General features: G+C 49.0%; 1 protein-coding gene across 2 annotated transcripts; it reads right to left on the bottom strand.

Annotated features, from left to right (window-relative positions):
• Positions 1-21,556: 21,556 nt before the first annotated feature.
• Positions 21,557-53,951, bottom strand: SNX19 (sorting nexin 19). Of its 2 annotated transcripts, none has more exons than XM_052661734.1 (11): positions 51,814-53,951; positions 49,755-49,893; positions 48,390-48,490; positions 48,167-48,286; positions 46,148-46,278; positions 44,910-45,006; positions 44,246-44,426; positions 41,448-41,577; positions 24,190-24,374; positions 23,376-23,463; positions 21,557-22,055 (listed from the first exon to the last, which is right to left on the bottom strand). In XM_052661734.1, the coding sequence occupies exons 1-11, from the start codon at positions 53,485-53,487 to the stop codon at positions 21,914-21,916; spliced, it is 2,988 nt and encodes a 995-aa protein (XP_052517694.1). In that variant the 5' UTR covers positions 53,488-53,951; the 3' UTR covers positions 21,557-21,913. The 2 variants fall into 2 exon arrangements, with proteins under 2 accessions (XP_052517694.1, XP_052517693.1); XM_052661733.1 differs by having other exon boundaries at positions 21,922-22,663.
• Between the last annotated feature and the right edge of the window lie 17,330 nt (positions 53,952-71,281).

Raw genomic sequence — 71,281 nt, forward strand, 5'->3', positions numbered from 1 at the left:
CAGGGTTAGAAGGGATTTTGGAGGGTAGAGAGTCCAATGCTTAAACTGTGCCTCCAATATTCCTGCCAAGTAGCTGACCCTCCTCTGCTTTAATGAGGCTGGTGTCAGAAGCTCTTCCTAATTATATAGCCTGTTCCATTTTGGACAACCACAAGTTTTGAGAACTTTTCCTAATATTGGGCTAAAAGCTGTTTCTTTTTACTTCCCCTGGATCAGATCTAATGTATCCTATGGGGTTACATAGAACACATCTAAGTCCCTGCTCTCTATATAACCAAAACTACCTATTTGATTTGCAAGGCTCAGTGCAAAGTGAAAACCGGGGTGAAAGTGTCAGTCACTCAGTCGTGTCCAACTCTTTTTGACTCCATGGACTGTAGCCTACCAGGCTCATCTGTCCGTGGAATTCTCCAGGCAAGAATATTGAAGTGGGTTGCCATTTCCTGCTCCAGGGGATCTTCCCCACCCAGGGATGGAACCTGGGTCTCATGCATTGCAGGCAGATTCTTTACTATCTGAGCCACCAGGGAAGTCTGAAAATTTGGGGCCTCCAGTTAAAAATTATTAAGAATTTGAAGGTGGTGCTCACAGAGCATTGAGCCCCACATGGCTGGATTGGTAAGCACAACTGTACGTAACTGTCTTACCTTATTTCTGAAGGACTGAACATGGCAGAGTGCAAATAGGAGGGGACTTTTCTGCACTTTGTGTTGAATTCTTTCTCAGTTCCCTCTTCTTTCCTGCAGATCCCATAGAATATCCAGGTCATTTACATTCTTTTATCAAACTCTCTTCTGATGGCTCCCTCTGCCTCCCCTGCCAGGCTGGCGGCTGGGAAGCCTGCAGAGATCTGAGCCCTACCATACTGCCCACTCGGATCTTCCTGTCCTTCTCAGGCTTCTTGTCGCACTGGCTTTTTTGGGGTGCAAGGCAGTGGTGGGGTGCATATTCCCTATGTGACAGGTGCAGCTGTGATGGGGCCTTCTGTGCTGAGGACCCAAGGCTGCCTTTCTCTCCAATGGGGCTTTTCTGGATTCCTCTGAGCCCCTCCCACTGGGCACGTCACTGCCACTTTCTGGTGTGGGTGTCACTCGCCTTGGCTGCTGCTCATGACGTCCTCCCAGCCCGTAGCTGGTGGTTCAGCTCAGTCCTCTTCTGCTGAGGTCACCCTCCCAGCATCCTAACATGGGTGGCCCCATTGGGTAGAGAGGCTTTCAAGCCGCTTCAAGGCTGGGCTCTGCCCTGGGATCTGTATTTGGATATTAGAAAACTCTTCTTCTTGTCCAGCCTCTGGTACCACTCAGGTCACTGCAGCTTTCTCTTCATCCTCCCAACTCGGCCCTCACCATCCCCAAGCCGGGGATGGCCTCTTCCCTTCAGATCTTCTTCCACATTCTTGCCTAATCCAAGGCGAGTGTTTCAAAGCTGCTGGGAACTTCCTTTAAGCTTATCTCAAGTTGGCCTGAGCAGAGTTAGGAGGATCAGTTCAGTTCAGTCGTTCAGTCGTGTCCGACTCTTTACGACCCCATGAATCGCAGCACGCCAGGCCTCCCTGTCCCTCACCATCTCCCGGAGTTCACTCAGACTCACGTCCATCGAGTCCGTGATGCTATCCAGCCATCTCACCCTGTGTCGTCCCCTTCTCCTCCTGCCCAATCCCTCCCAGCATCAGAGTCTTTTCCAATGAGTCAACTCTTTGCATGAGGTGGCCAAAGTACTGGAGTTTCAGCTTCAGCATCATTCCTTTCAAAGAAATCCCGGGGCTGATCTCCTTCAGAGTGGACTGGTTGGATCTAATTGCAGTTCAAGGGACTCTCAAGAGTCTTCTCCAACACCACAGTTCAAAAGCATCAGTTCTTTGGCACTCAGCTTTCTTCACAGTCCAACTCTCACATCCATACATGACCACTGGAAAAACCATAGCCTTGACTAGATGGACCTTTGTTGGCAAAGTAATGTCTCTGCTTTTGAATATGCTATCTAGGTTGGTCATAACTTTTATCCCAAGGAGTAAGCGTCTTTTAATTTCATGGCTGCAGTCACCATCTGCAGTGATTTTGGAGCCCCCCAAAATAAAGTCTGACACTGTTTCCCCATCTATTTCCCATGAAGTGATGGGACCAGATGCCATGATCTTCATTTTCTGAATGTTGAGCTTTAAGCCAACTTTTTCACTCTCCTCTTTCACTTTCATCAAGAGGCTTTTAGTTCCTCTTCACTTTCTGCCATAAGGGTGGTGTCATCTGCATATCTGAGGTGATTGAGATTTCTCCCGGCAATCTTGATTCCAGCCTGTGCTTCTTCCAGCCCAGTATTTCTCATGATGTACTCTGCGTAGATGTTGAACAAGCAGCGTGACAATATTCAGCTTTGACAGACTCCTTTTCCTATTTGAAACCAGTCTGTTGTTCCATGTCCAGTTCTAACTGTTGCTTCCTGACCTGCATATAGGTTTCTTAAGAGGCAGGTTAGGTGGTCTGGTATTCCCATCTCTTTCAGAATTTTCCACAGTTTATTGTGATCCACACAGTCAAAGGCATTGGCATAGTCAATAAAGCAGAAATAGATGTTTTTCTGGAACTCTCTTGCTTTTTCAATGATCCAGCAGATGTTGGAAATTTGATCTCTGGTTCCTCTGCCTTTTCTAAAACCAGCTTGAACATCTGGAAGTTCATGGTTCACGTATTGCTGAAGCCTGGCTTGGAGAATTTTGAGAATTACTTTACTAGCGTGTGAGATGAGTGCAATTGTGTGGTAGTCTGAGCATTCTTTGGCATTGCCTTTCTTTGGGATTGGAATGAAAACTGACCTTTTCCAGTCCTGTGGCCACTGCTGAGTTTTTCAAATTTGCTGGCACAGGAAGATGCATGTGCACAAAGAATTTATTTATTTATTTATTTAGAGAAACCTCCACCTTTCTTGCTCCCACCTTAATTCTTAAACTTTCCCATCATCACCAGGAACTGAGACCATAAGAAATGCCCCACTTTGACAGCCTGTTGCACAAGTAATGCCCTGTGAAGGCCTGGGCTGTTATGGTCTGAGATGTCCTCCCAAATTCTCAAGCCCTAAACCCCCTTGCAACCATGAAATTAGAAAATGCTTGCTCCTTGGGAGAAAAGCTATGACCAACCTAGACAGCATATTCAAAAGCAGAGACATTACTTTGCCGACAAAGACTCATCTAGTCAAAAGCTATGGTTTTTCCAGTAGTCATGTATGGATGTGAGAGCTGGACTATAAAGAAAGCTGAGCACGGAAGAATTGATGCTTTTGCACTGTGGTGCTGGAGGAGACTCGTAAGAGTCCCTTGGACTGCAATTAGATCCAACCAGTCCATCCTAAATGAAATCAGTCCTGAATGTTCATTGGAAGGGCTGAAGCTGAAGCCGAAGCTCCATACTTTGGCCATCTGATGTGAAGAACTGACTCCTTGGAAAAGACCCTGATGCTGGGAAAGATTGAAGGCTGGAGGAGAAGGGAATAACAGAGGATGAGATGGTTGGATGGCATCACCGACTCAACGGACATGAGTTTGAGCAAGCTCTGGGAGTTGGTGATGGACAGGAAAGCCTGGCATGCTGCAGTGCATGGGGTTGCAAAGAGTCAGACATGACTGAGAGACTGAACTGAATTGAACTGAACCCCCTTGTGCCTGTGTGTGTGTGTGTGTGTGTGTGTGTGTGTGTGCACCGTTGCTCAGTCACGTCCAACCCTTTGTGATCCCATGGACTGTAGCGCACCAGACTCCTCTGTCCATGGGATTCCCCAGGCAAGAATACTGGAGTGGGCAGTTACTTCCTTCTCCCGAGGATCTTCCCCACCCAGGGATTGAACCTGTGTCTCCTGCATTGGGCCACCTGGGAAGCCAAACATAAGGAAAGGGATTCCATGGGCTAACAGAGCCTGGCTAAACAGTCCATGGGGTTGCAAAGACCTGGACACAACTGAGCAGGCACACACTTATGTTTACCAGGTTACTAAAGAAGGAAATGACTCAGGAGCAGCACAGAGAAGAGAGACACTGCAGGATGTGGGGAGGCAGAGCAGTCCCTCTGAGTGTCTACTCTCCCCAAATCTCTCATAACCCCGTCCTTCTGGGTTTTCTGGAGGCTTCATTACATAGGTGTGATGGATCAGCCCACTGGCCCTGCTTGCGTGCTCAGTCAGTCCACTGACATCTGGTGATTAAGCTCAATCTCTAGCTCCACCCCGCTCCCTGGAGTTAGGGCTGGGGGAAGGGCTGAAAATGACAAACCTCTAATCACAGGGTTCGTCGTTCCCTAACCCCCTCCCTAATCAACCCCCATCCAGAGGTCAGAGGTGACCTGGGGCTTTCCAACTGTCACCTCATTAACATAACAAAAGACACTTTAATTGCTTTCTTAATAGAAAATTCCGAGAGCTTTAGGAGCTCTGAGCTAGCAATGGGGACAAGAAACAAGTACATATTTCATATTATAAATCACAATATTACAGCCCCCAAACAGGTGAAATTCAAATAAGGTCTGTAGATTAGTTAAGAGTATTGGATCAAATGATAATATCCTTTCAATCATTTTACCGTGATTTTATAAGATTTTCCATAAAGGGAGGCTGGGTGAAAGATGTATGGGAACTTGGCATTCTGCAACTTCTCTCTTAAAGAGAAAAGTTATTATCATCATTATTCCACACAGAAGCTTAAAACATAGATTCACTAAGCACCTATTCTGGACTGTTCTCTGGGCCAAGGAGACCCTGGTGAACAAGACCAGGGGCTTCCCCTGGAGGCTGGGAGCTTGGTCTGCAGAAGGACGAGTAAGCAGGTCTTCTTAGTAGAGACAATAAGACAGGACTACAGACACCTCGGGCTTTCCTGGCGGCATAATGGTAAAGAAGCTGCCTACAATGCAGGCGTGGGTTCAATCCCTGGGTCGGGAAGATTCCCTGGAGAAGGGCGTGGCAACCCACTCCAGTATTCTTGCCTGGGGAATCCCATGGACAGAGGAGTCTGCCAGGCTACAGCCTGAGGGGAAGCAAAGAGTCAGATGTGACTTAGCAACTGAGTGAGCAACACACACACAGAGACACCATTCTATGAAGAGCAGCACCGAAGAGGATCACAGCACACTGGAAGTGACTTCGAAGCTGAACTCGGAAGACTGGAGTTGATCAAATAAAAGATAGGCCCATGAGCGTTTGATCTGGGGCCATCCAGGCAGAGGGACAAAATATTCACAGGAGTGTCCTTCGGGAAAGGGCTTCCTGCGTGCACTGAGGGGCAGGAAGATGGGCGTGTGTGGTGGGGCCGGGCAGGGTGGGGGGAGAATGTGCAGGTGAGATGTGTTTATGAGAGAGAACGTCAGGGGAGCAGGACCCGTTCACCAAAGTCCTCGGAAATCTCTGCGGAGAGTGTGGGCACAGGAAGCCCTAGGAGGGTTCCCGATGGGGCTTTGAAGTGTGATTTGAGATTTGGTAAAAGCGCTGGGGCTGCCAAGGAAGGGGAGGGAAGAGGGCAGAGTGGGAGGAGACAGAGAGGCTGAGAGGTCACAGAGGTGAGGGGACCTGCTGCAGTCAGCAGGTGACCACTGTGTCTGTCCACCCACTGCTGTCCCCAGAGAAGCGGAGGGATAGATGGGGTGCCTCCTGTGGGTCAAGGTCCTGCTGGACACCCGACACCCAACCCGTACTCTAGGCCTACAGGAAGGGCGTGTGGGCACAGCCCACCCTGTGTCACCCGTAGGGGACAGAGGCTCTGGGGGAGGCCTCCGAGGTGGGCGGGGGAGGGGCTCTGAAGTTGACCTCCCAATCCCAGAGGAGTAAGCGCCTAGGTGTGTGTGACCCCAGAGCTCATCCTTCCTTTATGGGAAAACGTCACAGGTAACCTGACATCTCTACAGACGCTGAGCACAGGTCAGCCTCAAGAACACACAGAGCAAGGAGGGATGCCTCAGGGAACACGGGGGCAAAGAGTCTGCTCTTCCCAGTCACACACTGTTCTGCTTAGGGATTTAAGGAATGATTTTAAACAATGTCTCTTTCAGATGTGTACACAGTTCTTTTCCACACTCAGCTGTGTTGCGTGTTCAACTTAAACCCCGGTTCAAAGTTTTTCACAAGATGTTCTTGGATTATCAAAACTAAAGAGACCCAGAAGGCAGAAATTCAAAACAAATTAGCCTCAAATTATGCAATTTCACGTCAGGGTTAAGCCTACAAATATATTCCAGGGTTGCTCGGAGTCATCCTAACACCTCCCTGATTTTCTAAGTGAGGTTCTGGGTATCTGTCTTCAAGTCATCTCTCTTTGAGGTTGGATGACTCACTTCCATCCTCATCCACAAAGAAACCCCTCTTTCCCTCTGGCCATTTAATCCTCCCCTTCCAGGCTATATCACTTTCCAGATCTTTCCATCACTCATCCTTCTGCAGGCCTTTAGCTGTCTCTATTGATAAAGGTGCCCTCATGACCCCCAGCTCTCCACAATCCGCTCAGCCTCAGAAGGGAATACGCTTCTCACAGAACCACCTGCATTGACGCTTAGGGGTGCATTCATCTCCCAGAGCCTGCCCGTGACAGACCCTGCCGAAGGGGATCTGTGTTCTGAAGGGGATCTGCGTTCTGCCCAAAGTAGTATCTATTTTACCCACTTAGTCTTCCTGAGAATACGGGGCCCTGGCCTTCCCCAACCCCAAACACAGACGGTAACAATGAGTTCCTTTGGGGCCATGCCACTTAAGAAGAGAAAGCCTTGGAGAGCATATTAATTCTTGTAACTGAGATACGTATCATTGCCAGGCTCTTTGGGGTATTTCAGCCAGACCTCAGTGCTGGGGTGAGGGTAGGAGTTCTCAGGCCAGTCGTTTGGAAGCAGGACAAAACCAGACTTTATCTGAGAGTCTGAGAATATCCCAGGGAGGAGGAGAACCCTGTTTTCATCCAAAGGAAGAGATTTTTAGGGTTTTTGTTGTTTTTTGTTTTTGTCTGTGCCTCACAGGGATCATAGTTCCCCAATCAGGTGTCAAGCCTCTGCAGAGTCTAAACCACCAGACCCCCAGGGAAGTCCCTGCAGGAAGAGATTGTCAGCAGTGAAGAGTTCAGGCATCATATTAGCAGAGTGGAAGACTCTGCAGGAGGCTCCAGCTTGGGAGGCAGACCTTCAGAATTTTCTGCCACTTCCATGTAGTTTGGTGCCGGTGGGCAAATTTGGGGAATGTTCGACGTTTAGTGGTGAATAAAGTGTGGTTTTATCAAGGCACATATTTATGTACTCAGATGTAAGTAAGATAAGAGTCCTGCGTTTGAAGCATTTAAACTCTGTCAGAGAGAAACACATTTTAGTGGCAAACGAAGGACCACTGTACAGCTCTAACAAAGGCGGCTGCATCATGCAAGCCTGCCGTGATATCACAGAGGAAACAGCATGCCTGCTCCAGGGCCATGAGCAACTTCTAGGAGGAATTTTAAAAGTATGCTGACACCATTGCCAGAGGCAAGGTGAGAGGTGAGGTGTGGGAGGGGGTGTGTCATGCAGGGGTGGGTGACCAGCCGGCCTGGGAGAGGGGGCTGAGGGGATCTTCTGCAGCTAGGATGGACTCAGGTGGCAAGCAGGGGCCATCTGGGGAGGGACACAGCAGGGGATACGTTGGTCCCTCCCATTTTCATGATAACCATCTGTTCTGTGCATCAGTGTTCCTTCTTTTTAGGTCCCTTTTCCCCTGGGCTTTGTTTATTTTAGACTTTTTATAGTGAGAGCTTCAAGATTTGCTTTCTGTAACAAATCACACCTCATTTGCTCTTGTAGACAAACGCAATGCTTTGGAGAAGGCCTTAATGGGAAGAGAGAATTGAGCTGCTGTTGGCCTTCCTTCTCTCTTTCCTTCTCTTGATACCTCCTTCTTCCAGTCTCCGTCTCCTCCTTGAGACCCCAGGACCTTCCGCCTAACAGGTCTTTTGAAGAGCAGTGGAGGAGCCCATCTTATCTGGAAAATTTTGTTCCGGGTTCTGGAAGCAGCAATACAAGGATTCGCCAAACGGGCACGGAGCAAGTCGGTTAAGAATCTCAAGAGGGAGCTATCAGAATCCTGCTAATCATGACAGTATTTTGCTTTCAGTACTCCAAGTGCTTCACCCACATTAGCTAATCTCCTGTGGCAGGAGGTGCGATTACACCCAGCCTGGAGTTTATTTTCAAAGCCATCAGGCCACAAAAATTCCACTGGTCACAGTATTTACAGTGGCTCCTTTTCAGTGTCCGAGTCCCCACCCCTTCCTCTTAAAAAGCCTCAGAATTGGTGGAAATACATCTGTCTCCTCTCTCTTTAAAAACTAAACGTGAGGGTTGGGAGAAGACGGTTTCTCGTCCATGTACCACTTTCCATTTAAGAGACATCTGGGCTGTCCTTGCAGATGCTTATCCCATCACCTTGGCAATCACTCCATAAGGTCAAGTGGAGCTTAGGGCAGATGAGAAATGGAACAGCAGAGAGTCTCAGAAGTTGTGCCCAAGAGCACGTGGGGGAGCTGAGATTTGACTCTTGAGAACTCTCAGAGCAAACGACTAGCCACTTAGCCTCTACAGGGGTGGCTGCTTCTGTCTGAAACATGGAAGGAGTGGGCTCTGTGGACAGCCTGTAGGTCCTTGACAGAGGGGAGCTGGAGAACACCCATCAGGGCACTCTCAGCACAAGACCTGGCACACGGGTAGACCTCACTGCTTATTCGTTTACATGCGTGTTGTGCGTGCAAGCTAAGTGGCTTCAGTCGTATCTGACTCTTTCAACCCCATAGGCTGTAGCCCAGCAGGCTCCTCTGTCCATGGGATTCTCCAGGCAAGAATACTGCAGTGGGTTGCTGTGCCCTCCTCCAGGGAATCTTCCTGACTCAGGGATCAAACCTGTGTCTCTTATGGCTCCTTCACTGGCAGGCGGGTTCTTCACCTGGGAAACCTGCATATTCCTTTACCTCATTAATGAGTCTGTAGGTGGAAGGAATCAGGCTACGGACCAAGGACTCTAACTCTTCAACATGCGAAAATATGAACCAGGACAACGTGGTCCATAGATTATCCCCTTCATACCCCCTCTGAACATGGGTTTCTTAGGACCCCAGTGCCCTCTTTATTCCCCAAAGCTGCGGTACCCTGACAAAGCTTCCGTTTTCCAGGAAATGGCTGGTGTTCCCATTTTCCTATTCATTTTTTATTTAATACAGATTTGGCAGAGAGTAAGAGTGAGTGAAAGTTATGTGTTTTAGTGTCAAACACCCCTGATTTCCATTCCCGGCTGTCACTTATTACCTGTGTCATCTCAGGAAAATCGTTAAATGACTCAGAGCCTGCTCTTTCTCTGCAAAACAAGGACAGCACAGGACACCTCATAAGAGTGCTGTGTGGGGACTAGGGAGATGGGGTCCTCTGCTCATCACAGTCACTCGGGGACTCGGGCTAAGGCTGGCAGGTGGCTGAGTCAAAAGGGAAAGAGAGTGCCCATGGGTCTCTCATTGGAACTTTAAGTGGGTAACAGATCCACTTAGGTGTGATGGGCTAGGACCAGTCACATGGTATCACCCAACCACCCATTACCAAGCGTCTGGGAAGAACCCTTCTCATGGGTGCCAGGAAAGCAGAGAGCCAGAAACAGAAGGCAATCAGTGCAGCGTGCAAAGCGGCAGGTGCCCTGATGGGCGTGTTGTAAGGACGGCATCCACGCCAGCTCTATTTCACTTTGGCTTTTATATATAAAATGTTGTATATGTATTGTTTAGTATATTCAGGAGTGTTCATGGCTGAAAATTCACTGAGGTATTGTATTCTCTCTTTCAGAAGTACCCACAGTTTAAGCGAAGATTTGTTGGGGATGTGATATTAAACCTCAAGGAACAAATCTCTGCAGGAAGTGGAAAGATTCAGAGTGTCCAGAGGAGGCAGGGTCTGGCCAGGTCTGGGTATGCGAGTGGTGTCTAAGCACGGGGCCCAGAGCACCCCAGGTCTTTGCTTCCAGCCTGTGGATTGATCTGCTATTTGCTCGTCTATTTATTCATTGACTGTTTACTGAATGCTCTGATGTGCCGGGCACCAGGGCTCTGGCATTGAGGACCATAGAGCCTGCCTTCAGACACTGCACTTTAGAGAAGACACATGAATGGCAAGGAAGTGGTGGTAACTGTTATCTGTGAACAAGCAGAGAAAGGGGTATCGGACATGCAGGGGTTCACAGGGTGGGAGTGTGCGCAGCCACGCTCTGTCTGGGAGGCACAGGGCAGAGAAGAAATCGAGGGAGCAGGTCCTTGGAGACCTGAGTGAAGAGCACCCTTGATGGAGGGGCTTCAGGACCAGGGGGGAGCACCGTGGTGGAGAGAACAGGAACTGGGGGCAAGGTATAGGCGCTTCATTGGTTCTGCTACGGATTTGCGCTGGTTTGGGGACCAGATGACTAAACAACGTGATTGTGGGGATGGGCTAGGGGCTGGAGTGCCTGGATTTGCTCTGCCCCTTACAGATAGATGAGCCAGCAAGAGTCAGTTAGCCCCTCCATGCTTCCATCATGCTGCCTTTAAATACGGGGAAGAACTCATCCTTCATGCCCTCTTTGGGAGGATTAAATGAGTTAATTTACGTAGAACACTGAAAACAGGGACCTCCTGTGAGGAGCCCAAGTTGATAGTAGCAAAATTTCTATGAGAGCAAAGTTGCTTCTCCTCTATGGGGTCCACGCTCCTCCCAACCCTGCCCACTGCGACGTTGTCCAACACAGGGCTTGTCCTTTTTGTTCCTGAGTCCTGAGCCCATCTGGTCCTACAGTATGGCTTTAATTTATGCTAGGTAAACACATGGAAGGTTGAGGAAGCTGTGGGCAGAGAGAATGAATGACTTCCTTCCAGGCCTCCCAGCAAAGCATCTGTGCAGTGAGAACCCAAACCCAAGAACCCAGTTCCTCATCTGGAGCTTCCCACCAACTCAGGCTCATAGGGCCTGGCTGTGCTTGTGGGGCGGGGAAGCTGCATGTGGCGGGTCGTGGCAGCGTCTCCTCGGGGATTGCCCTCCCCACGCAGGGACACCACTTGCCCAGAGAGGGTGCTGCCCACCTGCCCAGTGGGGATCGCTCCCTGCTGGTGGCTGAGCTAACAGTGCCACCTGCTGGCCTCGAGGCCCCGGCCATGGCCTGACTCCGGAGGTCTCGGGCTACCTCTGGTGGGCGTTCAGAAGACAGCAGCGCAAACGTGGCTTGGCTATCCTCAGGGCACGATGAACCGTGATGTCCCTGGGCTCTTTGCCATCTTTGATGTTTGCGTTATGCTGTGGGCCTGCTCTGGAACCAAGCCTAGAAAGCAAGGCTTCATAGCAGCTTAGGAGGCAGGAGACCAGAGGCACAGGATGGAACAAGATCTCAGGCACACGGAACACAGCATGCTCCCTGGTGACAGAAGGTCCCCTCAGAGTGGCACACACAGCCTTGGGAACGGTGGTGATGCTAAGAACTCTTGAGAATGATGCATAGGAGCTGGGAAGTGAAAAGAGCAGGAGGGAAAGGAAGGGGTGCTCGTCTGACCCCTCCTCCAGGACTGAAATCACTGACGGGACATTGGAGAAGAGCAGGCGCAGTGTAGACGGCCTCTCCCCAGGGGGAGGTCCACAGCAGTCACCCTTGTCTGAGCTGTTCAGGAGACACTCAGCCTCGAGTCTCCCCTCCTGGCCATCATGTCATTGACCGTCACTGATGGCTCTGGCTGGGGCTCGGCCTCGACTCCCGAGTCAGCCATATTAGAATCTCCAAAAGGCTTAAGAAGGCCGGCCCAGCTTGAAAAATACTTCCCTGAAAGGCTTATTTTGTTTTGGGGCCGGTCTCATGCCAATCTGTCCTGCCAAGAAATGATTGCTGTTGAACTGTTGGTTTTCATTGCTGTCAAACATAATTTTACATGCAGAGCAAGAGAGGGCAGTCACTCTCCAGGGCCAGCAGGGAGAGAAAGCTTTGGACAGGCTGGGAGTTTCTTAGAAGCCTCTAGAGAATTTCTTTAAAAGGAACATCAGGAATGGCTGATGTTCGATGAGCAAGGCAGATGCACTCCTTACTGCAGAACTGAGCAGCCCACAGTGAGATTCCATGGGTGTCTGGGGAGAAGGGCAGATGGAGGGTGGAGTCCCAGACACAACTTAGCTTTTGGCACACGCCTGCATTTCTTCTGTTCCAATTGCAGACAATTTTGCAGGGTCCTGCCGGACACACAGAGGTGGGGAAGAATGCAGAAACAAGACTGAGGGCAGGAGGAGAAGGGTTGACAGGGGATGAATGGTTGGATGGCATCACCAACTCAATGGACATGAGTTTGAGCAAGCTCCGGGAGATGGTGAAGGACAGAGAAGTCTGGTGTGCTGCAGTCTGTGGGGTCGCAAAGAGTCGGACACAACTGAGTGACTCAACAACAACAAAGCTTACTGAAGGGACTCTGGGCAGTACAGAGGCTTGCTTTTCAGTCAACATACCTGGAGGCGTTAGAGGTGAAATTTGATGCCGCTGACCTTGTTCTCTTGTCTGTTTTTTCATCTTACTGAAAATTATTTGCACGCAAAACCAGTAGAAAATTGACAGGTCAGAATCTGTTCAGAAGAGTTGTCATGTCAGACCCTGTTTTAGAAAGAGCTGATGGCTGGAAGTCAAAGACACTGATTTTGTGAGTGTTCACCGCAGTCCTTCTCTCTCCCTGGGACTCAGTTTCCTAATCGGTACATTTGGGGATTGACCAGCTTTCAAAGACCTTTATAGTTCTTATGCTCTTTGGTTCTTTAAAAGGAAGCCTTAGATCATTTGGTGGTTGATTACCCATCACATTAAGACATAATTTATATCGGTTCTTACTTTACAAAGAAACATTCATCTGCTCATGCATTTTTCCACCCATTTGTTCAGCGAGGAGTGAGTACCTACAGCATTTCAGCACTGCTGTGGGCCAGCATGGAGGACTAGCTGGGGAGAAAGCCAGGTCTTGGCCCTCCTGGAGCTTGCAGTCTTATGGGGGTCCGTCACACAACAAAAAAATCAAAACCTTTGCAGTGTCGTGTAGTAATCTATTGTGTGAGCTAATGCAATGACCGTCAGTTGGTAGTAAGTGCTAAGAAGAACAACACAGCAGGATGGGATTATGCGGTGAAGACAGCTATTTTTCAGACTGCCTGCTCAGGAAAGTCCTGTCTGAGACGAGAAGGGGGCATTTGGCGGGAGAAACAATGGACAAGGGAATGAGCCCTAGATATCCCAGCAGACACACGGGCCAGAGGCCTGATGTGAGCACGGGGCCTCTGGCGGAGGGGAGGAGGTTTGGGGGGAGATGAGGCTGATCCCTGGATCCCACCTCAGGATTCAGTGCCAGGTGTGATGGGCTGCCATTGGTGCGTTCTTCAGTGTTGTGAGCGCCTTGTGTGGCACTGGGGACACTGAGAGGTAAAATACAGCCTGCGCGGGGCAGGGCCTCTAAACTGGCCTCGTGCCCACAGGTGGTGGTAAAGGACAGTGCCAGGAGATGTGTGGGATAGAAGCAGCCACTCAAGACAGGAGCAGCCCTGGGACCTGGAGGCCAGGCTTCCTACACCTTGCCCAGCAGAAGGCACAGCTCCTGGACCACGAAGAGGCTGGAGGGAACGTCCAGAGGGAGTCTGCAGGGGCTGAAGCAGGAGTGGGGGCAATGGCTTGGCTATCGCTGCAGTTCTCACAGCGGAGGTGGGGAGCGAGGCTGGCCGAGCACAGGGCCCGGGCACCCTCCACCCGGGTTCTGGAAGGGATGCTCCTCGACCCAGATCACCAGACCCAAATGGCCACACTCTGCTGCCCTCTCTTGCACACAAGCAGTGGGTGGTCCCCCTTGAAGCCTAGTCCTCACCAAGAAATGGGTGGTTCCTCGTTGACTCCCAGGCCCCACCTGCCCTGCGGGTGACGCCATCGCCCCTGGCCCCCGCTAATGGAGAGCGGCTCAGCTCGGCCATGAGCTGTGTCTTCTACTGTGTGACTGGCTGCTCGCTGCCCTTCGACCCAACCTTCCAGAAACTCAAGGGCCTCCCACCAGGGTCTGCCTGTCTGCGAACCGACATGATTGTCCCCACGTGAGCTTGTGGCACCTCAGCCTGTGCTCCCTGTCTGCTCCCGGTGGGAGGGCTCACAGACCCCAGTTTACTGGGCACAGATTGGAGCTCAGGCCATCTGTCCACCGAGAGCTGGGACATGTCACGCTGCCCGGGGCCCAGGACCGGCCGCCTGAGCCGGGCCTGCCAGCACTACCGTCTGTGAGATGAAGTCTCTCCATTTCGGGACTGTGACATAGTTCCATCAGACCTGGATGGCCGGGGCGCACATTCCAGGCTGAGACCAGGGTGGCAGCAGAGAAACCTGAGCTGTGGGGAGACATTCTCAGGCTCGAAACTCACAAACCCGGGAGGGAAAGGCACTTGACCAGAAAACGACACCATTCGGGTTATTTTAATGCCCGGATTTGTGCTGCCCTTTCCGTGGAGCCCCTTCTGTCGCGGGGCTCCGCTGCCAAGTGACCCTGGGGCAGATGACGTTCACTTGTTTTTCACTGAAGAACAAGGTCACGTCTGGCTCCCGAGCTGTGGTTTGCCTGCGGTTTTCGAGCACACGCCGTCCGCTTGGATGGAGGCACACACCGGGCTCTGAGGCTTTGTGGCTGCCGGCCTTTGCGGCTGCTGGCCTGGTGTGAGCAGGCGGAGAACGCTCTTCCCTCCCCCAGAACAACTCCCCTAAACATCTCCCCGTCTCAGGCCCTGTGGTGCTGAACACCATCTGGGCAAGTTCTCGGACCACTTGAACTTGCAACTAAGGGGAAGGAATGGTGGTCCCCTACTCGGGGAGCCCACCCCAATCTTCCTCATAGAATATCAAATGCAGAGTCAAGGATAAGAAATATCACCTATTTAAGGTTTACATGTAATCTTAAGTTGATGTCTGCATTGACTGATCAAAGAGACAATTAGACTAGGGACAGCCAATCGGTCCACAAAGACTGGTAAGCTGATACAGGAGAAAAATTTAGGGACTAAAGAGAAAGAAATTTTTGAGTTGCATAAGAAAGGAAAAATGCCAGAGATATGAAGTCTTTTTAAACCTTTTTTTCCCCTGTTATTATTTACTTGGTTTTGTTTTTAAGGAAAGGGCTTCAGAAATAAAAACAGGGAAGGAATTGGGTGAGGCAAACAGCTGGTTCAGGCTGCCTGCTATGAGCAAGACTGCTGCTGCTGCTGCTGCTAAGTCGCTTCAGTCGTGTCCGACTCTGTGTGACCCCATAGACGGCAGCCCACCAGGCTCCCCCATCCCTGGGATTCTCCAGGCAAGAATATTGGAGTGGGTTGCCATTTCCTTCTCCAATGCATGAAGGTGAAAAGAGAAAGTGAAGCCGCTCAGTTGTGTCTGACTCTTAGTGACCCCATGGACTGCAGCCTACCAGGTTCCTCCACCCATGGGATTTTCCAGGCAAGAGTACTGGAGTGGGGTGCCATTGCCTTCTCTGTGAGCAAGACTAGATGAGGAAAATTCCTGTCACTTGGGAAACCGCTATAGAAACCCTAATCTTATAATCTCTTAGGTCTGTCCACCCGAGCAGTGGGCGTTCCTCCAGAGTACAGGCCTGCTGAGACACCAGCTCTGGCCTCGCTCCTCTCCAGACTGCTGCAGGGAAGTGCACAGCCCCGCACTTCAGGCCTCCAGGCCACGGACACTACTGCCGTCTCCATACACACATACTTACTGCCCCCTTACCTCTCCAGACTAGCTCTCGCCTGGCCAGTAAATGCCACGTGCCACTCACAAGCCCACACCTGCACAAGGCACTGCGCGAGGGGATGACTTATGTCTCCAACATTAGGACAACAGCTTCTTCCATCTCGTCCAAACGGAACACTGGAAAGGAAACACTCAGGTCCTCACCCTTATGCAGGATGTAGAAAGTGTGGGGAACAGATCTGGTATTAATTACCCAGGGTTCTACCCTGAGTGAGGAGGTTTACACTGCAGGCTCCCCAACCCGCCCTGGGGTGGATACACACCAGACTGGCTCCTGAGACTGTCCCACATCATATGTCGTGCACATGTGCACTGGCCCAGGGGCAGACTTGGTTCCACAGCAGACGGGGGCCCCCTTCCATGGGCCTGCTCTGAGGTAGCACGTGACCCAAGGACTAGGTTGTCTAGGGTTTCCCCCTTTCCCTGAAATGCGTCATTGTTTAATCCTCAGACTGAACTTCCTCCTTCACCTGCTGTTGCCCTCTTTCAAGTCATGGCCTAGAGGCTCCCACTGGGGCCCAGAAAGAGCAGGCGAGTCTATCCCCCAGGGCCGACACGCTGACCTGCAGCTACTCCGGACGCCTTAGATTCCTGAGTTTTCATTCTGATGGCAGCTGCCCAGTTTTGATTTGTGCTCGGGCTCACAGTTACAGCAGTGAATGTGGCGGGGAAGACAGCAAACACCTGGAGAGTGATGCGGCATTCCCGTAGCCCTCCTTTTCTTGTGGTCATTATTGCATCTTTGAAGGGTCTTCCTTGCAGCATCTTAGACGTGACTTAAACTATCAGAGAAGGTATGAAATTAAAAAATTTAGGTCTGGACTAAAGGATTTCCAGAAAGCAAATGGAAGCGGAAGCTGTGTTTGTCCTCACCATAATTGCACTCCTTACTAATTTGCGTCTGGGACAGGAAGCAGCTGAGGCTATTTCTTGCAGGCAGATTTTTGTTTTGTCTTCCAATCCCAGTAAGTTAAAGAGCAGGTGAAAGTGGAGGAGTTGGAAAGAAGACAGGGTATGCTGGGTGTTTCTGTGGCTGGCTAATTTTAAAAACCATTTTCAAATCAGGACCAATTTTCTTGAAGAAGCATATCGCTTTAGAACCTTATGATGGCCTACACACTTAGACCACAAACAGTACTGTTATAAAACTGTGTGGGTTTTGGCACAGGAAATAGGAAAATGAACTTCTTTCATGTGATACTTGCTTAAGTGAAAATTTGTTTCCTCCTCATTCCTATTTTGTCCCCAGTTAATTCTTATTTCATTCAACTTATTCACATATTCTGCCTCCTAAAAGTTGATGAGTACAATGTCCTTAATTGAATGAGCATCAGTGACTATTGTGGACCAGGCAGACAGGAGGGTTGAGGAGGCACCAGCGTGTAACAGGAGCAGAAAAGGAATGATGCTCCTTGACCGCAAAGAATTGTAACCTGTCCCTGAAGACCCCACATCTATGCACATTGATCTGAGAGGCAGTGTAGGTAACTCTGAGTTACCCGATCAGATAAAGCTTCAAGGAGGAGGTGGCATGTGAATCAGCTCTCACGATGGAAGGTGCCCACCTGTGCAGAGCTGGAGTGAGGAAGGGAACACACCTGAGCAAAAAGCATGTGACAGAGGACAGAAGTAGGCAAGAGCAGAGCGCAGGCCCCTAGGCTTCTGAGAGACCAGCTCCACAACACATTCTGTCCCCGAGTAAAAGCCCTGCCACCCATCCCGTCCACAGAGTTCTCCCAGAGCCACACTGAGCCCTGATGACAGGGACCCTCACTGTTCTCAAAAGAACCTGGCTTGCCACCCCTGGGTTGACTTGGGACTCCATGTCTTCGTAAAGGACAAAAACTCCAAAGAAAGGATTGCTTTTTTTCTTAATAAGGTCTGTCCTCCCTAATGGCAAGATATGAGATGAAACGCAGACGTTTTGCTAAATCAAGGCTCATCTTTTTGATAGCAACGAGCGGCAGAATGGTTCTATATCAAGGGGCATAGGCAAAAGGTCTGATGCCCCAGGCTGATGGATCAGCACACAGTGCTACCAGGCACAGAGAAATCACAGCTTCTGTGTTCGTGTGAGTGCCTTTATCTGCAATCTCAGACTTCTGTGTTTGTCTATCTTGGTCTTCACCCTCATGGATTAATCCAAGTATCTGGCCCGCTTGGATTGCCACTCTCTCTTGCTCATAACAATATAGTGCAACAGTGACATGGAACACACAGGGAAGAAAGGAAAAGTCAAAAGTATGCACGTGGCCGTATAAAAAATAAACAACAAGGAGGATTGTAGCCCACCAGGCTCTTCTGTCCATGGAATTGTTCAGGTAAAAATACTGGGCTGGGTTGCCATTTCCTCCTCCAGGGTATCTTCCCAACTCAGGGATCGAACCTGGTCTCCTGAATTGTAGGCAGATTCTTCACCATCTGAGCCACCAGAGACGCCCTTACTGAACAGCACAGGGAACTGTATTGTCTTGTAATAAACTATAATGAAAAGAATCAGAACCTTAAAAATGGATGTATTCATATAACCAGATCATTTTGCTGTACAGCTGAAACTAGTAATATTGTTAACCAACTATACTTCAATTTAAAAAATGTCAAAGTGTGGACTGCTTATGTCAAAGCTGCAGATTTACCTTCTTAATTCCTATAACACTTCAATGTTAAAATTAGTCTGCGTCTCCTAAACACTGACCGTTGACAGAGAGTCCTGTTTGGGATTAGAATAAGTAGACAAGGTCACTTAACGATTTCTAAGTTTGAGTCTTGATTCTACTGTTTTCTTTCATTTTTCCCCTCACAACCCTCTACATCCTGGAAAGGGTGTGCTAGCAACTCATACAGAAGCACTTGTAGGTAAGGTCTAAAGGCTCAAGATGTGCAGAGAAACCAGATTTTGTCATGCTGGTGAAGACATCAGAGCCAGGAGTAGTTCTCTCTATCCTGTCACGTTTGTTTTCATTTCCAAAAAAGCCGAGTTCAAAAGTACTTTCAGCTCAGAGACAGGAGAGGGACGTGGCAGGAGGGCTCAGCGAGACTGAGACAAATGCAGAGTGTCTGTCCAGGTGACTCGGTGCCCTCAACTCCTCCACCGCATTGAGCTTGCCCTGCCTCCAACCCTGTTGCTGGTCACAGCAGGAAAAAGGTGTGACGATCCACATTTGCTTCTGGCTGGACACACTCTTCTGGGTGTTTTTCTGCCCCTACCTTTAAACCAGACACTGCCGCCTTTGCTAAGTATCAGGCAAGTCTGAGGGTCTAGACGTAATATTTGGGGTGCCTCCCCTCACTGGCCGTCTCCTGAGAGGTACTGTTTTCGGTGAAGCACACCCTCACCCTTTACACCACAGAGGAGTGAGGCAGGTTTGCTGTCTGGAATTCACCCTGCAGTGGTTTCATTCTCTGGTCCACAAAGGCAGTGTCAGCAGGCACTGCCCTGTGATTTCTGGCTCTCCTGGCGGAAACAGAGGTGCTAAGTTATGGCAGAGCCTGCCCAGCGGGGCTTCCAAGCCCACAGCGCTGTGGTTTCCCTTCCTCCCAGGTTCCCATTGTCATCTGTATCTAGCAGGGCTGGCTCACCTTCCTCCCTCCTCCTAAGGAAACAGACCCTGCTCCGGAGCACAGGAAGACGAGAAGCAGCAGGTTCCGAGGGGGCTCCCCAAGTCTGGCATCTCCGCTGCTCCCCCGGCACAGGGGAGCGGGGAAGCCACGCCACTGACACGGCACAGCAGGGCCGTGTGGTTCACAGGGCCTGCTGTTACACCCGAGCTTTCTGTCCCCTTTTCTAAGAGAAATCTGAGTCTCCGTGAAGGTGAGCTTCCCAACGTATCTGCGTCCTCTGCCAAGAGGCAGAGCGAGGATTCCGATTGGGGTTTTATCACCTGAAGTTCACTACACTCCAGACCCTGAAGTCACTGTATATGTCAGCAGCAGCAGCGGGGACGGGCTAGGAGCACTCAAGGGGTCAGAATGACGCAGGCCGGAGTCAAGTCTCCAGGGGCAGGACCAAGCAGGGCTGATCGTGTGCGTGACCAAGGCCCAGGACTGCTGATGAACGCTCCCAGGATTCTTTCATGACCCCCACCACGCAGCTGGAGTGGACCCCAGGTTCCAGGCACACCGCACCCTCTCCCAGCCCAGGAGGCTCCACCCTCACCCTCCCTGCACGCTGGGCTTGCCCAGTGCCACACAGCTAATTTTTTAATTTCTCCACTGCAGTAAAATACACATAAAATTCAGCATTGTAACCCTTGTTCAGTGTACAGTTCAGCAGTGCTACATATACTACATATACGTGAAAACAGGGCCCCAGAGCTCTTCCTCCCAAGCAGCTGAAGCTCTGTCCCTACTGCACCCCCGCCCCACTGCCCCATGACCACCTTCTCCTGTCCTGTAAGCCCGACCGCTCCGGGCACCTCAGGGAAGTGGGTCACACAGGTGTCTTCCGGCAGGGCTACTCTCCATGTCTTTACCCATGGTTCACTGTTGCATCTGAACTCCCCATGCTTTCACAGGCTAACTCTTATTAATCCATTAGGAGTCAGTTCAGACAGAATTACAATCTCAATTAAGTGACTTTAATATTCAGTGGTGCATTAACTGCACCCAAGTGGAGCTGTCTGGGTTCTAACCCCTCGACACTCCAGGTGCGGCTAAACGCCTGCATTCTTGCTGGCTACCCCTGGGAGCTTGTGAACACACAGATCCCCAGGCCTCTACCCCAGCTCTAGGTAATTCTCACACACACTTGACTTCAGCGAGCAATGCTCTGACTCACTAGGATGGGGTCTGTGGCCTACTCCCAGGCTAAACCCAGTAGCTGCCGTGGCATGTGAGCAGAGCTCCGGGGCACTTGGAGCTCGGGGCTCCGAGCCCATCACAGGAGCACGCGCTGTGGCTGCCCAGGCCCCCGTGGGAGAGCTGAGTGGCTGCAGCAGAGACCACTGCGGTGGCTGCAGCAGAGACCACCGTGTAGCCACATGGCCCTGACCAGGAGTCTGCCAGCCCACAGGCTCCTCACAGGTGAGACCCACCCTCTGGTACAGACTGGAACAGTGGTTCTGAGTGTGGGCTCTGCCATCTCAAGGGCCTGTGGCCATCCCCACCTCTGTGCCTCATGTGCCCGTGAAGAGGGGACAGAGCAGAACCACCTCCTGGGGCTGATGTGTGGGTGAGGGAAGGTGACGCATGTGGAGTATCAGGTGGCACGTTTGGCAAACATCACTCTTAGTTGACCACAGGGGGGCTTTGGTGGTGTTTTGGCAGAATGACCCCTGCAACAGACACTGTTCGTCAACACCCGACCTCTGCGTCTTCCTTGCTAACATCTATTTTCTGAGGTATCTAACCTTCCTGGCGAGTGACTTCCCCAGGTGGAAACTCTACTAGGAGCCAATCCTGTTCAAGCATCCTCAATGTCATGGATTGGCTCAGAGCGGGTGGTTTTGGCCAATGAGTCCTGAGGACTCTTGAAGGGCTTCTGGAAAACTGTTTCCTCATTTTTTCAAAAGAAAACATGGGGGAGACGCCCCCATTCTTTCAAGGATATTGTCATACGTGGATGTGATGCCCTGAACTGCAGCAACTGTGAAGGTTGGTGGTCTGAAGATGAGACAATGTTTACAAGGCAAAACAAAAAGATGGGAAGAATCTGGGCCCTCAATGAGGTCCGAGATGCTGCCTCCGCCAACCCAGGGCCGCACCTACTCAGGGACTGGCTTGATGGAAAAAAATAAATGTTCTTAGTAATTTCAGCCCAAAGCATCCTAACCCATAGAGCCAGAGACCACGTTGACACACGTTTTTACTCTGCCCAGGACCTAACACCTGCTGTCAGGCGCCATGAGCAAAGGAGTGGAAGCTGGGAATGAACGGGCAGGGGCGGGGAGGGTGACAGGAGAAGCAGGAATGTTCCAGGCTAGTGCAGGTCCAGTTCTTCACTCATCACGGCGGAAGTGAGCTGCTGTGCTGGGTGGGTGAAGGAAGACAGGGTAGGCCACGGAGGCCAGCATGCACTTGCTCTTGGGGAGGGGCTGGTACAGTCTGCAGTGCAGCCCTCTCTCAGGAAAAGGTGGAGGGGTGGGGTGGGCCCCCCGGAGCTTCTGCCCTTCAGGGAAGCAGCTTCCTAGGGCAGCGGCTGAAGTCACGTCCTCTGCAGGCCGGGGTGCTGGGCAACACCGGTGAGCGTGGAGGGCCCCGAGAAGTGGCTCCCTCCATGGGCTGTGGGGAAGCTCGAGAGACCAGCGCTCTGGCTTTCAAGAGTACTCCTGGATGGATTGTGTTTCCTGGTGGGAAGAGGGAATTCAGAAGACTGTCTTCTCCACCAAGAAAACCCAGCTGTGGTGCTTTTCCCGGTCTACCTGGAGCCTGCATGGGGGTGGGCGTGGGGAGGGTTAGCGGGATGATCAGGCGCACGTGTGCACAGGCCAGGCTCCCGGCAAAGAGTGTCAGGGAGGAGGGCAAGGGGGGGCTCATTCCTCTCCCCCACGGCTCCCTTTTCCAGAGGAACCAGGTTCCACCCACCAGCGATAGTCCACACACCACAAGGAGGCATGGAAATGGATGTGCATGCAATGGTGCATAGACGCCCACTGCCTGCCACAGACCAAGTGTGTGTGTGCGGCGGGGAGGGAGGGGGGACGTTGCTGCTGAGACCCCAGGCCTTCTGAGTGTAGTCCTGTTCCAGAGGGTATGGTCTTTTGCTTGGTCTCTGGGTGGCAGAGTCATCCGCCCTTCCTAACCCTCGAAGAAACGGGACAATGGCCTCTGGCTAAGGGGAGATGCCCGTCTTCCTGGGGTGTCTGCGGTGGAGCTGGTTACGGCAGACTCCTCGGCAGAGGCACTGAGCTCCAACAATTCCAGGATGATGTCCCAGAGGCAGTAAATCAAATGCCTGAAACAAACGAACAGGACAACTTGGGGGAAGGTCTGGCTGGGTCTCAGGACACCAGATCCTGTTGACGACATTTCTCTCACCTCCCCACTGCCCGCTACTGATATCCTCAGTGGACTGCAACGTCTCGGCTGCGAAATAAAAGTCTGCTGAACTAAGGAAGGCTAGGATTGCAACAAAGGTGGAAATGGTACTTGAGACTGGATTTAAGGAAATTCCCTATTTCTTTACATCTAGCATGTTGGCACTGCTCTGAAGAGCTCTGAGCGAGGGGAATCCCTGTAGTAACAACTTACTAGGAACCTTCAGGTCATCTATGATGAGGCAGAGACAGGACATGAGGAGTGGGAGTTCATGGACACAACGTGCTCAGGGCAGGGCCGAGAGGGGAGGGAACGCGCTCTCAACACCAGTGGAATTCTCCATCCCCGGGCACCGGCCAGGGGACCACGACCTCTCTGTGCTAAGAACTGCCAAAGCCTTCTCAGGAGCTCCCACAGGGGCCTGCATAGAGTTCTTCCCAATGCAAAGAGTGGCTGGTCCCACCAGCTCCCGACCAACTGACCCCTGCTCAGGAGCCAGGGAAACAGTCACTGCACCTGCAGCCAGGGCCCAGGGCAGGGAGACACTGCGATCCCAGTCTTCTCAGTACAGCCATTTACCCAGAAACCCGGGACCTTCTGAGACCAGAGACGGCTTCCGCCGTGCCCACCTGTTGATGAGGGGCTGCTGCAGCGACTCCAAGACCAGACTCCAGCTCAGCCGGCATTTGTTCTCCCCAAGGATTTCTACGATGACATCTGAAGAGGAAAGGTGGACATGGTTTTAGTTCACCACGAAGCCTTAGCCTCTGTGGGGACTGTCTCCTCAGGATGTCTGCTATCTTTATTCACACTGGGTACTTCTGGCACATCTCTGAACCACACAGACAAACTATATCCTCAGGAGACAGGGAAAAGCCAACAAAAATGGTTCTTAAGTTAGATATCTGAATAAGAATGGGCCCCAGGAGACAATTCTGTAACCTGTCGTTGCTTCTGATACAACGGTGTAGGCTGAAGAACGGAGGTTAACAAGAGTAAGTAACACAGTCTGGGGTAAGAGTCCACCACCGTATCCTCCTCTCCCCAGCACAACCACAGGCAGCAAACTGCCTTCCCTGTCCTCCAAAAAAAACCATATAAAGGGAAGGAAAAAGCCCTCTTCGGAGTTTGTGTCTATGTAGCTGAGGACCGTGCACTTTACTCGTTGGCCACTGGTCCCCAAGCTGGGCTTATGCAGGCGTGAAATGCTCCCCCCTGGTCCACAGGGCTGAAGTCATCACCTGCCCCGAGGACGCTTCCCGTTCCCTCAGCCTCCCCAGAAGTCCCAAGCACTTTCCTACTGGCCTCAGAAATGGCAGGTCAACGCATTTTCTGAGTCCCGCCGCAGATAAGGCCCTTTGAAAACAGGGGAAGGGCGTGGGGTAATGGCAGGAAAGCGGGGTGGGGAGGAGGCTACGGCACCATCAGTCTCTCTGCAGTCACCTGGCAGGACCCCCATCAGGCTCTGCAGAGCCTGTTTCTCAGCCGCTGCCTTCTGTTCTGGGGTCCTCAGAGGCCGAGGACACTTGGGCAAAGCCCCGCCTGGCCAGATGGACTCCTGGAGGAGCCGGAGGTATTGCACCCAGCGCTGTGGACACGTCAGATGAGCCACCTGCACCTCCAGCCACCTGCAGGGGAAGAGAGAAGGGTCAGGGCAAAGTGGAGGACCCAGAGCCAGGGGGAGTCCTCCAGGCAACGAGGACAGAACAACGCCAAGGCAGCACCAGGTCCCACAGGTGAGACCAAGCCAGTCGACAGCGTGGGCTCCCAGAACCTGAAGATGAGCGACGATAGGATTACAGTCATTCACTGAGTGCGAGCACCCACGTGTCAGGGGCTGAGAACAGAGCATTTGCAGGCTGCTGGCTCTGGGGAGGTTGCACCTTTCCAACCGTCCTCCAGTGAGAAGCTCCGGGACTTCTCAGTGCCGTGTACACAGTGCAGGATCTGGGGACTTTATACAAACCCCTCTCCGTGGCCACCCATTCACATCCCCACAACCTGTCTTGAGGACTCCTGACATCACCCGTTGCTCCCGACAGACCAGGCCTTCTCCTTACCAGCAGCAGAACTCTGTCCTTCTGGCAAAACCTGTTCAAACCCCACATCCTCCACAAATTCCTTCCTGAGCATTCCACCCAGAAACGCTTGCTCCTTAGGCTTCCTATGGTGCTCCTTCTACAACAGAGACCAAGCACTGGTATTCCAGTTTGGAATATTGATTGCTGCCTCATACATTTACAGCTCACCTTTCCCAACTACATTATAAGCACCGGAAAAGGTCCCCCTCACAAAATCTTCCCACAGTGAAATGTCAGTTGACTGACTGGCAACTGCTCTTATTACAGTGAAAATGTACCCCTCTGTCTTGCTTTCACAAATGAGTCAATAACTGAGAGGGCAGGCACTGCAATCTGCAGGGCCTGCGAGGCATTTCCACCGAAACTCTTTCCCTGTCTCTGCAGGTTTCCAGAGCGGTGTGGTCACTTGTTGAGGTTCGACACTGCAGAGGCCTCCTTCGTGGGGCCCGTGTTGAGAATGGCATGGCCGTCACGGGGATGAATGGATTGCTGGCAACGTCACTCACGCAAAGAAGACTTTATTTGGTGCCGCACCACACAGCCCATGCCATCACTCCAGACCTGAGCGGCCTGTCGTCCATCCAAGAGTGGAGGGGCTGCCAAGGCAAACTTTATTTAACCTCCACCCTGCCAGACAGTCTGCATTCCGCTCACGCTAGGCATTCCAGCTTTGGGGGCTGCACTCCCCCAGGCCCAGGGCTCACAGATGAGTCTAAGAATAGGAAGTCTGAAAGGTAACGGCAGGGCAACGGCAGACATTGATGGAGATCAAGAGCGGCACAAAGCTTGCCCCAAACAGCCATCACCATTTGGGCTTCCCAGGTGGTTTAGTGGTAAAGAATCTGCCTGCCAGTGCAGGAAACACAGGGTTCAGTCCCTGGGTCAGGAAGATCCCCTGGAGAAGGGAATGGCCACCCACTCCAGTATTCTTGCCTGGAGAATCCCATGGACAGAGGAGCCTGGCAGGCTACAGTCTGTGGGGTCACAAGGAGTTGGGCACGACTGAGCGACGAACACTTTCCCTTTCAGCCAGCATTAGCTCTAGCTCAGCCTCTCGTTCACAGATGCAAACAACAGGCTGGCTTGCCCTTCTGTTTGACCTTCAGTTTGTCCTCTGGAGCCAGTAGCACCTGCGACTCTTTGGAGAGACCTCAGCATCCACTCAACCCTTCCTTGTCTGAGCACGACAACAGCAGCCCTGGGCACCTGGCCCCCTTGTGGGCGTGCTTTACTTTAATGGCCATTCACTCAATGGGAACAGGACCTCGAATTGCATTTGGGCAAGGAGGTCCCCTCTGCTCCCTCCCGTGGTGACCAAGCATCTCATGAAGACATGCTGGATGCAGAACAAATGTTAACACGTGGCAAGATACAAATTATACAAACCTACTGGACTGTAACCCATCAAACCCTCAATGCGGATACTGGGAAGAAGAATCACAGTATGAAAAAGCAAGAATAAGCCCCCGATGAGGAGGATGAGTCAGTGAGTCAAATAAAATTGTCAGAGCTTAGCAGAACTAATTGACAAAGACATTTGAGGTCACCAAGCAAAACATCAGCTGCTGAACAAAACAAAGGCTTCGGTAAGCGCCCTAAGCCCTGAGGCACAGGACTAATAAACAGAAGGGCCTAGAAGAGTCAGTCCTGGGAATGGGAGAGGCAGGACCTGTGTAAACCACATGAAATGAAACCAAGTGTCTAAAGAGAGGGGTCCACTGCAGAAGGGGGGTGCTGCGAAGTTCAGTGCTCCTGCTCTGCCTCAGGCCCCATGGGCAGCAGACAAGCTGCGCCCACCACACGGACGCTTCCCTCCCTTTTCAGGGTCCTTTTCCCACCCCTGTTCCTCCTCCTCCTCTCAAAGGAAACAAGGGGCTGCCTCCTGGGCACTGGGATGAGCTTGCTTTCGTTTCCCAGCTGGGGTAGAAGGCAGCCTGTGGAGAAGACAGGCGGCAACCTTTGGCTCACAGAATGTCAGAGGTATGGCCTCTCGACAGCATCCCTGTCTGGCGGGGAAAGCGATCAAGTCCAAATCCAGAGAATCTCCACCACTGCTGCTGCCCCACCCGCAGACAGGACAAACCACCTGTGTGCCAGAGACCCCCCTCGAAAGCAGGCTTCATTACTACACACAATGCGCCTCCAGGGATCTGTATGGTCTGCCCAACACGCTGCACAGAAACAGTACTTGGTAAACAAGAAGAGCACAGGGATTTCTTCATCCAACCATCACTTCTCTCCTTCAACCCATTTCCCCTTCCTTCTATTCCAGAGTGAAGCTCCATTCACACCACCCTTCTTTACCTAACACTGTGAACTCCCTCAGTCCTGAACCTGGGCTGAGGCACAGGAAGCCAGCAGATGAGGCTCTGGGGTGAGTGTTAAGCAACCGACACCCTGACTCCAATCCTTAGCTCCCTTGTTGTTTAGTCACTAAGTCGTGTTCATCTCTTTGCAACATGGACTGTATAGCCTGCCAGGTTCTTTTGTCCATGGAATCCTCCAGAAAAGAATACTGGAGTGGGTTGCCGTTCCTTCTCCAGGGGATCTTCCCGACCCAGGGATCGAACCCACGTCTCCTACGTTGGCAGGTGGATTCCTTACTAAGCCACCTGGAAAGCCTCGTTAGCTCCCTGCATCTCTCCATTCCACATGTCATCCTTCTGTTCTTAACTTAGGGGTGGGGAGGGTAAAGAGAAATCTGTGTCTTGAAGCACAAGGAACGGAATCTGTGTCTGCAGTCCAGTGTGCCATAATAGCTCCTCCAGCATCAGGTTCTGGAATCTGTTGCTACCACTGTTAAGCTAACAGCTCCAGTTTCAAGGTGGAGATACACACACACATCCCTTGGACTATTTACAAATTATTTATAAGAAATCATTTACTAAATACAAACGTTATTGTTGATGTAACACAAGATGCATGAGGTAAATACGCTAAAATAAATATGGAGAAGAGCCTCAAATAGCACTGGTTTTATTTTCTACTACTATTCCAGTTCTGATATTTGATTTAGATATCCTCTTCTACCTTCTAGCTTCTCCCCAAAGAAGAAGAAAAAAAGCCAGACCACAACTGTTCTGTCAGATCTCTGAAGGACTCAGAGCACAGAGAAGACGTTCCAGGGGGCCCAGAACAGGCAATGAAAGGAGAAAAAAACAACAGCAGATGGACACTGAGACATATAAGAGCCTCTGGTGCCAGACATGGAAGAACAGGGGATGCAGAGGCCAGGGCACCCACTACCCTGGGAGTCCACATCCAGTCCACATTCAAAGGAACCTGGTCTGAAATAGCTCCACACAGAGAGACGAAGCGGTGGCTGAAAACGAGACAGTTTAATACTAGGGCTTAAGATGGCACTTCAAGGTTAGCAGAAGGTCGTTTTCCATCAAAAGAGCAGAATCAAATCTCAAGAGTAAGGGGAGAAAGCTTTAAGGGACCACATCTAAGCCAATTAACCCAATTCCCATCACGTCTTTTCTAAGACTGCCTCCATGGCTGAGAGAGGAAGGCCCTGGATAAGTATGGCTTCATTGGGGGGGTGGGGGGTGGGGCATGGCTTCCCAGGTGGCACAGTGGTGCAGAATCCACCTGCCGATGCAGGAGACACAAGAGATGCAGGTTTGTTCCCTGGGTCAGGAAGATCCCCTGGAGAAGGGCATGGCAACCCACTCCAGTATCCTTGCCTGGAAAATTCCATGGAGAGAGGAGCCTGGTGGGCTACAGTCTATGGGGCTGCAAAGAGTCAGACACGCCTGAGCAGTGCTGATGGGGGTGGGGGGAAGGACAGGTAGGGTTAGGGTTTTCACTGCTGTCCTCTCTTACAACGGACAGAGCGCCCAGAACCAGACACAACCTCACAATGTGCCCTGACCAACAAAGAATGCAGAGAATGGCGCCTTCCTCAAGCCAGATACCATACTTGTGTATTACTACAGTCAAAGACTGTACTGGCTTTGGGGCACACACACTAAAGCACTGACTCATCACTGGGTATGCACCCAACTAGAACCCGGAGTCCACGTATGTGCTTTAACCAGAAATCACAGACTCCTATTAAGTCTAGGCTTGTCCTTTGGTACTATACTTGTATAATTAAAAAAAAAAAAAAGAATCTAAATTCTGCTTCATAATATTTATTTCTGTTAAATCCCATCTTGTTTGCTTTAGACTACCATTCTAACTCTTCTGCAAGGAGATCAAACCAGTCAATTCTAAAGGAAATCAGTCTTGAATATTCATTGGAAGGACTGATGGTGAAGCTGAAACTCCAACACTTTGGCCATCTGACGCGAAGAACTGACACACATTGGAAAAGATCCTGATGCCGGGAAGACTGAAGGCAGGAGGAGAAGGTGGTGACAGAGGATGAGATGGTTGGATGGCATCACTGACTTGATGGACTTGAGTTTGAGGGAGCTCTGGGAGTTGGTGATGGACAGGAAAGTCTGACGTGCTGCAGTCCACGGGTTGCAAAGAGTCAGACACGACTGAGTGACTGAACTGAACTAACCCTTCTAAAGTCTTCTGAATCTTGATTTCTGTCACCCAGAGTATTAATTATATCTCTAAGATCAGAGTTACTTGCAAATTCACTGACAAACAGGATAAGTTCTATGCTTTCACTAGAAAGTGCCCTCGAGGCTATCAAGTTATTAGCTACCTGGGCTAAAGATCCTCAGATAGCCATGAACCACTTAAAACTCCCACAGTTCAGACCATGTATGTCCATATGGATATTAGGGAAATATGGCACAATCCTGTTGAAATCTGCAGACAATACAACAACCTATGCATTCCTGCCATTTAACGGCCTACCAATCCTGCTAAGACAGAAAAAAAGCCTTGCTAACAAGGTTAGCATTCCCACTGAATGCACGCTGGGTTCTGGGGCCCACGTTTCTCTTCCTGAGAGTTCACAAAACATCTATTTAATAATCCACTTAAGAAGTTTCCAGAGGTAAAAGTCAGGGTCAGGACCCTGTATCCATTTTTTTAAAAGGCTAGTCACTTGTCAATCTCTGAGCAACACATCTCTATATAGAAATTTTCTTCATGATCTTAGATCTTCAATGATAAATGCAAATTCTTTCAGTTCCATGGAACAGAATTCACCTGGTCAGGTACCTGAGTTTTAAAGCAGATGAATGCTCTCTTGTTATTTCCATTCCTATTTTGGTCTTCAATTCTAGTTTAATCATGCTTGCTCACTTCTTCTTAGACCCTTTCCTTTACGTAAAAAAAAAAACCCAAAAAACAGAAATTTATCCCAGGCAAAAAGTACACCAATTTGCTGTTGAATAAATGAATAAATGATTTCTCAAGGTAGCCAGTTAATACTACAAGATCTGTTTCAAACAATTTACCTTTGTTGTTCCTGTTTCAAACTTTTCTTTAAAACACATCTTTCCCCCTAACATGTATCCACAATGTCAGCTCCTTCTGAGTTCAAGTTTACTGGACACCGTTCTTACCAGTTCTAATTTCTACTGTTTGCATTACTCAGTGCGTGTCCCTTTCCTCTGTTTTTTCATATATGTTCATCTATAATCTGATCCCAGTGAACTACTCTGGTTTCATCTGATGCAGATTTTTCTCCTTCCTTGTTGGAGTCATGTGTTTAATCTGTTTATTCCATTTACTCAATACATATCAGTTGAGCTTCTTAAAAGTTTCAAAAGAACAAGATTGTGAAGTTTTGATGGCAGGGATCTCAGTTCATTTTGGTGTCTTAGCATTTACTGGACTAGTACAATTCATATAATAAGGCATCAAATATATACTGAATGAATCAACCTTATTCAAAATGCTCCATGACAAACTTTAAGTCCTTTGGTTATTGTGGCATGTAAGACGGATTCTCTGTTATGTTCTTCTGTGAATTCTAGTTCACTTCCGTCTACTTTCCTTTCTGTGAGCTATTTCCCATTCTATTCAGTTTTAGTTTTACCTCAGTTTTCCTTGCAGCAGCTTCTTCTTCGCTGAGTCGACGGGTGTCCTGCCAAGTCAGCCCTTCCTGCGGTCCTCGAGTTACATTCTCACTGCAGCTGCAGTTAGGAGGCCACCATGTGGGCAGCATGTGGCAGAGTAAGGAAGTTTACAAACTTTCCCCCTGTTCCAGCTACACAGTTAACTGTTCAATCCACTCCTTCCTCTTTCTTCCAAGGACAGAGCTTACAGGTAGAAGGACAGAAATCTAGGCCTTGAGGTCCTTAAGTTTTCTATTGGAAATCTGAAACTTTTTAGAGATACAGTCCATGCTTCCTCATGTGTCATCATCTAGCGTCACACAAAAGTAGGTAATAATCCATTGACTTAATAAGCAACAAGGAACTTTCAGCATCACAAGTCAGATATATTATTTGGAAGGTTACTATGCCATCTGCTAGCGTTGCTTCTCAATCCACAAGGGAGAACCAGAGTCATTCTTGATTTTGCTTCTTCTCTAACCCTAGCCCACGTGCCCCCTGCAACATCACCTAATCACTGAAGCAGTTACTAAAACCGGTCGAGCCGACCTCCTCAGTACTCAGGGCCCCATGAATTCATCACCCTTTATGATCTCTGCAGCACCGATCTTTGCTTAGGTCCTCACCACCCCTTTCCCAATTTGTCTCCCTGGTTTGAACATTGCTTCCTTCAATTAATCCTCAACAGCACTATGTAAATGATTTTTCTAAGTTACTAAGTTGATCATGTCATCATCTGTTTAATTCTGTACATGTTTTGCTAATGAACAGAGGTGAATCCTATGCTCTCTGAACAGCGACAGGGCTCTGTATGGGTCAGTGCCTACTGAGCTCTGTAGTGGAATCTCTGGCCACGCTGGCTACATGTCGTACATCCCAACAGTCCCAGACTTCTGAGTACCACACATACACCGTTTTGCTTCACTGTTCTGCCTTCAACGCTCTGTTCTCCAACGCCAGCTCTCAATTTCCCTTTATCCTTTAAATCCTATCTCTGAGGTATTCTCCTCTAAAAACCCTCCCTGCATTTCTCATAATTTACTTAGTCCCTTCTCTTAATCATGAACAGAGCTGTTTTTAAAGTCATAACTTTATACTATAACTCCTTATTTATAAGATTGCCATCTCTGACTGGATACTAAACTTCCCAGGGTAGGAAACTGGGGTCTTTTAAATTTTGATCGTTTAACTCAGCGTCTGGCACACAGTAGGTGATCAATAAGTACTAGTTACTAAGTGAATCACTGCTGTAAGTGGGACAAACACTGGTCTTAATGCAAGGCACACAGCTCACATTAAGCTGTGCAGAAGGCAAATGTCCCAGTACTCAAAGCAGCAAAACAATATTGAGCTCTTAGTTATTTGTGCTGATTGAGGACAATAATTAAGGTAGATAATTTAGAAATCCTTTGTATCTGGCATTTTATATGCATCTACATAAACGTTGGGCAGATTTATCTTCCTAAGAACTTTCTAGTCAGGCTAATATTAAAATTAAGCTGTGTGCCAATATAGCAGCTGTAGCTGCTACTGATGCTGCTGCTAAGTCGCTTCAGTCGTGTCCGACTCTGTGCGACCCCATAGATGGCAGCCCATGAGGCTCCCCCGTCCCTGGGATTCTCCAGGCAAGAACACTGGAAATGTGTTGCCAACAAAGGAAATGGGTTGCCATTTCCTTCTCCAATGCATGAAAGTGAAAAGTGAAAGTGAAGTCGCTCAGTCGTGTCCGACTCTTAGCGACCCCATGGACTGTGGCCCACCAGGCTCCTCCGTCCATGGGATTTTCCAGGCAAGAGTGCTGGAGTGGGGTGCCATTGCCTTCTCCAATAGTAGCTGTAGGGTGGATATTAAATGAAGAATACTGGGTAATAAGTCAGCTGTGCTAGAACTCAGAACTCATCATGAAGAATCCACACAATCACACTGGTTCTGCACTCACTGGAAGAAAAGAGAGGGAGGGCAAAGAAGGGGGTCAGTCATGCTCCATAAATCCTAGAAAGGACAGACAGCTGCCAGCAGTCTCGGTTTTTGTCAGTTTTCCCGGCAAACAGGCCCAGAGGATAGAGGAGGCTAAAAGTCAAACAGAAGCAAAAGGGTTTTGAGGACTGTGAGTCATGTGTGTATTTTGGGAAGTGCCCCTGATGGATGGAACAGCACTGAGCTGAATCCAACCCATCACTTGAAGCTAGCGAGAATAATGTAGCAGGATACTTGCGTAAAAAATGGCCAACAGCAAAGGTCTGGCTACCTTTCTGAAAAATATGAAACAAGGAGTTGCTTAGGGGCTCTGCGCTCATGGGATAAAGAGAGTCTGATCGCATATGGAGATCTTTAGAAATCTGTTCTAGACCAAGCATCAGGACACTCAGGATTCCAGTTTCAAAGGTGATCACACAAACCTATGTCCCTCTGAAGGCCTTCAAGACAACTGTTATCAGCCTCACACTAGGCTGTCATCAATGCACCATAAACCAGCTTTGAGATCAGGGCTAACAGGCCTCAAAGCTGGGAAAAATCAGCCACACATTTTTGATATCTGCCTGTTTTTCGTGTAGCCCCAGTAAGAGCAACAGCAGGCCACGCTCTGCACTATCAGCTACTCCCTCCATGTTTCCTGGAATCTCTCCTAGTCCAGAGTCTGCTGTCTGGAAGAGGCCATCAGAGTCTTCACCCCAATACCACACATAAAACTGATCCGCACCCTTCCGGGGAAACAAAGCCCAGCGGCCCGAAGAGCCACGAGGCTTCTCGCAGTGTGCTGCAACCAGGGACAGCAACACTGCAAAGCCACAGGCAGGCTGGAGGCTGGCTGGGCCACAGAGAAGCGGAAAGAACTGAGTTCTCAATTCCTTCTTAATGGACTAACTCTGGCCCTGCCTTCTTTACAAAGTTGCTGAGATCAAAGGAGAAAAAGTGAAAGTGTTTGTGAAAGTGCTTGTGTGTGTGTGAGAAAGGCTTCTCTGGATCCTCTTACAAAGCCCCACCAGGTCTAGGGAACTAAACGAAGGGGCTAAGGAGTGAACTCTGCATTTCATGCTTTAGTTTCCCCTTCTGTAAGACTGACTCTCCTGGCGGGCTCAGGGATGTGTCAGAACAGTAAACCATCTGCAGGGGCGGGGGTGAAGGAAGAAAGAAGCTGGCTGACAGAGTCAGGGGCACAAAGGAGAGGGTGCACGAGCCACCTCTGGACCATGGGGCAAGATAGCAAACGCTGCATCACTAGCCCCCCAGGGTAAGGACTACAACTGCAGCTCCCTCCAAGACTTGCAAGCAGGGATTGTTTATCCTGTGGTGCCACCTGGAGTCCAGATGAAGAATTCACACCTAACTGCCCCAAGCAGTAGAGCCCAGCAGGCTTTCCATACTCTCCGCGCACACGCGTGCGCACACACACACACACTCAGAAAGGGGCTGGCTGAAAATACGCAAAACATGTTTAAAGACAACTATTAAAAGTAGAAATAAGGTCCATTTCCCTCTTTAAAAATGTTCCAGTGTCTGGAACATTCTTGACCCTAAACCATTCTAAGGGATTTGTCTTGCAAGGTCTAACTTTATGGTCTATACTGTGTTCTTTGACCTTACACTGTTCAGTATTTCCAACGGATTCTTATGGGTTATTTATTTTCTTAGGCTGAAAGGACCTTATTGGAGAAAAGGCCTCAAGAGCTAGCAGTCAGCAAGTCAACACAGTATCAAATCTCACAAAGACTTTTCAAAAATTATTTATAAAGAGGTCACCATAACAAGAACTAAATAAAGTTAGTTTCCTAGAAAGTAAAGTGTTGGGAGTACCTGGGTTAAAAGGTAGTTCCCTGGTTCTGAAACACTGGATACGACTCGGGGAGATGTTAAGTAGGAATGTGAGGAGGACAGGACAGAGTTCATAGACAGCTAAAATGGAGGAAGACACCCTAATTTGAAGGATGCAGAAAAGGCCATGTGTCTCATAGGGTGTTTGCTCCTAAGAGATCACAAAGTGAGCTCACTACAAAGACCTCACCAAAAAAGCATCGCAATGTAAACAGATTCTCTATCCTACAGCAGGTGTGTGACCGCCCTAGGGAACAAGAGTCCCAAGGAAACGGGACGTGGGGCTTGTAGAGACAGACAAGAACTCACATTTACTGATGCCACCGGATGGCAGGCATGCAAAGTCATCAGTTCACAAGCAAGGCACTGTTACTCCCACTCAGAGTAACTGAAGCAAAGGTGAGTCACAGACAGCAAGCCTCAAGGGAAGATGTGAATTCAGATCTGTGTGACTTCAAAGCCCATATCCTTAGTTTCACACATGGAAGGACAGAGGGTGAGAAGGCAAAGCAGTAGGAGAAGCTTCCAGAAGGTCCAAGCTTAGGCAGGAGGCCCACGATGGCAGAGGGCACTTTGTTCCTCTGCAGAAGAGAAGGCTGCTGGGGTAGGAGATAGCCCGAGGCCCAGCCATGACTCTGGGGGATCGGGGGCAGCTGCCCAGCTAAAGAGCTGTGGGGGAGGCAGGCAAGGGGGTTTCCATTTACATCTGTGTTTCTCATCCCAGCAGTGCTGGGGAACTCCCGAGATTCTCACTAGTGATGAGAAGAGAGACCAATTCAACCAGAAGGGCAAGTGACGTTCATTCATTTGACAAAAACTTACAAAGTACCTTCCATGTACACAGCTAAATGCCTACAACAGGATGGTAAGACCCAGTGCCTGCCCACCAGATGCTTACAGTCTGAACCTGTCCTAAAACCTGTTTCAGGCTCCTCTTTGTAGTTATAGATAGGCAAGAGATGGCAATAATTTGACTTCGAAAAAAGGTTTTGATGCTTAAATATGTCATGATGCTCTGGTTTTAACTGCTGCCAATTCTGCACCTGTGAGTGTACGAGAATGTAAGAGCACATCCCACACATGGAAGTGCAAATACACAATGAGCTGTTACAACCGTAAGGATGGATTCAGGTAGAAACTGTCAGCACACAACAGGAAAGGCTGGGTGCTTTGATCCTATGATGGGTAGAATAATAGACGCCTAAGAAATATGACGGGGAGGGCACTCATATAACTGGAGACCACTGAAGCCCATCCTGATCCAGTCTCCCAAGTCAGAGCTCCCCTTCTTCAAGGTCTAGTGGAAAAGGTGGGGGACAAGTAGTGTTCCTCTCCCTAAGGAAGCACGAAACAACCTGAGCAAACCCAGGGCTGCAGAACATAGACTTCAGCCCCTAAAAACCAGGCCAGTGCTGGAACTAAGGGGGCAAGGCTGTAATCAGACAGGAAAACTAGACTTGGCTTGAGATCATTTTGTAGCTCTTGCAAACGTACGCATTTTTCTATAGAAACTGTGCACAGAAAGAGATTAGGTGTAAGACATCACAAGGCACCAGAACTGAAAGAGAAATTTATGGAGCAAAGGAAAAAAACCATCATCTATGTGTCTCGAGAAACTCTGAATCAGAACTGTGGTAACCTTTTCCTGATTGGGAATAGGACGCAGAACAGAGATACTACAGGGAGACTACGTAATTTCTGATCCAGGAGTCTTTAAGAATAAAACACGGATGGGAATGAATTTATATGCTACCATCACATATGTGTGTCTCTTGGACAGACGTAGGACGTGGCACTTTCAGGTGAGGTCAATCCTGTGGCCACTGCCTCATGGGGAAGCTTGCTCAGTGGGGAGGCCGCAGGTGGTGGTGGGAAGGGGATGGGCTTGAAGGCCAGGGTGGCTTGGGTGGAATCCTGGCTGTGGCCCTTATTATAATTCTGAGAAGGTTATTTAATCTAAATAACACTTTGCTCACTTAAAAACTACACATCTACCTCAGAGAACTGAATTGCTCCTTAGTATATAGAATCCACGGCTGCTTGCCTGATGTAGTATGTAGTCAATGTTAGTTCCTTTTTGGCTGCAGCTGCTCATGCCCTCTCAGTGGTGGGCCTGGAGCTGCCCGTAAGACACAGTCAACGTCAGGAAGACCGTTTATCTATCTGCTATGTAGACAGGCCCACCAAGAAACAGGCCCTTGAACGGATTCCACTCAGAGGACATCTAAAGTTGTGGAGTGACCAGAGAGAATGGATGACAAGAGAATCCTTGGTCATCCAACTTGTAACTGCCCGCTGCCAGCATGGCCCTCTCCAATGGGCGCACACGCCACCCATACGCCTTCTCCTGACCTTCCCTGGGAGATGACTCGTAGAGACCTCTCCCCTCGGAAGACAATTCCATGGCCGGGTACAGGGTGCAGAGCTTGCCGCTGAATTTTCTCCTGGACCCACAGCATGCTCAACAACATACCCTGACATATTCTTTCGCGTCTTCTTCTCTATCTACTTCCTGACTTCGTGTACTTCTCTACTCGCCTACATCCACAGGTCACACAATTTTCTCTTTTTTTTCCATCCTTCTGCCACACTGCTCTGTTCCCACGTGCCCTCAATACACACACACACACGCTCATTCGCTTACTCACTCACTCATTCAATCACTCTTTAAGAAACCCTGACGCAGACACAGACACCAGGAATGTGTCTGCTGCCATCTCTGGGGCCATGGGGAGGGCAGGGCCACGGGAGGGGGCACTCGTGTACTCTCCTGCTAGCCTGGCTTGTATTTTTATCATGGCTTTGCTCTGGGCACCCAGGCGGGGATCTGGGCCAGCTTCTTCTCATTCCTTCGCTCTACATCAGGACTCCAGAATAATCTCACCCTTGACCGTGGCTGGATGCTCCTGCCCCACACCTTCTCCCGTCAATGGAGCAGTTGTCTCTCCTCTCTCTCTCTCCCTCCCACCCAGCTAGTGTCTGAGTGTTCCAGTCCCTAAACCTGAGTCTGACGCATGCAGAGACACTGTCAGCTTCTCCTGCTTTCTGAATGAGTGGGCTGCATAAGCTGGATTCACGCCTTGGCTTAGACTGCTCCCCCACCCCTCTCCCCTCCTTTTGACTCTTAACTCCAAATAAGGAGCATTCCCTCTTACATAATTGGATGTTCCCAGCACAGAAGCTGACACATGAGGTCAGGCGCGCATGCGTGCAGACTTGCCTTTGACTTAACAATGCCTTTTTTGGGCATCTAACTTCTCCCCAGCTCCCTTCCCCCACTCTCTCCACAGTATCAACAATCAAGGGAGATTTACGCAGTTGGCTCAAACTCTTCCAACCTTGGCTTGGAAGGAGGGGTCATGAGGTTGAATTTACTCTTTTCCCTCGCAGGCCGGGGACAGAGGGATTGGGCGGGGGTGTTGGGCGAGGGTGGCGTGAAGACTAAATATGTGCAAGAGAGGGAAGAAGTGACAGCATGCATGCTTCAGACCTGGGAGCAGTCCCTGGCATCCTGCAAAGTTACGTATATGGGTCTTTAGAGGGACCAAGGAGAATACAGAAAGCTGGAAGCAGAAGACATGAACTTGTCTTCTTGGAGATGATAATGCTGGAGGTTGGACAATGATGACATTTTTAAAAGGAGAAGTGTCTAACTTTAGACGCCGTCCAGGATGGCAGTGTGTCCAGGTCAACCAGAAAAGTGGCAGCAGGTACTCGTGACATCAACATCGACTCTCCTCCTCTTTAGAACTTAGAGAATCCAGGTGCTCTGCAAATGGATGCAGCTTAGCAGCATGCAGTTCAGAGAGAGAGCAACTATGCTGCCTCCTGGGCCTCAGTCCGGGGGACAGACTGGGAGAGGTCCACCCTGACCCAGCAGGGACCAACCACACCTCTCTGAGGGTAGTGAGGACAGGTGGAAGGGGTGCTGCAGCTTTGGGGAGGTATCACATTCCAGAGTATGTGCTTACCAAAGCAAAGAGAGCCCAGGAATGCAGCACTGTGCCGGCCTCTTTAAAAATAAAAATGCAAGCTGTCCAGGGGACAAGTGACACAGACTGGCTTTAGTGTGCCGCAGAGACTGTGTGTCGTATGTGAGTAGATGCACATTCAAATGCAATTTTCATTTTACAAGCTGACTGGCAGTCTCCTCCTGGGGAATATGGACTTCTCTGAGTCAAAGACTTGGGGGCTGGCTTTTATCTTCTCAAGTCATAGGGCAAACGTCTGATCCTGCAGCTGAACATCAGACAAACCTGGGTTCGAACTGCTTGTACAAACTTACTAGCTCTATGATCTTGACCGAACAATCATGATTCTTTGCAAGCCTTAGCTGCCTCACCTTTAAAGTAGGGATTATAAGACCTCTGTCACAGGGCTTCTGAGGGGATTAAACGATGTTGGCACAGTGTCTGCACAAAGTCAGCTCTCCACAGATGTTGGCTGGATGGTGGATCCTGAAGCTAGTAAGACCATCATCGTCTATACTCTGAACCTGAAATAAGCCCTGTCTCTTCCTTGAGGAGCCGGCACTCAGAACTGGCTGGTAGAGACCACGGGCCACAGGCATCAGGTCCTCTGAGCCTCTGGAGGGGGCGCTGGGAGAGATTCCTTCTCCATGACCTCCTGACTGCTGTCTTAAGGAAGCTTCAAGAACAGTGTGACCCAGCACAAGATACTTGAGAAGAAGGTCAAGTGTACCATTAAAAAGCTGGGAATAATGCTTTATAGAGAAGATGAAAGACCGTGAACAGAGGGATGAGGCTCTTCATTTAACTCTAGTTTGTAGAGGCCTAGGGTGAGGAAGGTGTCAACAGCTGGGTTCCTATTTCTGTTGCAGCTTATACAAAACTAAATGGTCTTAAGAATAAAGTTCTGACAGGAAGAGATATGAGGCAAATCAACAAGTACAAAATGTCATCACGTGAAAACATCTAGGGTGAACAAAGGTTAACAGACCACAGTCATGGAGAACTGTCCGGAAGTACCTAGACACAAAACTCTGTTCTTCTGCAATCCTCACTTTGCCTTCATTCAAATTCACTAAAATATTCAAAAATTTTCCCCTTTACAACAAAAAAAGGTGTCATCTTTTTTTTTTTTTTTAAGTGGAAGCAGATCAAGCGGGATTCAGCCATAAGCTCTCTCTCTGATGGTGTTCAGGGCATAAGCTACATTCACCAGATAGCCATCCACCCAGCTAACCCGAGGTGTGGTTCCCGTGCAACTGTCAGGGCACAGTGGGGGAGAGGGGAGGAACTGAGCCTGACTCCAGGCTCTTCTCATGAGGAAGGGCAGCCCTGACTCCAGGAGCTCTGCACGCGGGGAAGCAGGAGTGCCTGGAGAACACTGACACCCCGGGACAGAACCTATGCTGCAGGGGGCCTGGGGGCTGCCTCCTGCTGTTAGACCCACGGACGCTCTGGTCACAGGCACAAAGTCACCCGGGAAGGCCTCACAAGGTCATACCGCTGAAAAGAACGGGTTCTGTGTGGCTCAGGGAACACAGAGTAACAGGAGCAGCGGAAGCTGCAGCTGGAGCCTGACCTGGGTGGGGCACCCTCAACGGGGAGGGAACCTGGGGCCACAAGCTGGAGGAATCAGACACAGAATCCACTTCTTATCCTTCCATTTTTCTGAATCGCAAGTACGAAGACTTAACATTTACTGGAACACTTTCTATGCACCCAGACACCTGCAGACAGACACCATGCTGATTCCAAAGCTCAGAGAGATGACACACAGCAGAGCAGTAGTATGCTGCGGTAGATAAGAATGCGGGCTGTGCAACACCGGGGAGGCTTGCGCCTCCGCCAAGTTCTCACCTGGTGAACATGGACAAGGCCCTCAGTTCTCACCCTCATTAAACCATAGAACACGTGAAAGGAGGGACCGTGTCTCTTTTGTTTACTACTGACCAGACCTTAATATTTTCTCAGTGAGTAAAGGAAAATGACCAAGACAGTTGCCCAGAAGGAAAGTTAACGTTAATGGATTTCCTACTTATTGTAGAATAGATACATAATTCTTTTTTTTAATAAAACTGTTAGTTTCGGAGTGACCTATTAGCATGAGTCACACGCTAACAGAAGGTTCAGGATTCGGCTCCCGACTTTGGGATCTGCCAGGACGTCTCACACGGGAGAGTTCAAAGCATGAGCAGCCAGAGCTCAAGCGCTGAGCGTGTCTGTCTGGTTCAGAGACAGGGTTCCTGGACTCCTTCAGTTGAGCAAAGCTTGCATCAGTTTCATGGTTAGAAAGCCAGCGCTAGAAACTCCATCTGCTTATCAGTTTTTCAGGAAATTTAACTGGTGCTGGAATTATACAACCCAAGTTTTAAATCTCAGTATCCTATTCCCCACCACCACGTGTCAGTGCTTCTTCAGCTGTGACCATGTCCACCCCTTCTGGAGAAACTAATCTTTACTAGGAGAGCACACGATGGTTTTCTCTTTTCTTCCTCGTTGTTGGTAGTTACGGTGACTGTATACTATTGGTGAAGAGACACGTCCTCTGTAACAAGGTGAGAGGTACAGGGCCTGGGGGTAAACTGGGGGAGAACGGACCCTAGTGGAGGAGGAGCTCAGCCGAGGCAGCGCCTGAATTCAGGGTATGATGCCGGGGGTCTTGCAGGAGCAGGCCTGTCCACACCTCAGACAACCACGTGATGCTCTGCAGCTCGTCACCCCACAGCCCTGGACACAGGTTCTCTCTTCTCTTTTGGCTGCAGGTCTCCTGGACTCTACGCTTTCCCTCTCTAGGGCAGAAATCAAGAACCACCTCCAACCTCCGTCTAACCTGACACTCTACCTGAAAGGGCACCCAGCAGGCCTACCTCTGGATTAGGGTCCCGAAGACAAGATGAAGAACTTTCTGCACACTCTCTGTACACAGCCATCGCCACTGTTCCGTGAGCAGCAAGACAAGCAGGCCCAGGGCTGTGTCAGCCAACTCGGTCTCTGTTCCTGGGGATGAAAGGGCATATCTGGAGTAACTCGGAAGAGACCTGCACTTGCGGACACATTTCAGGGCCCTGGATCTGCTCCACCTTTATGTCAGTCATCTCACATTTGTGCAATCTATCTGTATTCAAGTCAAGAGATGTTTACTGCATCTCTACAAAGCTCAGTGATAGGTTCTGTCTTTCTTTACAATTTATGTTCCCAAGTCAGAGTAATTTTGTATCTATAAAATCTTTGATTTTATATACAACTATTTTGCCTACTTTCCTTCTGGTTCTTCTGTATTTCCCCCAGGTAGCTGAACACATTTTGTTCCAAGTAAGTGCTCACAACTGGTGACTAACTGGAACTGGCAAGGGCCGGTCCCCTCCCATCACTCGCCTCCACAGGGAAACGTGCGGGGCCGCAGACGTGGGACTTGTTTTCCGCAAGCAAGTGGCTCTGAAAGCAACTCCATTACACAGAGCTGAGGGCTAGGATCCAGGAGACCTCAGTTTGATTTTGAGATAACATGTGGTTCTGGGAAGAACACTGCACTTTTGGTAAAAGGCCATGATGATTACTCACTTCTTTCCTGTCTCATAGACGGCAAGGGCCACAAACACGCTCATACCCATGCTAAGCAGAACTTTTTTAAACAGATGTATTTTATGGATAGAAGCATCTGTTCTCTAACTCTGTTCATGGGGTCCCCCATTACCTCTGACTTGCCTTCCAGGAGACTGCCCCAGAACTACAGAATGTTCCTGAAAAAATCCTCTTCTATCTGGTACTACAGCTGTGATTAAAGTTATAATTAATCATCAACAGTAATTGTATTAGTCTAGGACCAGTGGGTTTTCTCTGTGCAAGCATGCCCAAGCATAGCTCACTTAAAAGGGTTCTTATAGAATGTGAACGATGTCAAACTCAGATAAATGTGCTGGAACTGAAGCTTACTTTCTTCTTAATCCCATCCAGTATATATTCTCCTTTTTTTTCTGTACTTCAAGGGGGCACAGGAGCTGATGTGTCTGCTTTCTGGTTATTTGCTCAAAATGTGATATTCAGTTTCTTGGAAAAACAGCATTCCTCAACCTCCCTCTTCGATTATCTTTTCTTCGCAGGTTTAGCATTTACCTAGGGCTGCACAGCAACCCACTCCAGTATTCTTGCTTGGAGGATCCCATGGCCAGAGCAGCCTGGTGGGCTGCAGTCCACACAGCTGCAGAGTCGGACACCACTGAGGAGACTGAGCAGGCACACACGCAGAGCTGCCACCACGTGGCGACAAGTAGCATAGCAGTAACAGTGAGTGAAAGCACCAAGGGCCCAGGTCCTCTTGGTGAAAGTGTAAATTATCTATCATGCGAGCACGTGGAGTCTCTCAGGGCTCAAAGAACGGCACAGGAATAAATGATCCCTTTAGAGAGATAATGCACAACATTTAAAGACTTGATTTTGGCTAGAATTATATTATCTTACCCACCCCATCTTATCTATAATTTCTCATAGTTCTCTTGATGCTTTTGCTCTCATAACACGTTTACTTAACCAGTGAGACGTGTGTGAAGAGCTGGGGTTGTAAACTCCATTTTTCAGAGTTGAGCTGAGGTCCACAGTGCGGACTGACTGTGGGCGCCTGAGAAACAATGGTGAAGTCAGCCTTTTTCCCTCTTCTGGGCCCAGGATTTTGTGATCTTTTATTTGCAAGGGAAGCCTTTGTCTTGTGGGATTTAAAAGACTTTGTTCCTATAATTTCTAGCACAGCAAATCTACTAGTATCCAGGCCTCCTAATTCTCCCTCTGCAGAGAACACTGCACCTCCGGGAAGCCCAATTGCCCCGCCTCAAATGCTCCTGAAGACAGTGGTGGCCTCAGCTCGTCTGCCTCTGCTCTACCTGGGTAACCAGGCGGCACTGCTGGCCACGGCAGTAAACACAACAGAAGGAACAGATCCAGAGGAAAAGAGAAATTCCATTTTGTGTGAGCTGTAGTTCAGCTGCCCTGCAGTACATCCGGGCTTCCCAGGAGGCACTAGTGGTAAAGAATCCAACTGCCAATACAGGAGACACACGAGATGCGGGTTCAATCCCTGGGTCAGGAAGATTCCCCTGGAGGAGGAAACGGCAAGCCCACTCCAGGATTCCTGCCTGGGAAATCCCATGGACAGAGGAGCCTGGCAGGCTACAGTCTACGGTGTTGCAAAGAGTTGGACACGACTGAGTTGGAGACTTCAGTAGGCAAGTGGAAACACACCTCCAGCACTGAGGCATCACCAGCACACGTGAGGGCTGACACCGGTCAGCAGAGGCGCTCACAGGACAAGTGCACAGAGTAGGGACAGAATGAAGCTCTGGACGGCTGAGGAGCCGACAGAAGGGACAGAGGAGGGACCACAAGAGAGACAGGAAGACCAGAAAGTGGCACCACAGACACCAGAGAAGACAGCTTCTAAAGGAAGGGAGCGATCCACAGATAATGCCAGTGTACATTAGGAGCAACTGAGAGAATCGCACCACAATTAATAGAAGCATGGACCTTCTCTTGCTGGACTGGACGCCCTGCTTATGCCCTGAGTTCTTCTGATCCACTCAGCCCTGGGACTGTGCCCTTCTGTACCCTGGCACCTGACAGAGCCACCCAACGGTCACAAGCCAGCGGACACACTGGGCTCCCTGCTGTCACTCACCTGGATCACTGCTGCTGAGGCCTTGGGCTGGAGCAGCAGCATCTGACACGCGACCGTCCACACAGCCCTCAGCGGTCTCTTCAGAATCTCTTCCGGGAGCATCTGCGGGCTGCACTTCTAGTAACTTTGCCTGTTTTTCAATAAAGGATTCCATCCCAGACACGGAGAGGGTCTCTGACTCCTGAGGAGAGAGCAGGAGCTGTGTCACAGGCAGGGTGCAGGGAGTGGGGACACCTGCAGCTCCCGTCACTTCCCTGCACGTGTCTCAAGTAGAGGACCCCACTGACCCTGTGACCACCTAAGGAAAAGGCGCTTGTTTTAACCTAAACTGCAAGGACAACAATGCCTCTGTAGTCTCGTTTGCTACAAAAATCGTGTTTCCTTCCAGGAGCTGGCTTTCTCATCCTATCACCTATTATCCCAAGCCTACTTCCCTTGAGAAGCCCACCACCCTTGAGAAGCCAACCGGCCAGCCCAGAATTCATAGGAATTCCAAACCAGTCTGAGAAAATACTCCTAGAATAAAAACCAGAGACCCAGATGTTGGTTGAGTCCTTTAGGAAGGCACCAAAGTCCTTTTGACTCTGCAGAACATCCCAGCTGCCAATAACGGCAGGACTGACCTCCTAACTGATGATCCCAAGAATTCTCTAGGGATTCTCACCACACCGCTGTCCTGGAGACAGTAGAGAACCTTCTCGTGGGCCTCAGTTATATTCAGTGCTGGAGCAATTTTACTGGATGAGAACCTCAATCTGGATCTGGACAGAAACGAAGAGCAGAAATAGTGTGTAATTCATGGTCTTGATCCCCATACGGAGGGCTGACAAGTATTATTACCTCAAAACGGGCATGTCCACACTTATTCTTGGAAGCTTACGGTGGTCAGAGTTGCCAAGAGATGCCTCACTCTGAAATCCCCCACACAATAAATATTCTTACACACACTGCAACTCTTGCACTGAGCTATGCTTACAATGCGCCTGTGAAAGGGCTTTGGCTAATGTAAAATGAGGACTTGTCCGTCACAGCTGCGTCCCACAGGCTAGAGTGGCTAGCACAGCACTCGTTAAAAATCTGTTGAATGTTAAACAGACAAGCACCAAACATCAAGGTTGCCCTTGCTCCTCACACCTTTTTGCACATCCACTATTCCCCTTGAGTTCCAGATAAAACCAGAGAGGGAATCACGAGGGCTAACCTCAATGTTTCAAGAAATAGGGTTCTTATAAGCATAAGCCACATGGTTACCCTTCAAAATATGGGCCCAGTGAGGGGGTAAAAAAAGGCTAAGAACTGTGAGGGTTATGGCCAGCCCATAAGACATGAACACAGAGAAAAAGACAGTGAGACGCACACATAAACATCCTCCCACCAGCTCTTTCTCTCTCTCTGGAACGGCCCAGGTACATACAGCAGGTGTCTGGGAAGGGAAGTGTGGTGCCCTTCCTCCCCACCTGCTGGCTGTGAGAGCTGCCAGTGCAGGCTGCAGCAGCAGCAATAATCAGTGACCCCCCGAAGGGGTCCCTTCTAGCCCGTTCCTGTTTACTGCTAGTGTACTCGACTCCTGAGCCAGAAAACCATGACAAACAGAGATTAGTTATAAGCCTTAATTCTTAAAAGCAAAGAAACGTTTCAATTCCCCAAGGGGAAAAAAAAAAAAATCCATATTCTAAGGTTTTCCTTCTAGTCAAAATTCCCTGGTCAGTTTGGGCCCTGGCTTCCCAGGCAAGACCAACATGAAGCCAGGCTCCCTCTGCAGGACCTTGGGCTTGGTCTGCAGCCTGACTTTGCACAAAAACAGGCACAGGTGACCCCTCCCCTCTATTCTAGGACCTAAGACCAGGGATGGGCTTTGACTGAAAACTGGGGATCCCCTGAGAATTGGGAAGGGTGTCTCACTTGGAAGTCTTCTTGCCTTCTGTCTGGGGCTTATTTTCTGTCTCGGCCTCACTCAGCTCCTCTGTAGGGCTCTGGGGCTCAGAGCGAGGGAACGCGGTCTTCAGCGTGTCCACGATAGCACTCACCACCATCTGCAGGGGTCACAGACGTGGGTTAGACAGACACCACCGAGCAGCAGCAGCTATCTCAAGGTGCTTTCTGCACCCTGGACGAGCAGCCAGCTGACCTGTCTAGCAGAGCCCTATCCACGCACACGGTCAGATACCAGCTAATGACTCAGTGGCAACTCTCTCCCCTTCCCTCCACAGCCATAAAAATCTTCTTCCTCAGAGATTTAAGACAGATGATGGATTCCATGGGAAAAGAAGCCAAAACAACATGACAAATAAAAATCTGGGAGTTCTGCAGGCTGGTGAAATGCTTTTCACTTTCAGTTTCTTTCTTTTCATACAGAAGAATGATTTTTAGTTTTCAAATTGATAATACTTTCACCAAGATGTGACAAAGGGGAAGTGATACAGGTAAGAATATGCAAAGAAAAGGAAGAGTGAAAAAGATTATCAAAATAAGGAACAGTCTAAAAGCATTTATGATATAAAAATGTGCAGAGCAATTCACAGTAAAAAAAAAAAACAACAACAAAAACTGGTTTTCCAGTTAGTTCAAACAATTCCTCTTCTTTACAGAAAGAATGGCAAAAACCACTCAGGTTAAAGTTAAGGATCTGGAACTCATACAAACTTCTCTATTTATACAGATGAAATAAAACAATCTTTGCTGAAGAGTAAGAGCTATCTCTGTTTCTCAGAGTGAGAAAATGACATACAGATTCTTGCTAAAGAGAAAGAACAAATGAAACCCTAAAATATCAACGAGATGGAAGGAAACATTGACTTTTCCTTTAGTAACTCTCGCTATTGATCAACACTGCTGCTTGCTTTGTCTTATCCTGTGTTAGTCTTCCTTGGGGAGCACAGCCAAGGCAAGACTGACATGGTCAAGGAGAACCACAGTAGAGACCAGGGGACAGCAACTCAGCAAACTGCATGGATGTGGAGAACGTAGCTGAGAAAATACAGCTCACTCTCCAGGCTCACAGAATGGTAGTCTGCCGGGAGAGTCTGTACCTGCTCTCTCTTATGTCATGAGCAATGAGTACAGTGCGTGGCTTTGAGTGGGCACCCAGGGGACAGGTGTTGAAAAAAATCAGTGAAGGTAAAAAGAAAAAAAATCAGTAAAGGAACACATCAGCATGGGTGAACAAACCTGCAAGGAACTCCGAGGTTTCACCTCGTTTATCCCTTCCTAGTTTGCAGTCTTCTCCTCATAGCAGTGAATGTCTCCGAACACCCTCACTTGAAGTCCCACTTTATCATTTTATCCCCTAAAGTCTAGATTGGAAGAGGGAGACCCCCTCTTCTGTCAAAGAGTCAGTGCTTTCTAACCTCTTACAACACATGCATTTTTGATCAGCACAAACCTCAGACTTCTGTCCTGGAGCCACGAGAATCAGTGAGCAACCACTGCTCACAGGCTCCAGCGTGGTGCTCAAAGGCTCTGCTACCGTCTCCAAAGGTTCCGAGATACCATCTGGAACCTTGTTCTCCAGCAGAGAATCACTACACAAATCTAAATCCAGCTCGGTGTCCTGCCTAAGGGCTCCATCCTGAGTGACCAACGCTGGGAATGACCTTCATCGCCAGAAGAGGCCTTCCTGCCCCCGCCCGTCCATAGAGATGTGGACTGACCCTTGTACCCTTGCCCTGGAATCACAGCGTCATGATACCACCAGGAGACCTGTGCACGCTTACAGCGTCAGGAGCACTGACGCTCATGGCTGCTCACGGTCATTCAACAATGATGGCCTCACCAGTACTGGTAACAGGTCTTGAAAACCCCAGTCCATGTTCCACTTACTCCTCTGTGCTGCTCTCCCTTCCCCCAGCTCCCCTGCCTTTCAAACATGCCTCCCCACTTCCCTGCGAGAAACTAAGGCTGAGCACGCAGTCCCGCTCACACCTTGTCTATTCTGGAGACCACAAGCGGCTTCTTAACAAAGGCAATACGAGCATCTGTGTTGAGAGCAAGGAACTCCTGCATCTCCTCACTGTTCGCGATCTCAGGAATGGCACAGAGTTGCTGAAAAGACACAAGAAGGACTTCAGAGAGAAACTCCGGTCCCCAGGTCTCTCCACCTTGGCCTGGGTGTCTGGTGGCTGCAGTGACAGCAGAGGATGCTGACCTTTAGAAACGATTCCAAGAGGCTCTTGCGGGCTTCCACCCTGTCACTGTCCATGTTTCCAAACGGAAGATCTGGAAAGAGCTTTTTAGGGCCCTTCACATCTTTAAAAAAAAAAAGTTAATTGATTAACATTTACTAAGAACTATTCCATTTATTACCCATCACATATATAAGACACGGAAATGCCAAATGTATTTCCTGGGGATTTTTCTCCTCACCTGTGAACAGAGCTGAGAAGTGAGCTGAGATTGGGGTGGGAGCTGGGTACCAAACCTGGGCCTCATCCCTTCAGAGTCCCTCCCCTGGGACCTCCCCTCCAAGGGATTTTTTTTATTTCAGGAGTTAGAGATATAACCCAAGCACATAATACAGATAGCCTACTTTCATTATTCATGATAATAAGAAGGTATGAGGTCACTAGGGTAGTGATGCATAACAGCCCTGAAGTCTAACTGCCCAGGTTTAAATTTTGGCTCCAATCTCTGCTGTAATAATGGCCTTAGGCAACCTGCTTAATCTTTGCTTTTTTCTGTAGAATGAGGATAATGATAGTATCCATCTTGTAGACTGTTATGAGAACTAAATGAGCTTAGCAGAGAACTGTGCATATATTTTCAGTATTAACTATTGTAATTAAGAAAGAAAACCTATAACTGAAATCCATGATTTATGTCACAACTTATTAAAAATGTTTATTTGAGTGATCACGAGCTTCCCTGGTTGCTTAGCTGGTAAATAATCAGCCTGTAATGCGGGAGACCTGGGTTTGATCCCTGGGTTGGGAAGATCCCCTGGAGAAGGGAATGGCTACCCACTCTATATTCTGGCCTGGAGAATTCCATGGGCTACACAGTCAGGGTCAGACATGACTGAGAGACTTTCACTTTCACTTGGCATTTTCTTAAAAAACAGAGTAGCTGCTCACTAGCTTTTGAATTAAATTTTATGTCTTCTTATTGTTCCTGTGCCTTATGAGAACCAAACGGCACACCAAGCCTTTTGTTAAAGGAAAGGCAGCAAGGATTTCTGGATAACAGTTTAATATTTAACAGCAACCAGTCTATGAACCTGTTTAACTCCTCACAGGCACAGGTGGAAATACGAAAGTTTCTTTCTTAAGCTTAGACTAGATGGGGCCCCAGAACAAAGCATTCAGAGGCAAAGCAGTACGCCGGAAAGCCTGTCATGAGTGCTGCCCAGCACTAAAACCCCAAACACCTAAAAGCAAACGGAGGGAGCACGGGACCCTCAAGGCCGCGTTCTCCCTTTCCACCCTCTTCACAGACAACAGGCCTCCAGCCTTTCAGATCAGGGTGGCTGGATGTGAAAGGCAAGCAGGCATTCCGGGGCTGGGGAGCTCCTGACTTTTGATGAACTTTCGCAGATCCGATTTCTCCTCCAGACGGGTCTGCAGGTTCAGGAACTCGCGGTAGCGGCGGTTCACGGTGTGGTAGGCCACCTGCTGCAGGCCGCCGCTGCTCTCGCCGTCGAGGGCCGTCTCATACTGTGGAGAGAACGTCTGTTGGCTGCACCAGCTCACTGGCACACAGTAAGCACAGGGCAGGGTCAAGGGAGCACACTGCTCCTGTTCTGTCCCTGGCCTCTCAGGCCTCACTGCTGCTCCAAGCTCTAACGAACAGCCCAAATCCCAGGGGGGGCTGCAGTACGCAATGCGATGCCCTTCCCAATAGAGGCGGCCCAGGCGGTGGGAAACGAAGTTCCACTGCCTTTCACTCCTCCTTCCATCTCAAAGTTCTCCCTGCAAACACTGTTTACTCATAACCACTTTCAAATCCCAAAGACAGAGGATAAAACAGAAGGTACGACACTGATAATGTCTTACCCCTAAATTATGAGGCTGGATGTTATGGGGAGACAACCATCTTGTCATCATCCTCAAACCAGTGATTATCTATATTACTTGAGGGAAGAACAAATAATCGAAAACAGCTGAGGAACAACAATCATTTGTTTGCCTGGACTACACTAAAGGAACATGTGTTTTTGTTCTGCTTGGGGCTGATTAATTCTTATTCTTGGAGCAACACTGAATCTTTCTTCCCAAGGACAGATCGTCTGTCTGTATGACGAGAAGATGTGAAGACTGGAGATGTTTTATGGGGTCACAGTTGGCTGTCTTCATATGTGAGGAGGGCTGGCACGTGGGAAAAGACAGCAGTGCTGAATGTCCCCCCAGAGAGAACGCCCCAAACGGCATGAAAGCTGCAGCTTCATACCTACAGGGGGAGACTGTGTAGGATACAGCGAATGCTGTGGGAGAACGATACACGTCCTTGTTCTCATCAGGAGGTTAGTGTTCCTGTTTGGTTAAGGTATTCTGTGGGCTAGCAATGGAAGAGTGGTGAGACTGAGGCTGGTGTCGAAAGCTTGTCTAGTGGCAGACAGAGGTGTTCATTATGAGTTGGAATGAGCAAAGCAGTCCCTCAGGCCAGTACTGAGAAGGAAAGGCCTAGATAAGACATGCATGTGGAATTCAGGTGAGGGCTCTCACATCCAGAGCCCCTGGGAGCTATGATGCTCTCTGTAGCTATTCTGCTCCATGTGGGACACTGTATGATACGTCTCCAAACTTGGCTAGGCCTCAGAATCTCTTGGGCTGCAGAACCTGCTGTCAGAATATGGATTCTGACAGGTGCTAATGGATCCTGAATGAGAATTTCCCAAGAATTCTCCCAGGATTCCTTACTTTTTAAGAATACAACTTTCTGGGAAACTTGGAGGTAGCCTATATCAAAACCTGATAGCTCAGCTGGCAAAGAATCTGCCTGCAATCTGGGAGACCTGGGTTTGATCCCTGGGTTGGGAAGATCCCCTGGAGAAGGGAAAGGCTACCCACTCCAGTATTCTGGCCTGGAGAATTCCATGGACTGTATAGTGCATGGGGTCGCAGAGAGTCAGACACAACTGAGTGACTTTCACTCTATCAAAATCAGCTTTAGGGAGCTGCTGCTTGAATCAAACCAGTCACCTGATACAGGAACCCCCTTCCTATCACTTCTGCCAAGCAGTTCCTACTATCACACTTAAACATCTCCAGGGAGAGGGACTCGCCACCTTTTGAGGTATATACAGGTAAACAACCTTCCTTTCTAAAACAAAGTATAAAGGATATTAGTACTTAAGAAATTAGCAAGGAAGAAGTCTGGAAAGGATTTCTGGGCTATATCCACTGAAAAGTATGATTCCCAGCACAGTGACAGCCCTGAGATTCTAAGACGGTCTGTGAGAGTGTCATGGAAGCCTACTCTGCTTCACTCATGAGCTTCAGACCCTCCATATCAATACTGGTTGAATTAACCAGAGCAAACTAAGTAAGAGCAGACTTCCTCCTTCCAAACACTGGCTTCACTGACTGCTTTCCAAATCCATTCCCAGACCAGAGTGGTGACCGCGCACCAAGTACCTTCACCGTGTAGAGCGTGTAGGGGTGGAAACCGGTGCCACTGTGCTCTCGAGCAGTAATGGTGCCAGTGATGCGAAGGTTTTGGATGACCACGGGGCCGTCTGGACTGCCCAGGGACTCGAAGTTGAAGGTGGCTGAGCTGAGGGGTCCAGGTGGAGAGGAGGAGAGCAGGACCTGTGGCAGACTGGAATCCAGGGAGCTCGCACCATTGGTGAGATCCTTCTCTAAACACGAGGGGCGTGGGGGGCATATCCGCTCTGGACTGGGCAGCAAAGTTGTGAGAGAGGCGTCATTTTTCTGCTCTCCCTCCTTGTCCGCTGTGTCAATCTGGATCTCTGGGCAGGAATTCAGCATGGAGGCAAGCAGGCCCGGCTCTGTTTCTGTTCCTGGACCCTCCTCAGCTTCTGCTCCTTCTATTCCTTCGGGTCCCTTGCCATCCTTAGGCTCCAGAGGCTGGGAGCCCCCAAGGGCACGCAGGGCATCCTGAATCGTCGCTGAGAGGAAGGGGCCTGGGGTCATGAGCATGATGGTTTCTTTGCCCAGTTCAGACAACGGAGACCCCAGCTCTGCATCTTCAGACAAGAACAGAGGCTGCAGGAAATGAGAAGAGCTGTTTTCGACTTTTCTCTCCTCAAGCACTCCCCCCAGATCTCCCTCCAGCGCTTCATGGCCTTCTTCAACGTCTGGGGAGGGGTGTGAAGGCCCATCTGGCTCATTACAGCTTAGGAGCACTGGGGCTGCTGTTGGTGAAGGGGCTTCTGCGAGACCCTGGACCTCAACAATCAGCGGCAGAGATGTGGGCACTGAGGGCTGTTCCAGGGCACTGGCTGGGCAGAGTGGATTAGCCACTCCTGCTGGGTTAGTTCTGGCCTTGGAGAAAATGCCCACGAGTACAAGGTGGATCCAGTCCGGATCCGAGAGCTTGCTGATCAGTGGTAAGATGACATTGCAAGTAATGAGTTCCACCACTATGTGCCTACCGGTCCGGGTCTCCAAGTGCGGCTTCGGCACTAGTCCCTGAAGCAACACATTCACGATGCCACGTGTGTAGGTGACCTCAGCGCTGGGGCTCTGCACTGCGGGGTGTGGAGCGCTCGCACGGCAGTAAGCCTCCCAGAGCTGGGAGGGCTCCCCTGGGCCACTCTGTTTCCCTGCGGCCTCCTTCGCCTGAATATAGCTCTGCAGGTGACAACCGCAGAGAGTCAGAACCCTCTGGGCAAGAGCATGGCTGTCCACCCTGGCCATCCTCCTCCGGAGCTCCTGGACCAGCCCTCGCATGGCTGCCTCCATCTCCTCCTCGAAGGCTGGCTCCTTGCTCACTGTGTGGTACCAGGACGACACGAAGTCCCGCATGATCATCCGGATGGTGCGGTCGATCTCCTGCTCCAGCTGCCTCTCGGCCTCGGGGTTTGGGGGGCAGACGGCCATGGGGATGAAGCGCTCCAGGTGCAGCCGCCCTGAAGCCCCCACGATGGCGTCAGAGCCCAGCCATCCTCCCAGCACCAGCAGCAACGCAGACAGAAGGCACAGAAGCCACACGTTGACCAGGAGGTGGATGACCAGAAGCCAGCCGAGCACGGCCCCCAGGGCCACCAGCTTCCGGCTACTCAGCAGGTGACTGACGCCGGGCCCGGCCGGGCGCTCCGGCGCCAGGATCTCCGTCTCTGTCTTCATGGCGGGCGGGCGCGGGCTCCCCGGACCAGAGCCTCCCTCCCTCACGTCAAAGCCAGGGATGGGGGCGCCGAATGTGGCGCGGACACAAGATGCCGGGTGCCGGTCAGGCCTGGGCCGGGTCGCGGGCCCTGACGTCCTACAGGCAAGGCCGGGCGACAGGGGCAGCTCGGAGGCTCGGCATCGCCGCAGCCCCTTCCGGCCGGGACGCTGCCCTCGAGGAAGACCCTGCGTCCTTCATGGTGCGGGGTCGGCGACCTGCGGCTTCGGAGACCGGGCAGGGCCGTGGGCCCACCGAATATTTAGGGAGTCCACCATCGAGGTGCCCGCAACCGGCTCGCGCACCGCCTGGCTGAGCCCCGGCGCTAGTGAACGCTGTGGCGTCTTCTTCGCCGCCTCGGAGGGGGCCTCGCCTTGATAGGGAAGCCGGGCACCTAACCTCCGCAGCCCTGCTGTTGTTAAGGCTGCCGGCCGGCCGGGCGCCGGCGACTACTTCCGGGTCGACGTCAGTCGGAGCGGGGCGTGCGGGGCGAGCGCCGTGCGATCCGCTCCCCGGCTCTGCTCGGCGCTGCATGGCGCCGCCTGGTGGTGAGGAGGCGCCGTGACTGCACAGCGCGAACAGGTATGGGCCCTGAGATCTTGCAGAGCACTATCTCGCCAAACAGGTGCCTCATTCCTAGCGGTGCGGACCTGCGAGCAGTCTTGCAGGTCATGCCCCTCTGAGAGTCAGTGCGAGCTGCAGTGTTTAAATGGACTCTGCAAAGACTTTCTACCGTTTAGGCAAACTCAGTAATCCAGTTTGTTTTAATCTCAAATGGGCATTTTTTCGATGGCCTGATACACTTTAACTCACCCCACATTCCAAAACGCCCCTCTCTCATTCCCAGTGCTCAGCTAACCAAACTTGAACTCAGGAATTGCAGAATACAAGGCATAAAACATTAATACAGAGATAGATGTATTCCTAAAATTTCATAATACTATACAACAAAATCATTTTTGTGGTTTGGGTTATTCATCAGTAGCTTTACCCCGAGCAATCAAATCGTGTGATTATCTTTGTTCAGTCCCTGTGATAGGTGGTGTGGGGGAACAGAAGTGGTGAAGGGTCCTCAAAAACCTTGCAGATAACTGAGGAGATGAGTTCTTGGGTCCCAAGTGAATATTTAATAACACAATTCAGTATGGGATATGGTGAAATACAAATTATTATATGCATGAGGGTTGCTAATTATTATACAGTGGTTTGTAGCAGTGAAGGGGAACTTCACAAAGAAGTGATCCTTTCTGCTGCCTCTTCAAGCGTGTTGTTCAGTCCTGAACTGTTGTTCAGCAACTGATCAACAGTCCTGTCCAATTCTCTGCGACCCCATAGACTGCAGCACGCCAGGCTTCCCTGTCCTTCACCATCTCCCAGAGCTTGCTCAAACTCGTGTCCATTCAGTCGGTGGTGCCATCCAACCATCTTGTCCTCTGTCATCCCCTTCTCCTCCTGCCTTCAATCTGGCCCAGCATCAAGGTCTTTTCTAATGAGTCAGCTCTTCGTATCAGGTGACCAAAGTATTGAAGCTTCAGTTTCAGCATTAGGCCTTCCAAAGAATATTCAGGACTGATTTCCTTTAGGATTGATTAGTTTGATCTCCTTTCAGTCCAAGGGACTCTCAAGAGTCTTCTTTAATACCACAGTTCAAAAGCATCAATTCTTCAGCGCTCAGCCTTCTTTATGGTCCAGCTCTCATGTACATCCAAACATGAGTACTGGAGAAACCATAGCTTTGACTAGATGGACCTTTGTCAGCAAAGTAATGTCTCTGTTTTTTAATATGCTGTCTAGGTTTGTTATGACTTTTTTTCCAAGGAGCAAGCGTCTTTTAATTTCATGGTTGCTGCTGCTAAGTCACTTCAGTCGTGTCCGACTCTGTGTGACCCCAGAGACGGCAGTCTACCAGGCTCCCCCGTCCCTGGGATTCTCCAGGCAAGAACACTGGAGTGGGTTGCCATTTCCTTCTCCAACGTATGAAAGTGAAAAGTGAAAGTGAAGTCGCTCAGTCGTGTCTGACTCTTAGTCACCCCATGGACTGCAGCGCACCAGGCTCCTCCATCCGTGGGATTTTTCAGGCAAGAGTACTGGAGTGGGGTGCCATTGCCTTCTCCATAATTTCATGGTAGCAGTCACCATCTGCAATGATTTTGGAGCCCAAGAAAATAAAATCTGTCACTGTTTCCCCATCTATTTGCTATGAATTGATGGAACCAGATGCCATGATCTTAGTTTTTTGAATGTCGAGTTTTAAGCCAACTTTTTTACTCTCCTCTTTCACCTTTATCAAGAGGTTCTTTAGTTCCTCTTCACTTTCTGCCATAAGGGTGGTGTCATCTGCATATCTGAGGTTATTGATATTTCTCCTGGCAATCTTGATTCCAGTTTGTGCTCCCTCCAGCCCAGCGTTTCGCATGATGTACTCTGCATAAGGCTTCCCAGGTGGTGCTGGAGGTAAAGAACCCGCCTGCCAATGGAAGAGATGCAGGAGACGCAGGCTCAATCCCCTGGGTCACGAGGATCCCCTGGAGAAGGGCATGGCACCATTCCAGTATTCTTGCTTGGAGAATCCCGTGAACAGAGAAGCCTGGCAGGCTCCAGTCCATAGTACTGAAGCAACTTAGGACACACACACATAATGAGTACTCTTTCCCACCTGTACCTGAAAAATACACATACCTGAAAATACATATGAAAAAAATCATGTAATAATTTCCTCTCTCCATCTAACTTTACCTCCTGATTTATCTGTGTCCCTGCAGTTGACATTGTTTAAAGTCAGAGTCGTATTTCGTTGTATGAATGTATTACTTTTTCTTTATCCATTCACCTGTCCATGTACATTTGCTTATTTCCATATCTGGGCTATTTTGTGAATTGCTGTGGTGCGTAATTGTGTGCATGAGTTTTCCAAAGTCTGATTTTCTCCACATTCGCTCTCAGAAGTTGCACTGCCAGATCATATGGTTCATCTGTTTCAACCATTAAAATGCACAGCTAGATATGTCCCCTCCAGCAACAATTACCAATAAAATTTCACCAGCACTATATAAGAGTCTTTTTTCTTTACCCCACTGCAGCATTTTTTGTCTAGATTTTTTTGAGAGTGGTCTTTTGGACTTCTCTATGGTGATAGATTGTCATTTTGATTGTCCTGTGTCTAATTATTCACCTAATTGAGAACCTTTTCTTGCACTTAAAAAAAAATTATAGATTGTATATACCTCGTGATATTTCCTTCTGATAGTTTGACCTACTTTGCATTTTCATTCTTTATCTCTGGAGATTTCATGAGAGCGAGTGTCATGTGGAGCCCAGCAATTTTTGTGAATATTAAGTACTGGAAGGAAAACCTTTAAGGTTGCTCTTGTGGGGAATTTCCACAGGACTGCTGGACACCCTCAAGCCCAAAAGTGGTGACCCTGCCAATGAAAACTTTATGACAGTTTTAATTTGGGTCTGTACAATATTCTGGCACATACTTGAACCAACACCCAAAAACTTTATTTTAAGGATGCTGTCTGCCTACCAACAGCATAGAAGGGCTCCAGCTTCTCCAGCCCCTGTTACCCTGGTATGACATATCAAACCTCAGAAACTGTTATCTGTTGCTATGAATATCAGTTTCATTTTAGCTCAGTTTAAACAGAGAGGCAAAAACATCAGGGGGACTATTTTTTCAGGTTTCTTCAGGGAGAAAAATGAAATTAGAAGACAAAGTGTGTGCAGTTAATGGGCTCCATGAGTCACTAATTGTTTGCAGGAATTTTTTTTCAAGTGTGACCTTTCATTCATATGATAAGCAATACAGAATTAGAAGAAACTAATTCAAAATGATGGCTTGTTTCTACATGGAAAAATCTGAATACAGTGGAACTAACGGAAACCACAAAGATCAGGGTGCCAAGGTTTTAAGAATAGTTTAGGTTTGCAAATAATAGTATGCTTGTAATCTCAACAATACATTTTTCTCTGATAATATACTTTTCCAGAAGTCTTCCAGTGTGGTCCTCTCCTGCTGTGAGCCTTGGATGCTGGAATCAGGCCACTTCCTGTCTGTCTTTACAGGACTCTAAGAAATTCCTGGCTCTCCCCTGGATCCTGACCATCACGTGGCTACAGAAATGGTAACATTTTTGTTTTGCCAGTTGAAATGTTTAATGACACAGGTTCTTTCAGTTTCCTGATGTAGGTGAAGTATGGAGCCCGGCGGTGATTTCTTATTCAAGAAACCTACATCCTAGTCCACACAAGAGTGAGCCTCCTCCAACAGTGAGACACCCTGCATGTGTATGACCTGCGCCTCTGGGGAGAGCAGCTTTAAGATAGTCTAAGCCTGACCAAGGTCTGTCTACATGGTAGACTTAGACCTCTCCAAGTCCCGTCCACACTGATGATGTTTACCCGTGACCGTGTGCTTCTACAATGAGAACATTTAGACCTGACCTGACCCTCTGTCTACACCAGGACTGGAGACCTGGGTAGGACCTGGCCTGCCTCTGTCCTGGAAAACTCCGCGCCTGCGTCTGAATGTCAGCGCTCAGATGTCTGGGGTCTGGAGCTGAGGTGGCTGCTCTGGGCAGCGTGCTCTTCTCTGAGGGGGCTCCGTGGCCCTCCTGGGGTCGGGGCTGTGGTGGGCTCTGAGTCTCTCCCCCTGCTAGGTTCCCCCTCCCTGGGGCTCATGGAGGCGCCTCAGGTGGCTACCTGGCAATCATTCCAGTTTTCCAGCACATTCAGGTTGAGTAGGGAGGCAGGTTCATCTGCTGAACTGATTCCAGGGATCGGGCAAGAAGTCAGCGGGCAGCAGGTGAGGTTGCCTCTGTGATCTCCTTCCAGTCGACTCTCCTCAGAAGAGAACAGGGGTGCCCCCCGGCCTTCAGCCCAGCTCTCCTGTTTTCTCACCACCTCAGCAGGACAGGAAAGACAGAGGCTGCCAGAACCAAGGTAAGTGTTCAACTCTAGCACGAGCTTTCAAACCAGCAAAAAATCGCACAGGACCAAAGTGAAGACAGGAGGGGCCTGACTTCTCAGGGACCACTGTGGGGAGGGGAGAGGACCCTTCCCTTCTTTCTAGGGTCCCAGGAGGCCCCAGGGACCTGGCTGGTTTACACACTGGGGGCCCGCTGGCCACAGCCATGGTGTCCTGACCGAGGGGACATATGACCTCAGGTGGGGGGTCTGGGGACTGTGTGAGTCTCACCCCACCTGCATGGTCAGGATCATGTGTGGGGAGACCCCACACACAAAGCTAAGAAAGAGGGAAGAACATGTGAGGGCTCCCGTTCTGTTTAGGATTTTTTACTTTATGATATTCACTTTACACAGGCCTGTTTGCCTGTTTGCCTCTTTACCCGTGAGAGCTCCCTGGGGCTCCTGGGGACTCCTCAGCTTGCTGCTGCTGCTGGTAAGTCGCTTCAGTCATGTCCGATTCTGTGTGACCCCATAGATGGCAGCTCACCAGGCTCCCCTGTCCCTGGGATTCTCCAGACAAGAACACTGGAGTGGGGTGCCATTTCCTTCTCCAGTGCATGAAAGTGAAAAGTGACAGTGAAGTCGCTCAGTCGCGTCTGACTCTTAGCGACCCCATGGACCGCAGCCTACCAGGCTCCTCCATCCATGGGATTTTCCAGGCAAGAGTACTGGAGTGGGTGCCATTGCCTTCTACCTGGCAATTACTCCAGCATGAGCATAGGGAGAAGGGGGGCAGGCACCTGGTAGATTGACTGCAGGGCACATGGATCAGGCGAAAAGCCAGTGGGATCAGGTGAGGTTGCTGCCGTGACCTCCTTCAGGTCGACCGTCCTACTTAGCAGAGACCAGACCTGCCCCTCGTCTTCCAGGCCTGCGTCTGGTATGTTTTCTCAACTCCTCAGCGGGACAAGAAAGGACCAAGCCTGCCAGAACCAAGGTGGTGCGCGTAACATTATCATGACAGCCGTAGAAACAGTTAATATCACAGAACCAAAGGGAAAGGGGAGGACTTCTCTGGGGCAATGTGGGGAGAGGAGACCGACCCTACCCTTCCTTCTACCATCCCAGGAGGTTACAGGAACCCCTTCGTTTCCACGTTAGGGGTCCAACCAGCAGAGACCTGGTGTCCTAACCAAGGGTCATGGGGTCCCAGGTGCAGGGACTGGGGAGGAGGTGTCGCCTTGGAGACTGAGGACCTGTGTCCCCGGTTCAGTCCTGGGGATTGTGTGAGCTCACCCCACCCACATGGGTCAGGATCCTGTACCTGGAGACCCCTGGCTGTTCTTTACCTGCAGTGTGAATTGTCCCCTCTGAGATTCCCATCCTCTGAACTAAGGGTGTTGCCCTGATGAACCTGTGATACTTTCTCTTCTCTTCATCTTGTTGCATTCACATGAGGTCAGGCAGCTTCGCATGGGTCATGTTAATATCACAGCACATCACAGATCCAGTTCATAGGGGTCATCACAGGCCGGCTTCCCCTAGACCGAGCCCAGGTAATTTAATTTGCAATTGAATCGTTATTTTATACTGGGGTAAAGTTTGATTTCTGATGCTTAGTTTTAGGTGTACATGAATTTGATTCATTTATACATAGACATATATGTATTCTGTTTTTTTCATGTAGGTTATTACAGTTTGTTCAGGAGAAGTCCCTGTTCTATCCAGTAGGCCCTTTTTCATTATTGACTTGATATGTATTAGTATGTCTATTTTCATCCCAAACTGTTAATTCATCCCTCCCTTCAAACTCTCTTTTGATGATATAATTATAATTTGGTTTTCTCAGCCTGTGAGTCTGTTTCTATTTTGTACATTAGCTCATTGGTACGAATTTATAGATTCCACCTGTATGTGATGTCTTAGGGTATTTGTGTTTCTCTCTGACATACCTCGCATAGAAGAACTTCTTGGTTCATCCACACTGCTGCCAGTATGATTATTCTGTTCTATGGCTGAGTAGTATTCCAGTGCATAGACGTACCACCGAGTCTTCATTTTTCTGTCAGTGGATGTTTCGCTGGATTCTGTGTCTTGATTATTGTAAATAGTGCTGCCCTGAAAATCAAGGTACATGTGTCACTTTGAAAGGTGATTTTTCTCTGGACCTAAGCAGAGGAACCGGAGAAGGCAATGGCACCCCACTGCAGTACTCTTGCCTAGAGAATCCCATGGACAGAGGAGCCCGGTAGGCTGCAGTCCATGGGGTCGCACAGAGTCGGACACGACTGAAGCGACACAGCAGCAGCAGCAGCAGCAGCAGCAGCAGAGGAACGAGACTGCAGGATCATATGTCATCTCTGTGCTTAGTGTTTCAAGGAACCTCCATGCTGTTTTCCACAGTGGCCTCGCCATTTACATTTCCCCCAGGATTGTAGGAGGATCTGCACATCCTCTGCGGTATTTATTCTTTGTAGATCTTTTTGATGATGGGTATTGTGACCAGTGTGAGGTGATACCACCTGTAGTTTTGACTGGCATTGATTTAATAATTATTGATGTGGAGTATCTTTCCATGTACTTTTATTATTTTATGCCTTGTGAGTACAATTTGCCTCTTGAAACTGGCTTCCTGAAACTTGGCCCCGTTTGGAATTCTTTTCTGATGATTTATCCCAGGACATCTCTTGAGGGCAGGTGTCATTGAAAGCCCTGTTGGACTTGTGACCATCAGGAGCCCTTCAGCATCTGTTTCATGGCTTCCCTGCTGGCTCAGTGGTAAAGAATCTGCCTGCAACGCAGGAGACTTGCAGGAGACATGGGTTCAACCCCTGGGTCGGGAGGATCCCCTGGAGTAGGAAATGGTAACCCACTCCAATAGGCTTGCTTGGGAATCTCATAGACAGAGGGGCCTGGTGGGCTACAGCCCATGGGGTTGCAAAGAGTCAGACAGGACTGAGTGAGTAAACAACGGCACCTGTTTTAAGGTATATAAGGTGTTTATAAGGTGTATTATTGTTCTGAACCAGCTCTTTACTCCCTGCACACCCTCCACATTTCTTTGTTGGCAACTGTAAGTTTCTTTTTCTAAGTCTGTGAAGCTGTTTCTCCTTTGTAATGAAGTTCATTTGTATGCATTTTTTCTATTACACCTAGAAGTGACATCATATGACACGTGTCTGTCCCTGTCTCTCTTACTTCACTTGCAATGATCATCTCAAGCTTCTTTTCTGAAGCTGGACTTGACATTATTTGCTGCTTCTTTATGGTTGAGAAATACTGCATTGTGTACGTGTATCCTACCATGCATCCATTCAGCTGTGATTTCTAGTTAGCTTGCTTCCCAGCCTTGTCTATTGTACCCTGTGGGGCCGAGATTGCTGAGGTTCCTGTGTCTTTTAAATTTTTTATTTTCTTCAGGTTTATGCCCAGGCGTGGGATTGCTGAGTCCTAAAGTATTTCGATGGTATTTTTTAAATGAACCTCCATACTGTTCTCCTTGCTGGATGTTCATGTGTGGATTGCGACCACCAGTGCAGGAGGGTTCTCTTGTCTCCATAGCCTCTCCAGCATTTATTCTTTCTTATTTATTCCTTTGTCTTTGGTTGCACTGGGGCTTGGTTGCTGAGTACAGACTTTGTCTATCTGCAGCGAGCAGAGGCTGCTCTCTAGTTTCACGGTGCAGGCTTCTCATTGTGGGGCCTTCTGATCGCAGAACGCAGGCTCTCGAGTGCCAGGCTTCAGTAGTTCCGGCACAAGTGCTCACTAGTGGTGGTTCAAGAGCTTGGCTGTCCCACAGATGTGGAATCTTCCCAGACCAGGGACTGAAATTGTGAGTCTCGCATTTGCAGACAGATTCTTAACCACTGCACCACCAGGGAAGTCCTAGCATTTATTCTTAGAGATGTTTTGAGATGGCCATTCTGACCAATGTGAATGATTGCCTCATTGGACTCATTTGATTTGCGTCTTTCTAATACTTTGTGATGCTGAGCATTTTTTCATGTGCCTAAGTGCAATCTGCAGGCCTTCCTCAGAGAAATATCCATTTCAATCTTTGGTCCATTTTGTTCTTGGGTTGTATTTATTTTTGCTATTGAGTTGCACGAGCTGTCTGTATGTTTTAGAGATGAATCCTTTGTGGGTATCTTCCTTTGCAAATCTTTCTTCCTATTCTGAAGATTGTGTCTCTTGTTTAGGGTTTCCTTTGGAATCCAGATGGTTTTGTGGTTAAAGAGGGCCCATTTTCTGATTTGTGGTTTATTTTTCATTATTCTAGGAGGTAGATCCTCCACAAACTTGCTACATTTTATGTCAAATTGTGTCCTGCTTATATTCTTCTCAAGGTTTTCATAATATCCATCATTACATTTCGATATTTATACTATTTGAAGTTCATTTTGTGCATGGTGTTAGGAAGTTTTCTAGTTTCATTTTCATGGTCGAAGGAACCTTCCCAGTGTCCTCCATAGTGGCTGTTACCAACGTTCATCCCAAACATCCGTGGAGGATGGTTCCCTTGTCTGCACACCCTCTCCAGCACTTACTGTTTGTAGTTGTTGAGTCGCTCAGTCATGTCCGACTCTTTGCGACCCCATGGACTGCAGCACGCCAGGCTCCCCTGTCCTTCACCATCTCCCAGAGCTTGCTCAAACTCATGTCCATTGAGTTAGTGATGCCACCCAACCATCTCATCCTCTGTTGTCCCCTTCTCCTCCCGTCTTCAATCTTTCCCAGCATTAGGGTCTTTTCAAGTGAGTCAGTTCTTTGCATCAGGTGGGCAAAGTATTGGAGTTTCAGCTTCAACATCAGTCCTTCCAATGAATAGTCAGGACTGATTTCCTTTAGGATGGACTGGTTGGATGTCCTTGCAGTCCAAGGAACTCTCAAGGGTCTTCTCCAACACCACAGTTCAAAAGCATCAATTCTTCAGTGCTCAGCTTTCTTTATAGTCCAATTCTCACATCCATACATGACCACTGGAAAAGAGCAGGCCCACAGGCTTGTGAACTGAAAGGTGTCCCTCAGCCCAGGTGATCAAGCTATAGTTACAGGAAATGTCCACACGGAGGTAGCACTTATTCATTCTCAACTCTGGGCCTCCTGACAGAGCCTTAAGGAGAGTCAGCTTCCTGGGCTGGCAATTTGAGTGGAATGAGCCTGAGGAACACTCCAGGGCTTGTGTGTCACTACTTCTTCTCCCTAAAGTTTCTTCCCTCCTCTCCAGATTCATTCCAGCCTGGACCACAACCCCTGCTGAGGTGCCTGGGAGGCTGCACTCTCAGGATGGAGACTTGAATTGGGGACCCCATCACCAGGACCCCTGGTGACTAGGTGAGCTTTCCAAGGTCCTCGAAGGCAGAGGGTGTGCCCCCATCCTTTGCGTGCTCGAGGGAGTGTGGCCCCAGACCAAGCAAACCAGACCGTGCAGGTGTACTCGGGCTCTAAATTAAGGGCCCCTCTCCTGTGCCACGCCCCCACCCCAGTCACGGGAACCAAGCCTCTCAGGTTCCAGGGAAGGGGTAGCAGCCTGTCAGGGAGGCTGGAAGGAATGAAACAGATATTGCTGTTATTTCTTTTCATTTTCTTGAATCTCATGCCAGTGCTATGTTTGAGTAGAGCTGATCTGCAGTTTGAGCTTGTCTTCAGTGCACAGATGCTTGATTCCATTGTGACATATACATGCAGCGCAGCTATTCTTTTTTGGATTCTTATTCCATAGAGGTGATTGTAGAAGGCAGAGAAAAATTCCCTGTGCTGAACATCAGATTCTTGTGCAGTATCTATGTCAAAGGAAGGAAAGAGGAAATCCTTGTGGATTATTATAGACAGACTTCTGTGTAAGGGCTTTCCGTGTATTTTTCTCTCTTTTTTTATTCTGCCTCAAAGGTTCATCATCTGCAGTTTTGTTCATCTGGCTGATTTCACTTAGGATATGAACCTCCAAGGTCCACCCTTCTGGGTACCAGTGGCATAATTTCATCATTTCAGTGGTGCTTTTTTTGTGCTGAGTAATAGTCCCTGTTGTGTGTGTGTGTACACACACACACACACATACATATACACATCTTGTGTGAGCTCTCAGCTGTCGGTGGCAATTCTATGGTTCTGTGTCTTGGTTACTGTAAGTAGTGGTACAGTGAGTGCTGGGGTGCATTTGTCTTTTTGAAGACTGGTTTCCTTGGACTAAAGGCCCAGGTGTGGGAATGTCAGATCCTAGCTCTGGTCTCTTGAGAGGTGTTTTTTTTTCTCCCTAGCATTCAGAGTGTCCTTTCCAGTGACTCTTGCCAATGTCCCTTTCCACCGACTGTGTAGGGGGGTCCCCACCCCTCCCAGCTCTCTCCTACATTTATTGCTAGTAGACGTTTGGTAATGGCCATTCTGAGTAGTATGGTTTGACCTTGGTTGTCATTTTTCTATTTTCCTGTACTAATTAAGGATGCTGAGCATCTTGTCCCATGGCCATTTGGTGTTATTTTATTGTTTTTTCATTAAAGGGTACGAGGACAATTTACCTGTTGCAGATGGCTTCTTGAAAGCTGGCTGTGTTTGGCATTTGTGTTTGAAATACCAGCCCCGGGGTGTTTCCTGAGGGCAGTTGTCATTAAGAGCCCCCCAGGACTTGTGAGTTGCAGGTGTGAGTCAGCACTGGTAGCCAAGTTGTAGTTCCAGGAAATGTGCACAGGGTGACAACCCTTCTTCAGGCCCAACTCTCGTTCCTGGGGCTGCGAGGTCCTTGGGGGAGATTGGATTGCCAAGCTGTGAATTCGAGTGGAATGTGCCTGAGGAAACACTCAAGGGTTTGTGTCTCACTACTTCTTCCCCCTAAAGCTTCACCACCACCCACTCCGGGCTGCTCCCAGCCTGAACCACAAGCCATGCTGAACAGGTCTAGGAGGCTGCACTCTCAAGAAGGAGGCTTGAAATGGGAACCCTGGCACCAGGTGACCTAGAGGCTAGGTGAATTTTACCAAGGGCTGGAGGTCAGAGGGCTGGGTACACTGGGGACTTTGTTCCCAGCCAAGCAAGCCAGACAGGACAGGTTGAAGAGGAGGCTCGCTTACGGGCGCCTGTTCCACTTTGTCTACCTCATCCCATGCAGCCATGGGACCCGAGCCTGCTCGGGCTCCAGGGATGGGTGAGCAGCCCAAGTCAGGGAGACTGGAGGGAACATAATAGGCATTGCTTTTCTTTTACTTTTCTTGAATCTCCAATTTTGTGCTTGTCAGTATCCAGTTGCCTGATTCCATTATGACATGTCCATATAGCAGCTCTCTTCTTTTGGGGGATTCTTTGCTGTAGAGGTTATTGCAGAAGGCTGAACCATGTTCACCATGAACATGCTGAAACTCATGTCCTGGGACACAACTCTGCTGAGTTGCCTAGGAGGCTGCCCTCTCAGGATGAAGACTTGAACTGCGGACCCCATCAGCAGAACCCCTGGAAACTAGGTGTGTTTTCTGAAGTCCTCGAAGTCAAAGGGTGTGCCCCCATCCTTTGGTTGCAGGATGGAGTGTGGTCACAGACTGAGCCAGCCAGCCAGTGGAGGGGTACCAGGGCTCTAAACTAGGGGCCCCCTTCCCAGTCTCACAACCACACCCCTTGGTGGGGGCTTCCCTGGTAGCTCAGATGTTAATGCATCTGTCTGTAATGTAGGATACCAGGGTTCGATGTGTTGGTTGGGAAGAACCCCTGGAGAACGGAATGGCTACTCAATCCATTATTCATGCCAACAGAATTCCATGGAGAGAGGAGCCTGGCGGACTGCAGTCCTCAGAGTTTCAAAGAGCCTAACACCATTGAGACTAACACTTTTGCTTTCAGATTTCTAGTATCATGACCAAACACAGTTCAGCCATGGGAACAAAGCCTCCTCAGGCTCCAGGGATGGGTTAGCAGCCCAAGTCAGGGAGGCCACAGGGAATGAAATAGATATCTCTTGTATTTCTTTTTATTTTCTTTAATCTCATTTAGATGCTAAGCTAGATATAGTTGATTTGCAGTTTTGTACTTTTCATCAGTATACAGCTGCTTGAATCAGTTATGACATATACACACAGGATATCTTTCCTTTTTGGAATCTTTTTCCAGAGAGCTTATTGCAGAAGGTCAAGAAAAGTTCCCTGTGCTGAACATCAGAATCTTCTGTAGTATCTATCAGAAATACAGATTTTATGTGAATGTGGAAGGAAGGAGGAAATGAGATTATTCTTGTGGATTATCCATACATATATAGATCTTGGTGTATATGTTGCAGTAATGGATTTGTTTGTATATATTAGTCCCAACCTTCTGCATATCATACTGGCCCTTTACATTTTTTTTTAATATATAATTCTTTGATTTCTCAGCTCCTTTTATCTCGTTTAAATTTTGCCAGGAATGTTCTTTATCTGCTAGTTTCTTTCTTTGTCTAGCAGATTTCACTTAGCACGTGATCCTTCAAGGTCCAGCCTTGTAAAGAAGAGTGGAAAGTACCATACTTTCAGTAATGCTTTTTATGGCTGAGTACTAGTCCACTGTATGTATGTACCACATCTTGTTTAAGCTTTAGCTTTGGGCGGAAATTTTATGGTTCCTGCCTTGCCTATTGGAAGCTTTGCTACAGTGAATAGTGGGGTGTATGTCTCTCTATGAATGGTGGTTTTCTTGGGATTTAGAACTGCTCATGTCATACCTTGAAGCTTCCAGGCATATGCTCACTTTGTGAACAAATAGGAGGCCTCTAGTTAGAGGTTCAGCTCGTTTATAACTACGAGGCCTGTAGGTAGACTCTCAGCTCGTAGATACAGTGATGCTCTATTCAGACTGTCAGCTCATGTATGAGTTTGAGGCCTCTAGGCACACCCTCAGAGCATCTGTCCAATGAGGCTGCTAGGCAGAATTTCAGCTCGGGTATTACTATGAGGCCACTAGGCATATCCTCAGCTCATGTATAAATAGGAGGTCACAAAGATGCTAAGATGATGTATAACTAGGAGACCTCTAGGCGGATGCTCAGATTGTATACAACTATGAGGACTCAGGCTGGTGCTCAGCTTCTATATAACTATAAGGCCTCTATGAAGATGCTCAGCTCCTGTATAACTATGAGGCCGCTATGAAGACGCTCAGCTCCCATATAACTATAAGGCCGCTATGAAGACGCTCAGCTCCTGTATAACTATGAGGCCTCTATGAAATGCTTGGCTGGTGTATAACTACGAGCCCTAAGGGAGAGTCTCGGCTGGTGTGTAACTATGAGGCCTCTAGGCAGACACTCGGCTCTTTTGGGTCTATGAAGCCTCTGTGCAGACACTCGCTCATCTCTGTCTAGAGGCTTCGAGACATGCCGGGGTCCAGCCCCAGTGGATCCAGGGTAATTCGAAGGTGGGGACAGAATCGGCTTCCTAGGAAAAAACTTATTTAATTACAGATATATAGAGAGATTAGAAACGGATAGTGTAGTAGGAAAATTAGTGGAGAGAAAGGAGGCTGAATAACTTGGTTTACGTGGAATACCAATCACCTACGTAGGCCACAGGCATCTTTCCATTCTCCCAAAGGAGAGGAGGCACTGAGGCCTCCCCGGTCCGATCTTAGAAGCCCTGGCAAAATTAGTAGGCTTGGTGAGTACCCACGTACCAGATGGGAATTCAGCCAGAAGGGGAGAAAATGACACGGGGGAATCAGTCTTTCCAGAAACTGATCCAATTTCTTTATTTTTCAGGTATGCTTATATAGCTTTTGTTATACATAAGGATGACTACAGAGTCACGCAGGGGTCAGCAGACCTGACCCTTGTCACAATCAGGTGCTTCATATAAAATTATACAAAGTTCTTAGGGGTTTTACATCATCTTCTGGCCATGAGGCCTGCTGACATTTTATGATCCTTTCTTTCTGATAACCAAAAAACTTATTTTTTCCAAGGGTGTTTTTTCTTAAACCAGGCACCACCCTCTGAAGGTAGCAGGTAAAGTTGCATTCCTATAGGGTGAGGGTGTAGCGGGTTACAATCAAGAAAGGAACTTACTTAGCCTAAGGTTTAACATGATTAATCTTAAAGGTTAATACTTATTTTTCCTATATGCTAGTTGTATTCATTATAAGGGCAGGGAATATGGAGATTTAGCAGCAAATATTGGCTCAACAAATGAAAACCCTTCACCAACGTTCCCCTTAAGATCTATTTAGTCTTAAGATAGTGATAAAGTTACATTTTTGCATAGCAAGGACACAGTGATTTATAACAAAGTACAGTGATCTATAACAAAAGAGAAAATTCATTAACTCAAAAAGTCTAGTATTGCTAACAAAAAAAACTACTATATTTCCTTTTTTATATCCCAAATACATTGATTAATATATTCCCAGGTGCCTAAGGATATGGAAGCCTGGCAGCAATCATTGACTCAACAATGAGAGAAGCCCTATGCTAATTAAGACTTTCAAAATACTCCAAACTCTCTGTGCTGTTTATGGTTGAGAGGTTGTCACACAAGCTAGTCTGTCATCAGAGAGGTTTGACCTGAGACACCCTTATCACACCCAGGGCAGGGAATTAGCAGTAATCATTGGCACAACAAATGAAAAAACCCTTCACCAATATAATTTCTAATCAACCCACTATACTATACTAATAATTTTCTAACTTCTCAAAAGAGGCTGTATTTAGAAAGTTTTAAAGCATCTTGTGCCTCTCACGGTTGGGAGGCTGTAAACAATCACATGTGGCCGGACGAACCTGCCCAGGTAGGCTAGAGAATCCTCAGAGGAGTTTGTAAGTTGAAACACTCTTGTCACACCCAGGAATTTTTATTAACTGGGGCTGCAAGTTAACTCCTTCTCCGAGAGAAATGGTGATGGGGGAGAGCATAAAACAGACTCTGGTTTTGAGGGTAGATGCTCGGGAACAGGGGGTTTCCTGAGGCTTGATCACGCCTTCCTCATGACCTTTGCCATGGGCGGAGTTCCTCACGCTGGCTCCCAGCAAAGACACATAATCGTGTATAAATATGAGGCCTCAATGCAGACACTCAGCTCATGTACAATTATGAGGCCTGTAGGCGGACGCTCAGCTATTGAGGATCTATGAAGCCTAGAGCCATCACTCAGCCACTGATGGGTCTAAGAGGCCTCTAGATGCTCAGCTTGTTTCTGTCTAGAGGCCTCGTCTCCTGTGTAATTATGAGGCCTCTACACAGAGGCTTGTCTCGTGTTCCTGTGAGGCCTCTAGGCAGACTCTGAGATCCTGTGGGCCAATGAGGCTTCTGGGCAGACGTTCAGCATGTGTGTAACCATCAGGCCTCTAGCAGACGCTCAGCTTGTGTGTAACTGTGAGGACTCAGGTCAGACACTCAGCTCCTATGTGTCTATGAGGGCTCTAGGCTGATGCTCAGCTCATGTCTGTCTAGAGGCCTCAGACAGACTCTCGCTCGTGAATAAAAAGAGGCCTCTAGGCAGATGCTCTCATGTGCCTGTCTGCAGCTTCAAGGAAGATGCTCAGCTCCCATATAACTGTGGGGCCTGAGGGCAGACTCTCAGCTGGTGTGTAACTTTGAGGCCTCTAGGGAGATGCTCATCTTCTGTGTTCCTATGAGGCCTCTAGGCAGGTGTGCACCTCATGTCTGTCAGGAGGCCTCAAGGCAGACCCTCAGCTCCTGTATAACTTGAGGCCTCTAGGCAGACGCTCAGCTCGCGTGTAACTACGAGCCTCTAAGCAGAAGCTCAGCTCCTGTATAACTGAGGGCTCTAGGCGGATGCTCAGCTCTGTCTTACTAGGAGGCCTTTAGGCAGAAGCTGAGCTTGTTTATAGCTATATGGCTTCTAGTAAGACATCTTTTGTGAGCCTTTGGGGCCTCTAGGCTTTCACTCACTGGTGTTCCAAGGAAGCCCCCAGGCAGACGCTCACCTTGTGTATAGCTGTGAGGCCCTGTGCAGACACTCAGCTCCTGTGGTCTGTGAGCCTCTTGGTGACTCTCCAGTTGTGTACGTTATGAAGCCTCTCATAGTCTCTCAGCTCCTTTGCGTCCAGTGTCCTATAACACCTAGGTATACTATCTATAATCTATCTGTATTCTATAGTAATAAATTACATTAAAATACCTGATTGTGAATCTATATGTGTATATTTAAAATTAGATAAACACTTATACACTATAACCCATATCGCCTTGTCTGTCAATGTTACTCCATTTATAACTAAAGGCATATTTAATAGAAAAAAAAAAAAGGAGACACATGTTTTCAGCAATTGCTCTCGTATGCTCCACTCTGAATTATAACCCCAAATCAGGACTTTCCCTTAGACCCCATGGACTATACAGTCCATGGAATTCTCCAGGCCAGAACACTAGAGTGGATAGCCTTTCCCTTCTCCAGGGGATCTTCTCAACCCAGGGATTGAACCCAGGTCTCCCACACTGCAGGTGGATTCTTTACCAGCTGAGCTACCAGGGAAGTCCAAGAATACTGGAGTGGGTACCCTATCCCTTCTCCAGCGGATCTTCCCAACCCAGGAGTTGAACTGGGGTCTCCTGCATTGCAGGTGGATTCTTTACCAATGGAGCTATGAGGGAAGCCCTCAACTGTAACTAAAGGCATATTTAATTAAAAAAAAAAAAAAAGTAAGACACAAGCTTTCAGCAATTGCTCTGGTATGCTCCACTCTGAATTATAACCCCAAATCAGGACCTTCCCTTAGGCTCTCAGAGCCTGTGTGGCCACAGTTAACACGAGGAACTTCTGCCATCTTGTGGCACTTCCCGCTGTTGCAACCTGACAATTATGGGTAATGAGCAATTAATATTCACAAGATTTTTCATGCCCTAATAATAGACACCCTTAAAAATATACACAAGAGAT

This window comes from Budorcas taxicolor, chromosome 25 (assembly GCF_023091745.1).
Source record: "Budorcas taxicolor isolate Tak-1 chromosome 25, Takin1.1, whole genome shotgun sequence".
In the NCBI taxonomy this organism is placed as follows: domain Eukaryota; kingdom Metazoa; phylum Chordata; class Mammalia; order Artiodactyla; family Bovidae; genus Budorcas; species Budorcas taxicolor.

What these genes read in the sequence shown, in the direction of transcription:
- SNX19 (XM_052661733.1), bottom strand. Translation starts at nt 53,487, where the DNA reads ATGAAGACAGAGACGGAGATCCTGGCGCCGGAGCGCCCGGCCGGGCCC. An exon ending in GTCTCCAGGACAGCGGTGTG is followed by an intron (nt 44,427 to 44,909) that starts GTGAGAATCCCT and finishes CTCTCTCCTCAG; the next exon opens with GAGTCAGAGACCCTCTCCGT. An exon ending in TTCGGGACCCTAATCCAGAG is followed by an intron (nt 24,375 to 41,447) that starts GTAGGCCTGCTG and finishes CTTCCCCTGCAG; the next exon opens with GTGGCTGGAGGTGCAGGTGG.